The sequence below is a fragment of the Myotis myotis genome, unplaced genomic scaffold (assembly GCF_014108235.1).
Source record: "Myotis myotis isolate mMyoMyo1 unplaced genomic scaffold, mMyoMyo1.p scaffold_m19_p_34, whole genome shotgun sequence".
Classification (NCBI taxonomy): domain Eukaryota; kingdom Metazoa; phylum Chordata; class Mammalia; order Chiroptera; family Vespertilionidae; genus Myotis; species Myotis myotis.
Window position 1 is genome coordinate 1313860 of NW_023416340.1, and position 56923 is coordinate 1370782.

At 47.1% G+C, this 56923-nt stretch overlaps 1 protein-coding gene and 2 pseudogenes across 1 annotated transcript; 2 read left to right on the forward strand and 1 right to left on the reverse strand.

Moving 5' to 3' along the window:
- The first annotated feature begins 13055 nt into the window (after nt 1-13055).
- Nucleotides 13056-14757, forward strand: LOC118652807 (insulin growth factor-like family member 1). The gene is made up of 4 exons (XM_036302956.1): nt 13056-13143; nt 13704-13757; nt 13867-14131; nt 14404-14757. The coding sequence occupies exons 1-4, from the start codon at nt 13119-13121 to the stop codon at nt 14411-14413; spliced, it is 354 nt and encodes a 117-aa protein (XP_036158849.1). The 5' UTR covers nt 13056-13118; the 3' UTR covers nt 14414-14757.
- Nucleotides 14758-16592: 1835 nt separating this feature from the next.
- LOC118652753 lies at nt 16593-17128 on the forward strand (annotated as a pseudogene).
- Nucleotides 17129-42862: 25734 nt separating this feature from the next.
- LOC118652757 lies at nt 42863-45657 on the reverse strand (annotated as a pseudogene).
- Nucleotides 45658-56923: the final 11266 nt, after the last annotated feature.

The following is a 56923-nucleotide window of genomic DNA, read 5'->3' on the forward strand; positions in this document are numbered from 1 at the left end:
TTCACGGACTTCTAAGTTGTGAAACATGATCTCTTTCCACATTTACTGATGTTCATATGTGGACTTTTGTACATCGGGTGAGTTTTACATTAAACTTTATTTCAAGAAACATATATTTTTCACACAGTATCATTTAAAACATTTAACATTAGAACTGTTATGTCAAACAGGGATTGGAGATTTCATCAGCAGTGTAATTTTGAATACATCTGTTTTTGCCCCCTGTCATTTGCTTCCTCCCCTTTTTCGTAAAATATGGGATTTTTACATATTTTGGTCAAAAAAGTCTTTTTCTTTTCTAATATTACTTAAAGTTTTATACTTAATCTTTGTATTTGGGGGGAGGGGGTGGGAGAGAGTACCAGATTACTTTATTTGAAGGAATGAAAACATAAGTGGATGATTTAGTACTAATCTTTGTGGTTTTTTTAAAATTCTTACATTTTTTTTTTTCATTTTGGAACAGCTGAGGGTTTCCATTATTTGACATATGTAAAAAAATGCTCTCTGTAAACCCGAGTAGTACAAAAGTAAAATGAAAAGCAGAGCTCCTCTCCCATCCTTAGCTATTCTAGCATTGAATACACTATAATTTCTGGTGTGACCTTCCAGAATTTTCTGTTTATAAAAGCATGTCTGCATGGACATGATGGAGGCAGGAAGTTCCAGAGAGCAGGCATTCTGTCTCTGGAGGGCCCAGGTGAGGCCCTGGCCTTGTCCCTTCCTATGTGACCTTGGGTGCATGGTGCCCTCTGTGCCTCAGTTTCCTTCATGTAAAATGGTGATGAAAACCAGACCAAATGAGCCCTAGCTGGTTTAGCTCAGTGGATAGAGCACCAGCTTGTGGACTGAAGGGTCCTGGCTTTGATTCTGGTCAAGGGCACATCCCTGGGTTGCCAGCATGATCCCCTGTGTGTGTGTGTGTGTGTGTGTGTGTGTGTGTGTCTGGCGTGCAGGAGGCAGCCCATCAATAATTCTTTGTCATTATGGATGTTTCTATCTCTCTCTCCCTCTCCCTCTATGAAATCAATAAAAAAATATGTTTTAAAAAACCCCAGACCAAATGAATCTTTATTTTTAAAGGACTATAAACAATGCCTGAAATATGTTGAACATTGTATGAGCAGTGTAAACTTTTTGCTGTTTGTTTTTCCTTTCATATATAAATACCTCACATTTTTTCTTTTTTAACATAGTAGTTTGAAATATTTTTGTGTGAGAAGCCATAAAATCATCTCAGACTTTCTAATGGCAGAGTATTATCACAAGAATTACTTAGTCAACATCCTTATCTTATAATAGACTAGAGGTCCAGTGCATGAAATTTGTGCATGGGGGCGGGGCCCCTCAGCCCGGCCTGCACTCTCTCCAATCTGGGCCCTTCAGGGGATGTCCAATTGCTAGTTGGATTGGGCCTAAACTGGCAGTCGGACATCCCTTTCACAATCCAGGACAGCTGGCTCCTAACCACTCGCCTGCCTGCCTGCCTGATCTCCCCTAACCACCTCTGCCTGCCAGCCTGATGCCCTTAACTGCTCCCCTGCTGGCCTGATCACTCCAAACTGCCCTCCCTTGCAGGCCTGATTGTCCCTAATTGCTCTCCCCTGCCTACCTGATTGCCCCTAACCACCTCTGCCTCCGCCCCTGCCACTGTGACTTTGTCCAGAAGGATGTCCGGAAGATAACCAGTCTAATTAGCATATTTCCCTTTTATTAGTGTAGATGTTGAAGGTAATTTAATGACATGGAAAATGTTCACAATATTAAAGAAAAAAAACTCGGGTACAAAAATGTGCACGCACCATGCACCTGGTGTTTAAGAATGTGCACGTGTGTTCATGTTGGCTCAGTTTCCCTGTAAGGCCACTGCGTGTTATGGACTTGGAAACCCAATGGCAGTGCCCAATATATCGGGCGCTGAATGGTTTTGTTTCATTTCAATGCTCAGATTATTATATTTTTCTATTGCTATAACAGTCACATAATGTACAATCCACCCTTTCAACTTTTTAAAAAAGTTTACAACCCAATGTTTTTTAAGTATATTTACAATGTTGTGCAACTGTCACTACCATCTAATTCCAGAAAATTTCCATCATTGCTGGAAGCTACCCATTGTCTTCACTATCAGAGAAGTGTAAACAAGGAGCCCAGAATGCAGGTGAACCTTGAGCTCTGGCAAGGGCCAAAGCTATGCACTGCTTGTTTAGTCGAGACAATGGTGGCTTAAGCAATTTCTTGACCAAATAGTCTCAAAGTAAATCTTTACTAATATGTACTGACCTTTAAGATAGTCTGTCTGTTACCAGGATTGCCTGCCTGACTAAGGGCAATATGTGTATCCAAAATTGAATAAAATGTTGGCAGGGCCTGGGCACCAGTGAAGTCCTTCCCCTAGTGTTGGACTCTCTGCCTGTCCCCCAATTTCCAAATTATTATTTCTTGTCTCATCTCGTCATTTGCCCGTGGCCCTTCTCCAGCTCTTGAACCCTAAGCCACGTGGGATGTGGCATCTCACACATCATCCCAAGAGAAATCCCATGACTAAGAGCAGTCACGGCCAATTCTCCTTTTCACAATCCTCTGGCAACCACTCATCTTCTTTCTGTCTCGAAGGGTGTTTCTTTTCTGGATACAAACTGAGTAGAATCATACAATTTGCTCTTCTGTGCTATAAGAATAAAATATGTTGGTTTTACTTAACTGTTGTGGCCATGAGGCATTGTTATTTAACCCATTGAGGGCATAAAGTAGTAATGATGATCCTGTCAAAGATAGCTGTATCTTCCTTTGGTTGGTGTTCAACAACCTCTTTTTTCCAGAACATTCACTCTAAGGACATGAAGTTCCCCTTGATGACCGCCTCTCTCTTCCATTGGAAAGCCCTGGAATCCAGCTCTTAGGTGGAGCTCTAGACACTTAGCTGTTCTTTGGCTCCTCCCCTTGTCCAATTTGCACTACAGATGACCCTTGAATAACATGGGATTTAAGGTGCGGACCCTCCTGCAGTTGAAAATCCACATATAACTTTTGACTCCCCCAAAACTTCAGTCCTCCGTATCTAGGAGGGATTGGTTCCAGGACTCCCAGTGGATACCAAAACCCATGCATGGTCAAGTCCCTTATATAAAACTAGATGGGGGAGAGGGGGTCCCTCAGCCAGGCCTGCATCCTCTCACAGTCTGGGAGCCCTTAGGGGATGTCGTACTCAGGGCATGTCCTACGAAGCCGCTGTCTGGCCTCCAGCCTCCCTCTTTGGGAGGCGACTTGGCTGATCAGGGGAAGGCGCCACCCCCCTTTACCCTGCTGCTGCTGTTGCTGCATCGCAGCCATAGCAACTTTGTCCCGTAGGACATTCGGAAGGATGTTTGGCTGTCTGGTGTAATTAGCATATTATGCTATTATTATTATAGATGGCATAGAAAAATGCACACTGTTGTCCCCCAACACAGGCAGATTCCCAGCAGTGGATGGAAAATACTATTTTCAATCCACAGATGTTTGAATCTTCAGATGGGGATCCCAGGGATATGAGGAATGACTATATTTATTGAAAAGAAATCAATGCATAAGTGGACCCCCATAGTTTAACCCACTTTGTTCAAGGTCAACTGTTCTCTCTGTCTCCCCACGTCCTCCTCACCACACCCTCAGGTTTGTTTAGTCCGGGTTTACTGATATCCAGGCACCAAGCTCTTTCTCATCGGGTGGCGAGTCTCTGACCATCAGCACTGGTCTCTGTGTCTCTTGCACTGTGTTCACCACATTGGGCATTCCTCCCAGTGTCTCCCACCCCAGTCCTGCTAATTACCTCCAGGCCAGGTGCAACTTTTATGGGTATAACTTCTTGAATTTTCTGTCCTTTAAAACTCATTGAGGTTCTGCCAACAACCTGTATTAATAGTGTCGCCTCTCACAAAATATGCTATGTCCAGGTGATGGTAGTGGTACTTAGGTTAATAAAGACCCAAATTTACCAAATGACTCAAGAACATTTTTTGTGAAATCTCCAATGTCATATTTGCCTGTGTTCCTTACCATATCTGTTCACACTCAATTGTGTTTCTATGTCCCTTTGGGAGGAGAAAGCTGAACTGGGTGATGGAGGCAGTGAAGGTCACCTGGGCCTGTGCACAATGTGGCCACTTTAGAGAAATGTCCCCAAGAAAAGTAACACCCACTCATCCCAGCATCCAGACGTAGTAGATCTACTGAACTCTAGTATCTAATAAAAAATTCTCCATTCACATTTGAAGGCAAGATTACCCTTGTGTTTGGGATACTTCTGTATAATGTATGCTGAACAGTTTCCACTTACATTTCTCACTAAAAAAATGTGAAGTTCCTAGTTCAGAGCTGTTCTTACAGGTCATTTGTGGGAGCCTGGCATGGTGTTGGTCAGACCCCAGTCCTGTAGTAAAGCTCCTTCTATTTGGAGTAGTTTGAGTGCTTTCTGTTTCCTGATGTTCCTGCTACAGCTGCAGAGCATTTGAGGCAGGAAGCGATCCGGCCTGAGCATCCAGGTGTGGCCTGTAAGGAATGGCCTCTGCATGTAGCAGAGACCAGCCTTCAAGCTTGAAATCCACAGGTGGAGCCAAGGGCACTGTTCCACCCAATCAGGCACTGGAGGACTGGCCCTCTGACACTGAGGGGTCTGCCCCTCCTCCTCAGCCACATCCCACATACCTGACATTCTTTATGAAAACAGGAAATTCCACCAAATTTCTGCCTGTTCCCTGGAAGGAGTTCCCTGAGGCCAGATGGAAATAACACCCTATGCACCCAGGAGGAGATCCAGCCTCTTTACACCTGCCTGTAAAGGGAAACATTTTGTCTGCTTCACATTTCATATTCACGGCTCTCCCAGAACCACAGGGAGCTGTGGGAATGTCTTCTCTGGGGTTGGTTCCAGGGGAGCCTGGAATCAGGGCCCACTTGCCCTTTCCAGAGGGGCTGAGCCTGGGACAGGTGACTCAGAGATATTACATCACTGTTTTTGTGACCGGCAGTGAGGCCTCATGCCAGGATCTTCCTAAGAAAACTGAGCAGAGAGAATTCAGCCAATGGGGTCTCCATAGACTCCTGCTCCCCATGGGACCCTGAGCATCCTTTGCAGTGGGAACAACTGGGAACACAGTGGTGACCGAGGCAGCCCTGGTCCCGACCACATGAGGGTCTAGGTCCAGTAGAGATGCCAGACTCATCCCAGACGGACAACCCAGAAGGGGCAGCACAGAGATGGGGGACGTAGAGGCAGCTTGTTGGGGATTGTTTATAGGGGCTTTGCCTTCTCTACTGCACAGGTGCCTGTGTTGGATGACAGAATGGCACACGGGCATCACTGAAGATGAAGTAATGCTTATCTTTGATCCAAGGAACAGCAACAACATTACCCTGAGGGGAAGGGATCAGGTTCATTCCTGTGTGAAACAGGTGTGAACAGGCATGAAGTTGGCTGTTTTTGTTTGCTTGTTTTTGGGGTTTTTTTTGCCTAAGGCCTCGGTCCAGTGTTAGGTTCCTGCATGTGGGCTGGGGTGGCGGGTTTGTCCTTTGCTCTGCCACCAAGTGCAGCAAAATCAGCTCCCATGTGCAGTGGGAGTGTGCTGGGGCTAAAAGCTGTCAGTCACACGAAAAATCAAATCTTTCTCTTATACAGGGAGATGAACAGCGCTACCTGTAAGTAGCCTATTGCACCCTTTGAGGAAGTGTAAGGATTCTAACTCAGGACTGTCTGACCCAAAACCCTCATCACTGTCAAGTCAGGGGCTCCAATTGTTCATGGACTGGCCCTCAATGCCCATTTCACCAGCACAGCCTCCAAGACCCCCTGCCCTGCCCTGATCCTACCATTTTCCCACCCAAGTCCTGACTCAGCTGCTACAGAGACCAGGATCCAAGGCAGGAGGGCAGCTGGGCTGAGAGACACCAACCCCAACTCTGCCCCAGGGAACCTGTTCCTCTCTAGGTCTGGATGGCATCCGGGCCACCCTTTCCACTCTTCTTGGTAGAGACACCTAGTTGGGTACAGAGCCGACCTTTGATCCCCGCCCCCGCCCCCCCTCCCCCCCCTTTTTTTTTACAAGACATGATGGAACAGTTAAGTCTGGAAAGGAGACTGCAAGTCTGTGCCCGGAGCCTTTCCATTCTCGTGTTTACTAAGTATCTGTACGTGACTCACTGGGAAAAATAGGTGCTACATGATTTTATCAATATGGACGGTTCAAAAACAGATGGAACTACCCAGGAATGGTTCACATTCTATTTTCAATAAACTCTATGTTACTTTTTAGAGTATCTGTTTTGACAAACTCATTGGTTTTATAGCCTGAAAGAGTGTCATGGCTCACAGTTTGGGGATTAATTCTTTACCCGGCAGGTGTAATAGAGGGGGGGTCTGAAGAGCAGGGAGAGGAGCGTGCTGCCTCCACCCCTTGGGAGAGCACAGACATTTAGACTCTGGTATTTCTGCTTTCAGATGCCTCCTCCCTGGTCTTCTGCCTCCTGTCGACTCCCTGACAAGAGACAGACACTGGGATCTTCCACAGACTCACATCTCACCACTTCCATCCCCTGCTTAGGACCCAGCTGTGGCTCCTAATGCACTCGGATGGAGTCCAGAATCCTCATCAAGGCCACAGGGTGATTGGCCCTGCCCCGCCCTCTGCGCTCCCAGGGCTGAACCCCACTGAAACAGTCACAGTTCTTGCTCACTCTTAAAATCACAGCTCAGATGTGCCCTCCTCCAGGAAGCCACCCTTGATGCCCTTGGTCCCCCTTCCCAGCCCTTCAAACTCTGGGTCACTATTGTGTGGGGTGGTCTGTGTCCACCAATAGATGTGAGAACCAGAAGGACAGGGCCTGGGACTAAGTCACCACTGGGTCCCCAGCATCAACAGCAAAAGTCTGATGACAGAGCAGGTGCTCAGGGAATGCTGAATGGATTAATTAAGAAGTGGATGGATGAAGGAGTGGATGAATGACTGAAAGCACTGTGTCCAGGGTGTATCTAACTCAACATGTCTGTCCTGACATACCGACTTTCTGGGAATTGGTGCCTAAAGTTTGAACCTCTCCTCCCCCAGGCAGCCTCCCCGTCCCCCCGTAACGCTTTTGTTCAGCTGAAGCCTGGATCTCATAGGCTGGGAAGGCCTAAGGGCCCCTCTGTGCAGAATAAGCTCTCTGCATCATCTGATTACAGCATCATGTTCCCTGCTCCTCTATCCCACGCACAAGGGCCCAACCCAGGCTAGAAATCCAGGCTGCCTACATCTAGGCACTGCCTGGAGTGTGCCAGTTGGACCTGGGCACCGAGCTTTCTTTATTACTGATTTTAATATTTACTGATATTACTGATTTGGCTGCATCTACTAGAACAAACAGATATCGCATCATGCAGCTAACACATGGTTTCAAAAGAAAGTGGAAGAAAGACAGGCAATAAAGTGCAGCGTCATCCTCCCTCAGGGGAGCAGCTCCCTCCCTCCTGATCCCAGGTGGCTCTCTCAGAGGACAAACCTCTCCCCTCCTCCACAAATCAAGCAAATTCAGGACAAAGAAGATGAGTTTCTTTGAAGGAAACAGTGGAAACCGTTCACTGGTCCTGTTGCCATCACTCCTACACGGTCATGATCTACGGGAGAGTCTTTGGACTTTTTTGTCCAGAATGTCAGTGATACAAATAAGTATGACAATGCCATGCATTACATCAATCACTTCTAAGTCATCAATTCCTTACCAAGTGTCCTGCCCAACTTCTCCCATTCTCTCATTCAGAGTCTCCTCTCCTCTTCCTGCCCCTCCCCTTCTCTCTCTGCTTCTCTGCGAACCAAATGAAAAGACTGACCTTTGCAGGGCAGCCTCAGCTTGAATCTCAGAGCCTGCAATTGTGCCTGAGATGTACAAGCTGTGTGTCCTTGAATAAATGACAACTAAAAACACAACAGAAGTAGACATAGTGTCCTTTTGGCATTTGAGTTCCTGTCATTGTTTCAGGAGGGATCCCAGAAACCTGGCAAGTTTCTCTTTTTGTCCACTTATTCAAAGTAGAATTTCCAAATCTACACTAATAATCTACACCAATAAAAGAGAAATATGTAAATTGGTCATTACTCTGCTACATCCACCAGCCAATCAGGATGAGTATGCAAATTAACCCAAGAAAAATGGTGGGTTAATTTGCATAGGCAGACACAGAACAAAGACTGAAGGCTCTGGCCGAGCAAAGACTGAAGTTGACTGAAGACTAAAGAGGCTTGGCTTCTCCGCTGCGGCCAGACCAAAGGCCTGGGTCCTGGGTGCCGGAGGAAAACCGGTGCCCACAGCCAGGGGAAGGAAGGCCTATTGGGCGAATCTTCGTGCAACGGGCCTCTAGTATATAAATAAAAGGTCACTGACTATGATGCTCTCTTCCACCTGAATAACACCCACTGTGGTCAGGTGAGCAGTGACTACTCCCTGGTCCTTAGGTTGGGAGTGTGAGGTAGGACAGGTTGTTGATGAGCTCCCTCAGGAGAGTCTGAAATTTGCAAAAGAACTTGGGAGAAGTAGAAGACTTGTGGGGTGAGGTGGATAAGGCATGATCTGCTCTTTCAACCTGGGAAAGTGGGGATGGCTCCAAGGTGTATCCAATGCCCCCCCTTTTTCCTCAAGTGGCTTTATTACTGGGCGGTGAGAGGGCATTAAGCCCTTATGGATGTACCTTTTGCCATTTTGTTCATTGCTTTCTGGTTGCTTTGTGGTTCCTCTCTGTTCCTTCTTTTCAGTTCTCTTCTGGTTTGATTACCTTTTTAGTGGTATGATTTGATTTCATTCTCATTATCTTTTGTGTATCTACTGCATGTTTTTGTTTTGAGGTTTTCATGAGGCTCACATGTATTAGCCCGTATGTATATCAGTCTGTGTTAAGTAAATAGCAAGTTAAGTTTGAAGGTGCTTTAAATTCCCTCCCCACATACTTATTCCACTCCCCCATGTTTTATGGTTTTGATGTATCGTATATTTTGTGTGAGTGTATGTATTTCATAGTGAACTGTTGTGTCCATAGAAGGAGATGAGTTTAGATCTTTTATGTGTCATCAGCTTGAATCATTCTCCTCTAAGTCATTTTGAAAGGGAACTTGAGAGGAGAAACCAAGATGGCGGCATAGGTAAACACCGGAGATTGCTGCCTCGCACAACCACTTCAAAAATACAACTAAAAGACGGAACCGACATCATCCAGAACCACAGGAAGGCTGGCTGAGTGGAAATTCTACAACTAGGAGGAAAGAGAAAAGCATACCAAGACTCAGAGGAGGTGCGGTGCAGAAGTAAAATACAGAGGTATGGAGGCGCATGTGGAGATGGCTGGCGGCTGAGGACACGGTTGTGTTTTTCAATCAGGAGGGAGTCTCAAGCTCTGAGCTCCAGTTCCGGGCGAGTCTCTGGGGACCCAGACTCATACGGGAGAAACGGGACTGTCTGGCATCGGTTGGAACTTGAGGGCAGCTTTCTCTCAGAGGTGCTTGCAGCAATTGCTGGGGCACTGAGAAGCAGTGCCTCTGAGGGCAGGGCTGAGAGCAGCCATAACTGCTTGCTCCACCCCGTTGATCCCCTGGGGCCCCGCCCTGCCCACGCCATGCACGGAGGCTTTTGCATATGAAATGCCTGGCCCTTTGCAATCTGATAATTACCTAACAAACTGCAGCTGACACAAGGCCCCACAGCAACTTGCATTGCTTCACAGCTGGCTCCTGATGGATAGCCTCAGGCAGAGACTAGATTAGCACCTCCTTAGAGATACAGGAGCCAGTGTGCCCGGTGGTCAGTGTGGGACCATCCAGATTGCAACCACTCAGACCCATAAGGGACACACTCAGGGGGCAGACTCAGTGAGCACCAAAGCCCCACTGAAGCAAGTCTTGCCCTGGAGGGGTGTCTTCAGCACAGAAGTTCTCCCACTGCAGAGACAGCTGATTCCAACAGCCAATTGGCCTGGAGGTCTATCCCTCCCAGTGTTACCTACAACAATCAAGGCTTAACTACAACAAGACTGTGCACAAAGCCCACAAGGAGGTGCACCAAGAGTGTCTACGTCAGGTAATTGGGGAGGCTGAGCAACTGGGCCCTGTAGGACACCTAGTACAGAAAGCCACTCTATCAACACAGGGAAGCATAAAAAAATGCGGAGACAAAGGAACAGGACACAAATGACAGAAATGGTCGAAAGCAAACTACTGGATATAGAATTCAAAACCACACTTTTTTTTTTTTTTAAACATAATTGAACGCTGTTTTTTTTAAAAAATATTTTATTGATTTTTTTTGCAGAGAGGAAGGGAGAGAGATAGAGAGTTAGAAACACCGATCAGCCGCCTCCTGCACATCTCCCACTGGGATGTGCCCACAACCCAGGCACACGCCCCCGGCCGGAATCGAACCTGGGACCCCTCAGTCTGGAGGCCGACGATCCATCAACTGAGCCAAACCGGTTTCGGCCAAAACCACACTTTTAAGGTTTTTCAAGAATTTTCTAGAAACTGCTGATAAACTTCATGAGACCCTCAAGAAATCTAATGAGACCCTCGAGGTTGTGATAAAGGACCAACTAGAAATAAAGCATACACCGACTGAAATAAAGAATATTATACAGACTCCCAACAGCAGACTAGAGGATCACAAGAATCAAGTCAAAGATTTGAAATATGAAGAAGCAAAAAACACCCAATGGGAAAAGCAAAATGAAAAAGCAATCCAAAAATACGAAGACAGTGTAAGGAGCCTCTGGGACAGCTTCAAGCGTACCAACATCCAAATTATAGGGGTGCCAGAAGGAGAGAGTGAGCAAGATATTGAAAAACCTATTTGAAGAAATAATGACAGAAAACTTCCCCTACCTGGTGAAAGAAATAGACTCACAAGTCCAGGCAGTGCAGAGAACCCCAAACAAAAGGAATCCAAAGAGGACCACTCCAAGACACATCATCATTAAAATGCCAAGAGCAAAAGACAAAGAGAGAATTTTAAAAGCAGCAAGAGAGAAACAGTCAGTTACCTACAGGGGAGTACCCATATGACTGTCAGCTGATTTCTCAACAGAAACTTTGCAGGCCAGAAGGGAGTGGCAAGAAATATTCAAAGTGATGACTAGCAACAACCTACAACCAAGATTACTTTATCCAGCAAAGCTATCATTCAGAATTGAAGGTCAGATAAAGAGATTCACAGATAAGAAAAAGCTAAAGGAGTTCATCACCACTAAACCAGTATTATATGAAATGCTGAAAGGTATCCTTTAAGACGAGGAAGAAGAAGAAAAAGGTAAAGATACAAATTATGAACAACAAATACACATCTATCAACAAGTGAATCTAAAAATCAAGTGAATAAATAATCTGATGAACAGAATGAACTGGTGATTATAATAGAATCAGGGGCATAGAAAGGGAATGGACTGAATATTCTCGGGGGGGGGGGAAGGGATGTGGGGGATGTGGGAAGAGACTGAACAAAAATTTTGCAGCTATGGATGAGGACATTGGGGGCAGGGGATGAAGGCAGATGGGGGGTGGGAACCATGTGGAGGGGATGTATGGTGGGAAAAAGAGTAACAACTGTAATAATCTGAACAATAAAGATTTAATTTAAAAAAGAAAAAAAAAGAAAGGGAACTTGAAATCAGAACTACTAGGACTTACAACTCCAAATTTACTTGAATGATGATTAGGCAAGGGTGTGGAGGAATTGTAAACTTCATACTTTGCTAGTGTGAATGTAATGTGGTACAAAACTGGAAAACTGTTTGTTTCTCCAAAAATCAGCATAGAATTAGCATGTGAACAAGCAATTTTACTCCCTGGTATAGAACCCAAATAAATGAAACAGTTGTTCAAAAATCTCTTGTACACGAATGTTCATAGCAACCATATTCATAAGAGTCAAAAGGTGGAAACATCACAAATGTCCATCAATTAGTAAATGGTGAAAATAAAGGTGGTATGTACATATAATAAAATGTTATTTCTCATGAGAAATGAAGTACTGATCCATGCTACAACATGGATGAATCCTGGGAACTTTGAGATAAGTGAAAGAAGACAGACACACAGCACATATTATAGCTTTCCATCCATATGGAAAATCCAAAATAGGGAAAGACATGGATACCGAGAGCAGATTAATTGTTTCTAGGGACTGGGAGGAGGGTGGAATGGGCGATGATGGCTCAATGTTGTGCGGGGGTCTAGGGGGTGTTGAAGACATTCTGGTGATGGTTACACAGCACCTTGAATGCACTGGATGCCACTGAACCTACATTGGTTAAATGGTAAGCTATGTTATGTGTATTTTACCACACATATAAACATGAAGAGTAAGAACATTTGGATGGGGTGCCTGTGTCCAGAGAGCAGAAGGAGCTGTCCACACCACTGGTGCTGACCACTGTGATCCGTGTCATTATTTCTGTTGCTGGAATGTTACTTTCTATGAGTATCTTCACTTTAGAGTGTGATTCTGACCTCTACCTGCTTGTGCGGAGTGTACGCTGGTCTGTTCAACTAAATCTAAAACCCTTCTGTTTCATGAGCCACCCCACGTATTTCCTCCTTTCCCCAACCTTGCTCAACCTGGAATTTCCAAGAATAAAAACTCATCACTTTCACCTCAGTACCCTGAGCTGTGGTTTACTGACCAGCTCCTGGTCAGGGCTGTGAGGTCAGGGAGCTGAGGGCACACCCCTCACACATAGGATGTAAGAGGTTAGCAATGTGCAAAAGGCAGTGGAGAAAGTTAAAGACTTAAAAGATGAAATGGAAAAGCTGTTTGGTGGATTCATCCTGGAAGAGGGGGGTGGCTCTGAGGCGTGTCCTGCTTGCTGAGGAGGCCCTGGTGCTGGGCATGCGTGGGAGGCATTTGGGGAAAGTATCATGAAGAGTGGGGGGCGGGGTGCTGGCTCTCAGAGGATTCCATGGTGCCAGAGATGATGTCTGGATAATCCTGACCCAAGGGCCCAGCGAGTCTCTGCAGGCCTGGCCAGAAGGCAGGAGCTTCGATGACATCACCGCCCTTATCAGAGATATAAAAGCACCTGCTGGGAACTGCAGACCTTCTTCTGATTCCGCTGCAGCCAACCCAGAGCCATGACTCCCCGATGCTACATCCTGGGTAAGGAGGACCCACCCCAATTCCCTCGGAGCCCAGCTCCATTCTCAGCCACCGCCCCATCCCTACCTCAACCTACTTCTCCTCCTTAGCACCAGGCCTTACCGATCCATCTCCCCAATATCATCTCCATCCACATCTCAGATTCGGTTCTGAAACTCATGCCCAATGCCACCCTTGCCCCACTTTCCCACCCCAAACCCAGTCTTCTAGACTTTCATGTGGGTCATCTCCATAGCAACCCATCAGCTCAGCCCCTGAGTGCACCTGGGCCTCCTGCTCTCAACACCTGCCCATTGAGCACCCACATCCCCCCGAATCCTAAACTCATTTCTCTCAAGCACCCTGCCAGCACCCCCCACATTCCACAGGTCAATAATCCCAGGGCTTCTGAACACAGGTGACCAGATCCCACCCTGGAAGCCCCTATCCCTTTCCCTGAGCCTCAGTCAGAACAGAGACCCCCCCACCTCCCCAGACCTTCCTCTGCCCCAGGAAGGGCTCCCTGAGGTGGACCCATGGCTGCCCCTTCAGCCGCACCTCATCCAGCTCCTCCCCCACAGCTGTCTGGGCTGCTCTCTGCATCATCAGCCTCCTCTGCTCACAGGGAGCCCCAGGTGAGTGCAGGAGGGACAGGGACACTCGGGTGGTGGGTGGCATCCAGAGGGTCCCTGCTTTGCCCTGCATGCCCGGCCATCTGGGCCACACCAGCTCTGTCTCCTCCAGTGTCCCCCACGGGTGCTCACCTGATGCTGTGCCAGTCACACTCAAGATGTGGGGACAGGTTCTACGACCCCCAGGAGGACTGTTGCTATGACGATGCTGTGGTGCCCTTGAGTACTTCCCGGAAGTGTGGAAACTGCACCTTCAGGATCTGCTTCGAGCAGTGCTGTCCCCGGTGGTCATTCAAACCCCAGGAGACCTTCGTGGTAAAAGTGAGAGGCCAGGCGTGTTCCTTCGGCCCATTCCCGGGTGACAGGGTTTGTTCCAGGTAAGATCCTGTCCCCTTCACAGGAATAGGGCTTGTTGGGGTCTGGGGAGGCTGTGGACACCGGACTGTCCATGACAACCGTCCTGTCCTGTTCTGGCTGTCCCCTACTCCTGTCCCCCTGCTCTAGTCAATCTCTCCCTTTTTATCTCCTTGTTTCTCTCCCCTTTGGTTTTTATTTCTCTCACCCCCTTTGCTGTCCTTCTGTGTCTCTCTTTTCCACTTCCCTGTCCATAATCGTCTGTCCCTGCATTTCTGGCCTTCTCTCTCCGCAGTGTCAGATGACCGAGGACGGGTGACCAGATGACTGCAGATTCTGTTCCTCACTGAGCCCGGAGATGGGGCCTGGTGTTGACTGAGCTCCGGGACTGCAGGGGATATGTGGGGACAGGAGACTCTCAGAGTCAACGTGCCCGTCTTATGCTGGCTCCTCTAGCCCTCTAACTCTGTCCTCAGTGGTGACCGGTCCCCTTTCTCTGATTCTGGACAATTGTGAGAGTTTGTTTTGCTGATGGAGGTCTGAGGGCCCCAAACCCTACAGCTGGTACCATGAAGCACAACCCCATTACCTTCGGCTCCTTTCTCACCTGGCACCAAACACCTGGCACTTAATAAACTTTGCAGTTTTACCTGTTCTGTCCCGGCTCATGAACGGTTGGGAAGGGTCCTAAGTGGTGGACAGGGGGTCTTTTTCTGGCTTCCTGGGGTCACAAGGAATGTCCACGTCTCCCATGTAAGAACAAATGTCAGGTGTTCCCCATGGTCTGCGGGTTTTGCTGAGTAACATTTGCATCTGGGTCACAGGGATCCAGTTCTTGTTTCCACCTCACCTGGGCTGAGCACAGGGAGGGGGCGCGGCCACAGGGAGGGAGGGGCTTTGGCGCTGAATCTGTCCCCCACCACCTGCCTGGCCCAGGAGAGGGAGGTGAGGGCAGCACGCCCCCTGGCGGGAGGCGGGCGCAGGGCGGGCAGGCGCTGTGAGTGAGACCAGGGAGGAGTCCCCAGCGCTGGGCAAGGAAAAGGTGCCTCCCCTGCACCCCAACCCCAGGGCTGGGCTCTCCACGTGTCCCCGCCGGCCAGTGAGCTGTGGTGTGGGAGGCTGGAACTCTCACGGGAAGAACTGACTTGCCTCCTAAAGACGGTCTGGGAGGCGTCCAAAGAGGTGCCAGCATTTCCAATTGACTTTCATCCAAACCGCGGGTGGAACCTCCTTCCTGAGCTCCTAGGCTCACCCAGCCACAGACACGGGCGGGAACCGCGGTCACAGGGGTCGGGCTCTGCGGTGTGTGAGGTCAGACTTCCCTAAAGTGGGACGGGGTTCAGGGAGGCGCGGCACCCAGGACACGCGGTGAGGATCACAGGGGACCATGGGGACTCGGACCCCCAGCCTGGAGGGGAGTGAATTGGCCTGGACTGGGCATGTCCAGGACCCTGGACAGAGGTTGCAAATTCCTGTCCTCTCCAGACTCTTTAAACTGTGAAGGATATTAAAACTATTTTCTGTGTACTAATTTTATTTGTAAACAATCATATGAAAATTGGACAGAAAAGGCAGGGACTTCTGGGTCACTGAGATGGGTCTCCCCAAACCGGGCTCAGAGGAACTTGCCCCTCCCTCCCCCACATTGTAAATATTAGCAGCTGGGGAATAAACAACATGTAAGGCAAAGCTCCTCCCCATCCTCAGCCGTTGTCTCCCTCTCCAATAAAAACACACCATCAGCAGTGCCTAGTGTGACTTCCAGAAGGTTCTGTGCCTGGAAGAGCTTGTCTGCAGGGACATGATGGGGGCAGCAGGTGCTGGGGGAGCAGGAACTCTGCAGCTGGAGTGCCCAGGGCAGACCCTGCTCCTGCTCTCATGTGTGTGATTCTGGGAGTGAGGACTGTCTCTGTGCCTCAGTTTCCCCCTTTGTAAAAATGACTAGGAAAACCAGATTAAATGAATCAATATTTGTAAAGGATTTCAAAACATGCCTGGAAGATATGAAATGTGTCAGTGCTTGTTGAAAAGTGAACATTTTTTCTCTGTTTTAGCTTACACATATAAATAACTTTAATTATTTGGCCTTTTTAGTTTAAAAATATTTCCTTTTTTAAAAAACATATTTCTTTATTGATTTCAGAGAGGAAGGGAGAAAGAGAGATAGAAACATCAATGATGAGAGAGGATCATTGATTGGCTGCCTCCTGCACACCCCCTACTGGGGATGGAGCCTGGAACCAGGCATGTGCCCTTGGCCGGAATCGAACCTGGGACCCTTCAGTCTGCAGGCCAATGCTCTATCCACTGAGCCAAGCCGGCTAGGGCAGTTTAAAAATATTTCTGGGTGGGCCACGCTTTCCGCTGCTTGCGGGAGGTTTTGTTCTGGGAGCAGAGTGGCCTGCGGTTTGGAGCTCGCAGAGGGGTCGTCCTCTGCTCCGTGGCCGCGTCTCCACCCTGTTCCCGGGCCAGCTTCCAGGCACCATGGCTTCCCGCGGGAGGAAGCGGAAGGCAGAGGCGGCGGTGACCACGGCAGCTGAGAAGCAGGAGAAGCTGGCTGGCGGCCAGAAGGAGGTGGAGGAGGCGACGTCGTTACTGAGCATTGCACGAGGTGACGCGTGTACGGGCGCAACGCCGCGGCCCTGAGCCAGGCGCTGCGCCTGGAGGCCCGGAGCTCCTGCTGAACGTGCACCCTGCCAACCCCGGAGGGGCAGCTTCCAGGTGACGCTGCTGCAGCAGTGCGGAGCTCTGGACTGGGATTAAGAAGGGGCCCCCACGCAAACTCAAGTTCCCTGAGCAGCAGGAAGTCGTGGAGAAGCTGAAGAAGTACCTTCCGTAGGAGGCTTGGGCTGAAATCCTCACGCTGAGCTTTCTGTGCCTGGTGATGTTGGAACATGTATGACCAGACAGGGCCAAACTACAGGTATGTGCCTGAAGCTACAGTCTCTTCCCCTGCAGAATTGAGGGTTCAGTTGTGAGGCCACACTCTAGTAAGGCATTGAAAAGTTCTTGGATTTGGTTTAATAAAAGTTGAAATAAAGTTCTTGACTAATAAAAATATATATATATTTCTGGGTGAGGACCCATAGATTCATCTCAGACTTCCTAATGGCAGAAAATTAGTGCAGTGCCTGCATGTCTCAAGATTGTAATCCAATTAAAATGCCAACGGCATATTTCACAGATCTAGAACGAACTCTCCAAAAATTCATCTGGAATAAAAAAAGACCCCGAATAGCTGCCGCGATCTTGAGAAAGAACAAAGTAGGTGGGATCTCAATACCAGATATCAAGCTTTATTACAAAGCCACTGTTCTCAAAACTTCCTGGTACTGGCACAAGAACAGACATATAGATCAATGGAATAGAATAGAGAGCCCACAAATCAGTCCGAACCAATATGCTCAATTAATATTTGACAAAGGAGGCAAGAACATACAATGGAGTCAAGATAGTCTCTTCAATAAATGGTGTTGGGAAAATTGGACAGATACATGCAAGAAAATGAAACCAGACCACCAACTTACACCATACACAAAAATAAACTCAAAATGGATAAAGGACTTAAATGTATGACGAGAAACCATAAAGATTCTAGAAGAATCCAAAGGCAACAAAATCTCAGACATATGCCGAAGCAATTTCTTCACTGATACAGCTCCTAGGGCATTGGAAACTAAAGAGAAAAGGAACAAATGGGACTACATCAAAATGAAAAGCTTCTGCACAGCAAAGGAAACCATCAACAAAACAACAAGAAAGCCCACTGCGTGGGAAAACGTATTTGCCAATGTCATATCTGATAAGGGCCTAATCTCCAATATTTATAGGGAACTCATACAACTTAACAAAAGGAAGATAAACAATCCTATCAAAAAATGGGCAAAGGATCTAAATAGACACCTTTCAAAAGAGCACATTCAGAAAGCCAAGAGACATATGAAAACATGCTCAAAGTCACTTATCATCTGAGAGATGCAAATCAAAACAACAATGAGGTACCATCTCACACCTGTCAGACTGGCTATCATCAACAAGTCAACCAACGACAAGTGCTGGAGGGGATGTGGAGAAAAAGGAACACTCGTGCACTGCTGGTGGGAATGCAGACTGATGCAGCCACTGTGGAGAACAGTATGGAGCTACCTCAAAAAACTAAAAATGGAACTCCCATTTGACCCTGTGATCCCACTTCTAGGAATATATCCCAAGAAACCAGAAACACCAATCAGAAAGGATATATGCACCCATATGTTCATAGCAGCACAATTCACCATAGCTAAGATCTGGAAACAGCCTAAGTGCCCATCAGTAGATGAATGGATTAGAAAACCGTGGTACATCTACACGATGGAATACTATGCTGCTGTAGAAAAGAAGGAACTCTTACCATTTGCAACGGCATGGATGGAACTGGAGAGCATTATGCTAAGTGAAATAAGCCAGTCAATGAAGGAAAAATACCACATGATCTCACTCATTCATGGATAATAAAGACCATTATAAACTTTTGAACAATAATAGATACAGAGGCAGAGCTGCCTCAAACAGACTGTCAAACTGCAATGGGAAGGCTGGGGAGGGTAGGGGCGCAGAAGCGGGGGGTAAGAGATCAACCAAAGGACTTGTATGCATCCAAATAAGCATAACCAATGGTCATAAGACACTGGGGGGTAGGGGAGGCCAGGGGATTGTCAAGGGTGGGGGGAAAAAAGAGACATATGTAATACCCTTTGTAATACTTTAAGCAATAAAAAAATAAAAATAAAAAATAAATAAAAAAATAAAAACATGAAAAAAAAAAGATTGTAATCCAATGTCTTTTTTAATAATATATTTCAAATACTCTACTGACATGGAAATGTTCACATCGTAATGCTAAAGGGGAAAAAAAAACTAAGATACATAATTGCATACACCATTATGCCAGTGTGTTTTTTCCCCCCCATTGATTTTAGAAAGAGGATAGGGAGGGAAGGAAGGAAGGAAGGAAGGAAGGAAGGAAGGAAGGAAGGAAGGAAGGAAGGAAGGAAGGAGACAGAAAAGGAAGATTTATTGTTCTACTTATTTATGCATTCATTGATTGATTCTTGTATGTGCCCTGATCCAGGATCAAACATAAAACCTTAGCATATTGGGAGCACGTTGTAGCCAACTGAACCACTCAGCCAGCACAGCCCAGTTTTAAAAAATTCCTGCACAGGTGCTCCTGGTAACTCGGGTTTTTTTTTTAGGGCCAGCAAATCGAAGAGGCTGCCTGACTGCACGGTACTTCAATGACAGCCATGCAGCTAATAAATCTACCGCTGTTCTTTTTCCCCAGTGCATAGTTTTCACCTTTTATCATTAATATTTTAAAGTAAAATTCACATAACAGAATTTCTGATTGGATTATTTTAATCAGTGGATTTTAAATGTCTATCCCAGGGATGGGAAAACTTTTTGACTCGAGGGCCACAATGGGTTCTTAAACTGGACTGGAGGGCCGGAACAAAAGCATGGATAGGGTGTTTGTGTGAACTAATATAAATTCAAAGTAAACATCATTACATAAAAGGGCACGGTCTTTTTTTTCAATAGTTTTAGTCATTTCAAACTGGCCGTAGTTTGCCCACGGCTGGTCTATCCTATGTAATAAAAGCCTAATATGCAAATTGACTGAACCACTGAATGACCAGACGCTATGAAGTGAACTGACCACCAAGGGGCAGATGCTCAATGCAGGAGCTGCCCCCTGGTGGTCAGTGCACTCCCACAGGGGGAGTGCCCTCAGCCAGAAGCTGGGCTCACGGCTGGCCAGTGCAGTGGCCGTGCCTGGAACCTCTCCTGCGTCTGCAGCAGGGCTAAGGAGCAGCCAGCAGGTGGGCAGTAAGGAGCCAGGGGTCCCAGACTGCAAGAGGGATCCCAGACTGTGAGTGGGCACAGGCCGGGCTGAGGGAACCCCCCTTCCCTGCTCCCAGTGCAAGAATTTCGTGCATCAGGCCTCTAGTTTATTTACAATGTTGTGTCACCACCACCACTAATTCCAAAACATTCCCATCAGCCCGACAAGAAAGCCCAGACCCATTAGCAGTCACCCTCATGACCCTTTCCCCTGCCCCTTCCCATCCACTGATCTGCTTCCTGTCTCTATGGATTTACCTATTATGGACGTTTCATTTAAGTGGGATCATGTGCTGGGTGGTCACTTGTGTCTTTCATGGAGTGTAAGGTTCTCAAGGTTCATCCATGTTGTCGCATGTATCAGAGTTCCACTTCTTTTTAGTGACAATAATATTCCATTGTCTGGACACAGCACATCCTGTTCATTCATTGTGGTGCAAGTGCCTGGCATTAATGTTCTGACTGTAATGTTAATGATTGTAAATGTAAATGTCATCCAAATCACAGACAGTCATCTACAAGGAACAAATTGCCAGGGGTAGGAGGCAGCTACCAGCAAAACACGCAAATAAGGAACCGGACGGCTCACACCCATGAGGATCCCCTGTAGAAAGTCCTGGGTAACCTTGGTAACTGACAGCTTGGGGACCCCTGTGCCTCCCTTCCTGTGCTCTAGTTCCTGCTCTTATTGCATTAAATTCACCAATAAACAGTGAGCCCTCCAAACCTAGACACCCCACCCCTGGACCCTAATAAAGGCTGACCCGTAGGCCCACCCTCCTCCCCGCTCTCCACTTGCTGTGCGGCCCTCTGGCCTGCCGTGTGCCCTCCGGGATCTGTGAGTAATAAATACTGTTCTTAAGATTCTCTAATGGCTGGTGCGGAGGCGTGTCCTGCAATCATATTAACTCCGAGGGCTGGTCCAGCCACAACAGGACTGCCATGGAGGAAATGCCTGCGGGACGGGCCACAAGGACAAATGGCCCAGGCCAGGGCCCCAGGGTTTCCCACCCTGTGGCATCCACAGCGGAGACCCGCACATCACCATTCACCAGCTTATAGACATTTGGGTCCTTTCCAACTTGAGGTGTTAAGAGTAATTGCGCTGTGAATGCACACTTGTACCCTTGTACCCGTGTGAAGAGGTTTGTGGTTTTGATTCACTTTCCCTAATGACTCAGCATGTGGATCATTTCGTCATGGGTTCTGCGTCTGTTTGTTTGTCATCTTTGAGGGAAATGTCTTCAAATCCTTTGCCCACTTTTTACTTGGTTGTTTGGCTTTTTATTGTTGACTGGTAAGAGTTTTTACTATATTCTGGATACAGTTCCCTTATCAGGCATATAATTTGCAAATATTTTTTTTTTTCATACTGGGAGTTGTCTTTTCACTTTCTTTTTTAAAAATATGTGTTTTTTTTTAATTTTATTTTATTGATTTTAGACTGGAAGGGAGAAGGAGAGAGAAAGAAACATCAATGATGAGAGAGAATCATTGATTGTCTGCCTCCTGCACATCCCCCACTGGGCATGTGCCCTTGACTGGAATCGAACCCGGGACCCTTCACTCCTCAGGCCGATGCTCTATCCACAGATCCAAACCAGCTAGGGCTCACTTTCTTTTTTTATACATAAATATAATTATTGATTTGAGACAGGAAGGGAGAAGGAAAGAGAGATACAAACATCGATGAGAGATACACACTGATCGGCTGCCTCCTGCATGCCCCCGACTGTGGGTCAAGCCTGCAACACGGGCATGTGCCCTGAAAGAGAATCAAACCTGGAACCTCTTGGTCCAGGGGAAGACGCTCCGTGCACTAACCTACACCAGCTGAGCTCACTCCCTTGATGGTGCCTTTGAAGTGAAAGCTTTAACTCTGGTGGATTCCAATGTATCTGTGTGTCTGTGGCTCCTCCTCCTTGTCCAGGCAGCACTACTCCACTCTCCACGCTCACGGACAGGCCTGAGAGGGTGAGGGGGACACACTCAGAGCCATCATCTACCTGTCCTCTCTGGCATCACTGTCACCTCCTTCTTGTATTTCTTTATGTCCCCCTGGGAGGAGGGAGTTGAAATCTCTTTGGACAGAGCTGGGTCTGTGTTCAGTGTATAGTGAGGGTGGACATCATATGAACTTGTGCATAATGTGCCACCTCAAAGACCCGTGTCCATGGACGGGGCACCATGCCACCCCAGGGCCCCCACCACACCTGGTATGTAATTGTGGTGGCCCCACCCACAAGGGAAGGGATGGCTCATGTCTTTGGGGACTTCTCTATGCTTTTACTGCATAGACTCTAATTTTTAAATTTTTGAAGTTTCCCTGTTGTACAGTGTTGCTCTGGGCACCTCTGGAGCCCCAGCATGAGCCTGCACCTCCACCTGCCAGGGAACCTGTCAGCCTCCTTCTAAGAGCAAGGAAGGGTCTGCGTGCCCATCCAGGTCATGGTCCCCTAACGCCCTGCTGTAGGTAGCAGAGATCAGGCCAGAAACCCTGAAGTTGGACTGGGGGCTCCCTGTTGGCTGTGGCAGGGAGCAGGCTGCCTGTGCAGGCTGGCATGTGGCCCTGGAGTCCTAGCCCTTCCTCCTCAGTGACGTCCTGCTCACCGGCCTCTTTCCCCCTCAGCTGGTTCTCCACCAATCTCCTGCTTTCCCCTGGGAGAGCCTTCTGGGGAACAATGGAGATAACTGCCTCCTGCTGCCAAGAGGGAGGCTCAGCCTATTGGTCCTGGACAAAAGGGGAAGCCAGTGAGGGGCTGAGGACAGGAAGAAATGCCAATTTCCTGGTCCAGGGCATGTACCTGGGCTGCTGGCTCCATCCCCTCTCTGGTTGGTGGGAGTGCAGGAGGCAACCAATGGATGGGGCTCTCTCACATCTATGTCTCTCTTTATCCTGCTCACACTCTCCTTGGGTTGAGGATTAAGAAAAAAATATAACATGTCCATAGTCTCTTAAATAGGTGATAGGACATTCAGGCCTATCCATTGAGCCATTAAATACTTATCACCAAGAAAACTCCAGGCCCATTGGCATCATAGGTGAACTCTTACAAAGGCTTAAGAATAACACTGAGGCAGGCAGGCTGCTCCCCTCAGGCCCTCCCTCCCCTAAGGACAAACAGCCAACCAGGGACTGACCTGAAGGAGCCTGCCCTCTACAGGATCCACTTCAGGGCTCAGCTCATCATGCAACAAACACTGTCCTTTTGGTGACCGTCCCTCATTTAAATACTAAAACACACACCCTGGGTGGGGCTTTAACATGCTAATAGGTCGCGCCAGGCAAGAAGAAGCATGTAGTTCCACAGTGCACGCGCCCACCACAGCCCCTGCTCTGCATACTTGCGGCACTTTTCCTGCCTCAACCTCTTCACCATCCTCCCCAGGCTCTGATGGGAAGCAGCCTGTCTCCTCTCCCATTGTAGTGCTGACTTCCTGGTGCAGAAGCTTAAATAAACCTTTGTCAGTATCGGTTTCGGGTGACCTCCCTTGATGTCTATCCTGGAAGATTGCAAGAACCCAGGGCACCCATAACCAAGCAGCAATCTTATACGAACTGTCGCAGAAAATGGAACATGTTTCCTAAGGCCAGCATAAACCTGATGCCCTCTAACACCCACCAGCCTCCCTGCCCACCCCCACATTCCTCACCCCCATCCGGCACCCCCTCAGACACCCCCTTCTCTCGGTGGCCCCACAGACACTCACATCACCCTCCGTGGCTCCCATGTCCTGCTGCCCCAAGGGTCTCTCTTTCCCCAGACACCGCCCCTTCACTGGGACCCCACACACTCTCCTGCCCCCTCCATGGCCACCACGTTAGCTGACAATTCTTTCAGAATCCAAAGTGAATGAGGATGCTGGGAACCTTGGTCGTTCTAAATGCGAGCCAACTCCTCTGGGGAGGCTGGGAGCAGGCTTGGCATCAGCCGGGGTGTGTGCCAGGAAGAGGGTGAGGTGGAGCAGGGAGCCAGGGTGAGAGAGCAGCCTGTCCCCTGGGGCATGTTTGGAGCTGGAGTTGCTGAGCATGGAGCCTGGTCTCCCAGAACAGCTGAGTCAGACTCTGGGCCAGGGCAGGAGGTCAGGGGGGCTCTGATGGTTGGAGGGCAGTGGCTGGTCCCGGGAGGTGTGGACACTGAGAGCCTCTCACTCAACAGCCTGAGGCCTTGGGGTCAGAGGGCCCAGGTTTGAACCCTCCCTCTGTCTCCTCCCATGATGTCAAGAAATAATGTGCCTGGTATTTTTGCACAGACATCTTGCTGCAACCATTTTTTACTGCAAATATTTTTGCCCCATAACTAACTGGCCTTAAGGCAATTTTTCTGTAAAAAAAATCACACACAAAAAGGAGGGCTATTAAAAAGGGCAACAATTTAAATGACTTTATTAGGAAATAAAAAGTATTTGGGCCCTGGCCAGTTTGGCTCAATGGACAGAGCGTCGGCCTGAGTACCTAAAGGTCCCGGGTTTGATTTTGGTCAAGAGCACGTACTTCAGTTGCAGGCTTCTCCCTGGCCAGGGCCCTGGTCGGGGCAGGTGCAGGAGGCATCCTATTGATGTGTTCATCTCACGTCAATGTTTCTCTCTGTCTTTCCCTCTCTCTTCCACTCTCTCTAAAAATCAATGTAAGAATATCCTCCAGTGAGTATAAAAAAAAGTATTTGAATTCACTTTTAATGTGTACAGATTCCAATCAACACTGCTCAGAAACTGATTTTATTCTGTGAACTGCACCTAAGCAGTTGTCTTGTTTCTATGGGAAATGTGGGTTCAACTCTGCACCGTCAGAGAGGACGTGGGCCCCAGCTGTTTGGCTGAGTGGACAGAGCCGCAGTCTGTGGACTGAAGGGTCTCGGGTTTGATTCCTGTCAAGGGCGTGCACCACGGTTGTAGGCTCGATCCCGTGTGCGGGAGGCAGCCAATCGATGGGTCCCTCTCATATTGATGCTTCCCTCTCTGTCTCTTCCCCTCCCTTCCACTCTCTCTAAAAGTCAGTGGACAAATATCCTCGGGTGAGTATTATCAAAATCACCAACCACCACAACAGAAAGAGGACGTGGGCCTCTCCTCCTTCTAGTGCTGTGTGTTTCAAAATAAGAGCATCTGAGATTTCGTTCCCTGGCACATGGAGTCAGTGTGTCTCAGGTAAAATCTTCTTAAAAATAAGAAGCCCTGGCCCGTTTCTCTCAGTGGTTAGAGCATCGGCACCCAGAGGAAGGTCTGGGGTTCCATTCCAGGTCAGAGGGCGCCTGCTGGAGGCAACAATCCCTGCGTCTCTCTCACATCCGTGTTTATCTCTCCACCCCCGCCCCCCCTGCCCCAAACCCAGTCTCTGTAAAAAAATGCATGGAAAAAGTATTTTTGCGTGAGGATTAAAAGAAGAATGAGAGGAAATTGGGAGACAAATAATAGCCACCTGGAAGAAATACTATCTAGACCATTATGAGGGCGAGCTCAGATTCATTCAGGGATATCAAAACGGGAATAACAGCGGGAACTTCTTCAATGGAGACATGGAACCAAGGGAACAAACGCTCTTTACAGAGCTCCGTTCACTCCCTGGAATCAAGAGGCAGACTCCCTGTTGGATGTTTGATTGGCAGCTTTCAGGGCCCATGCCCCCTCCTTAGCCCTACATCTGGGCTGCCTCTCCTCACCCCAAGGGAAGTTCAACCATAAAAAGCAAGACCTTCCCAACTCCCAGCCAAAATAGAAGCAAATGGTAACACCCTCCCCCCACAATGCTCCCTCCCGCCACCCCCCTGCACCATGCTTCTCCTTTACTTCACTTCAGAGGAAACCGGAGCCCTTGTCCTGGGGGAGTCCTATTGTTGTCTCCTGTGAGCATAACAAACCTCATTGTGCATAAATTAGTGCTGTGTCATTCCTCCTGATATTCATATACATTCCTGCCTGAGGTGTTTTCCTGCTTCCAGCCAGGGTCATTAGGCACCCAAAGCCACCGCCACTGAAAGGGCGAGGGCTACACCCTCCATCTTAGCCTGGATCCTCCATTTTGGGCAGCAGCCATTAGCCATGTGCTCAGCAAGGAGCTTCTTCCCAGAAGCCCAAGCCTCTGCTAGCCACACCTAGGATTTCTTTAAACTAACCAATGATAATCAAGGGAAGTGCGCGCCATAGACACAACCACATCCCGTGTAACAAGACCCAGACTTGGGCCTAGCCAATTGGCAGGGCCCACAGTCCTCTCTCCTCCCCTTACTCCAACTCCCGTATAAAACCCCTCTCCCCACAGAGCTCTCTCTCTCTCTGCATCCTGCGGCTGTATCGGCGAGTGTGGTGGATGGGGAGCTGGAGCTAGCTCGAATAAAGACTCTTTTGCTTTTGCATCGGACTCAGCTGACTCCCTGGTGGTTTTTTGGGGATCCTGAAATCTGAGCTTAACACCACCACTAACAAAGGTTCTATAGCAGCTTCCTTTGCCCAGTCTCAGTGGTCCCCGTTTGGGGCCAGTCGGCTACCTCTACTGGACTTAAGCTCTGTGATGTCAGGGACAGCACTGCCATGGCCACAGCCAAGGGCCCAGTAGTTGGGGGCACTGTACCTTCCAAAGACCAGAGGACACTCAGGGTCTCTTGGGAAATAGGAGATATTGAAACCCTCTGCCCAGCTCCCTCTATGGAAGGAAGACCCTGGCGCGAGGGCCCTGTGCAGTTCCAGGCACGGTCTGGACTGGACTCACACCCCCAGCACCAGCCAGGGTCTCCCTCAGGCCCAGGCCCAGCCCCTCCAGAAAGGGGAGCCGCCGGGTGTGAGGCTCTGCTGGACACACCCCAGGTGAGACGTCCCCCCAGCTCCAGGTGCTGCTGGCAGGCCTGTGCTTCTGGAAGGTGAGTCAGAGAAGGAAACCGGGTTCCCGCCTGTCACAGGCTTCCCCTCTGGCTTCCCTGGGGCCCAGCAGCTACACAGGCTCAGCCTCCCTCCTGGCAGCATTGGGGTGTTCTTTCCACCTGGCTTCAGGGGGCCCCTCCCTGGGGACAGGGAAGAATGTGAGGAATGTCATCTCTGCTCCCAGCAGGTCAGGAATGCAGGGGACTCCCAGGGCGCAGGCCTGCCCTGTGCTTGCTGCTGCAGGGAGGTGCTCCTGGGCCCCCCTGCGTTCTTCAGGCTGAGGGCTGAGGGCAGTCCCTGCAGCAGGGCTTTCCTGATCACCGCCTGGAGGGGCTCCCCACATCCTTTCCTGCTTAACGGGCTCCTGCCAGCAAACAGAAACACTCACCCCCATGTCAGCACAATGGGCTGCAGTACAGGGGCTGGCGGCTGATCAGTTCTCTGGCAGGAGGAATGTGCTCCGTGCTGACTCCAGACATGCCCGAGACAACACTGTCAAACTGAAAAGATTGACATTTTTTTATGTAAAAAACTTTAGACTGGCCCGGCCGGTGTGCCTCAGTGGTTGAGTGTCCTCCTCTGAACCAGGAGGTCATGGTGTGATTCCCGGTCAGGGCACAATACCAGTTTCGGGCTCCATCCAGCATGCAACGGGCAGCCAATTAATGATTCTCTGTCATCATTGATGTTTCTATCACTCCCTCTCCCTTTCTCTTTAAAATCAATAAAAAATGTATATTTAAAAACACTGGACCATATTCAGCAAAACCATAGAGAAGTACAGAAGGAAATGAGTCATTCCACTGCCTCCTGTGGCCCAGCAGCTAAACAGGCTGAGCCTCCCTCCTGGCAGGATTGGGGTGTTCTTTCCACCTGGCTTCAGGGGGCCCCTCCCTGGGGACAGACAAGAATGTGAGGAATGTCATCTCTGCTCCAAGCAGGTCAGGAATGCAGGCTGGGGAAGCCTATGACAGGTGGAAACCCCGGGTTTCCTTCTCTGATTCACCTGCCACAATTACCTACCAGGCGGGGTGGTGGAGGCCCCAGGTGGGGCACTGGGGTGAATGGGTGTCCCGGCCTTGGGCAAGTTTCTTGGAAGTGGCCACATTGTGCACAGGTTCCGCTGATGCCCACTCTCACCACAACCTGAACTCAGCCCCAGGTCTCAGCAAAGAGAGATCCCAACTCCCTCCTCTAGGAGTGACTTAGGGAAACACAACTGGGAGGTGACAGTGATACACCAGAACACAGGTGGGCAATGACCTTAAACGTTTTCCCCCCGATCTTCTCAGCCTGTAGGTGAGCTGGGAAAGTGGAGTGAAGCTGCCTGAACAAGGAGGAGGAGCCAAAGAATAAGCAGGAATCTAGAACGCAACCTAACAGCTGGATCACAGGACCAGCCCTGGGGACAGAGGTCATCACAAGAACTTCCCTTAGAGTGAATTGGAGGAAAATACAGAGCAAAGTGAAGACTCAGGAACATACAATACAACTATCCTGGACAAGGTGATTTATGTCCCAAATTAATTTACATATTAACACCTTCTTGACCACAACAGAAAATGAGAACTGGGAACAGTTTATTACATTCTTACCACACAAAAGGCTATTTAAGTGATGTCATGTGACATATTTTATGAAATAATACTATTTTTCCATGTTCCTGGATCAGGTGATTTAATACTATTAAAATGGAAATAACTACAAATTGATCTACAAATTCACCATAATCCCTATCAAAAGCCAGCTCTCTATCCTGCAGAAAGTGTCTACCCAATACTATACTAATCCATCAGGAAATGTAGGGGCCCAAAATAGCTAACACAAGCTTAAAAAAGAAGAAAACGTTGCAGAATGTAAACATCCCCATTTTAAAACTCACTGTAAAGCTACCATAGGTGAAAGCAGTGTGGACTGGCCTAATGATGACCAAAAACATAATGGAATTGAGATTCTACAAATAGACCTTCACTTGAATAGGCAATTGACTTTTTTTTAAAAAATACATTTTTATTGATTTCAGAGAGGAAGGGAGAGGGAGAGATAGAAACATCCATGATGAGAGAGAATCATTGATTGGCTGTCTCCTGCACACCCCATTACTGGGGATCGAGCCCTCAACCTGTGCATATGCCCTTGACCGGAATCAAACCCGGGACCCTTCAGTACCCAGACCAACCCTTTATCCACTGAGCCAAACCAGCTAGGGCTAGGCAACTGACTTTTGATAACGGTGCCAAGATGATTCAATGAGAAAGGATTGTATTTTCAACAAATACTGCTGGGACAACTGACATGCACAAGAACCAAATGGTCATGCAAAGGAACCAAATAGGACTTGTTCCTCCCACCAGAGAAAAAGATTGCTTCAGAATGAATTAAAGAACTAAATGAAAAGGCTAAGACTAAAAAGTTCTTCAAGAAAGCTAGGAATAAATCCTTGTGACCTAGAGTAAAGCAGTGGTTTCTTAGAGGACACCAAAAAACAAAAGAGAAAAAAGTAAAAATAGATCAATTAGATTTCATCAAAATGAAAATCTTCAAAGGACATCCTTAAGAAAGTGCAAAGACAACTCACTCTAAGGGAGAAGATATTTGCGAATCACATGCGCAATAAAAGAATTTTATTCAGAATATAATAAGGACTTTTATAAGTCAAAAGTGAAAAGTAAAGTAAATGCCCTAACCGGTTTGGCTCAGTGGGTAGAGCGTCGGCCTGGGGACTGAAAGGTCCCAGTTTTTTTTTTTTTTTTTTTTTAATTAAATCTTTATTGTTCAGATTATTACATTTGTTCCTCTATTTTTCCCCCCATAACTCCCCTCCTCCCAGTTCCCGCCCCACCATCCGCCCTCACTCCCCACCCACTGTCCTCATCCATAGGTGCACGATTTTTGTCCAGTCTCTTCCCGCATCTCCCACACCCCTTTCCCCCCCAGGAATAGTCAGTCCATTCCCTTTCTATGCCCCTGATTCTATTATAATCACCAGTTCATTCTGTTCATCAGATTATTTATTCACTTGATTCTTAGATTCACTTGTTGATAGATGCATATTTGTTGTTCATAATTTGTATCTTTACCTTTTTCTTCCTCTTCCTCTTCTTAAAGGATACCTTTCAGCATTTCATATAATCCTGGTTTGGTGGTGATGAACTCCTTTAGCTTTTCCTTATCTGTGAAGCTCTTTATCTGACCTTCAATTCTGAATGATAGCTTTGCTGGATAAAGTAATCTTGGTTGTAGGTTCTTGGTATTCATCACTTTGAATATTTCTTGCCACTCCCTTCTGGCCTGCAAAGTTTCTGTTGAGAAATCAGCTGACAGTCGTATGGGTATTCCCTTGTAGGTAACTGAGTTTCTTTCTCTTGCTGTTTTTAAGATTCTCTCTTTATCTTTTGCTCTTGGCATTTTAATGATGATGTGTCTTGGTGTGGTCCTCTTTGGATTCCTTTTGTTTGGGGTTCTCCGCGCTTCTTGGACCTGTAAGTCCATTTCTTTCACCAGGTGGGGGAAGTTTTCTGTCATTATTTCTTCAAATTGGTTTTCAATATCTTGCTCTCTCTCATCTTCTGGCACCCCTATAATTCTGATGTTGGTACGCTTGAAGCTGTCCCAGAGGCTCCTTACACTATCCTCGCATTTTTGGATTCTTTTTTCATTTTGCTTTTCCGGTTGGGTGTTTTTTGCTTCCTCGCATTTCAAATCATTGACTTGATTCTTGCGCTCCTCTGGTCTGCTGTCGGGAGTCTGTATAATATTCGTTATTTCAGTCCGTGTATGCTTAATTTCTAGTTGGTTCCCCAATATAAGATCGAGGGTCTCATTAGTTTTCTTGTAGATCTCATTAAGTTTATTGGCGGCTTCTAAACAGTTCTTGAGAGACCTTAAAAGTGTGGTTCTGAACTCTATATCTTCCATTGACAATTTTGTCCTGTTTCTTTGTCTCCACATTTTGTTATGCTTCCTTGGTGCACCCCCTAGTGGTCTTTGTTCGCAGTCTTATAGTTAAATCTTGATTGTTGTAGCTAATTCCAGGAAGGGTTTGACCTCCAGGCCAAGTGGCTATGAGAATCAGCTGTGTCAGCAGTGAGAGAACTTCTGTCCTCTAGGGAGGTGCTAATCTGGCATTTGCCTGAGGCTATCCGGCAAATGCCTGTGTGCAGGGCTTGGGCGGGGCGGGTCGCACAGGATCAACAGGGTGGGCCAGAGAGAGCAGTTATGGCGGCTCTCAGTCCTGTCCCCAGGGGCTCTGCCTCTCTGAGTCCCAGCACCCGCTGCAAAGCTCAGAGAGAAAGCTGCACTCGCTCTGACCGAAGCCAGACAGTCCCGCTTCTCCCGTTTGAGTCTGGGTCCCTAAAGACTCGCCCGGATCTGGAGCTCAGATTCTGCGACTCCCTCTCGATTGAAAACGCCAACCCGCTCCCGCACTCCGCACCTCAGAATTTGACTTCAGCACTGCGCCTCCTTTGAGTGTCCGTATGCGTTTCTCATTCCTCCTAGTTGTAGGACTTCCACTCAGCCGGCGTTCCTGTGGTTCTGGGTGATGTCCCTTCCGTTTTTTGGTTTCACTTTTGAAGTAGTTGTTCAAAGCAGCAAACTCCGGCGTTAACCTATGCCGCCATCTTGGTTCTCTCCTTCATGTCTACACTTTTATCAGTGAATCTTTTTCAGTGAAAATATTGCAAAGATGTTTTTTAATTTTCTTACAAAATGTTTGGCAAAAGCATTTAATCATAGAAACGGACAGTGACATACTGATTGGAAACTCGGTGAGCAGAATAATTTACTCCCCAGGGACTATAAATGGTGAGCATCCCTTGCCCTTATTGGGCATTTCTAAATTTTGATTAAAGAAATATGTTTGCATCCTTCAAGATTTTTTAAAATTGATTTCACAGAGGAAGAGAGAGGGAGAGAGAGGTAGAAACATCAATGATAAGAGAGAATCATTTATTGGCTGCCTCCTGCATGCCCCATCACCACCACCACTACAGGGGATGGAGCCCGCAACCCAGGTGTTAACCAGGAAGTGGACCTTGACCTCCAGGTTCATAGGTTGACACTCTCCCACTGAGTAACACCAGTCGGGTTTCTTTTTAAAAAATCCTCACCAAAGATATGTTTTTATTGGCTTTACAGAGAGTGGGAAAGGTGGAGGGAGAGAGAGAAAAAGCCCTTCTCTCCCGTACATGCCCCAATCTGGGATGGAACCCGCATCCTTTTGTTGTATGGGACAGCGCTCCAACCAACTGAGCCACCTGAGCTTATTTACTTCACTTTTTAAAATATATATATATTTTATTGATTTTTTTACAGAGAGGAAGGGAGAGGGATAGAAACTTAGAAACATTGATGAGAGAGAAACATCCATCAGCTGCCTCCTGCATGCCCCCTGCTGGGGATGTGTCCGAAACCAAGGTATATGCTCTTGACCGGAATCAAAACTGGGACCTGAGGAGAGAACCAAGATGGCGGCATAGGCTAACGCCGGAGTTTGCTGCTTTGAACAACTGCTTCAAAAGTGAAACCAAAAAATGGAAGGGACATCACCCAGAACCACAGGAGCGCTGGCTGAGTGGAAGTCCTACAACTGGGAGGAAAGAGAAACGCATACGGACACTTAGAGGAGGCGCAGTGCTGAAGTCAAATTCTGAGGTGCGGAGTGCGCGGAGCGGGCTGGCGGCGGAGGGCGCGGTTGGTGTTTTCAATCGGGAGGGAGTCGCAGAATCTGAGCTCCAGATCCGGGCGAGTCTTTAGGGACCCAGACTCAAACGGGAGAAGCGGGACTGTCTGGCTTCGGTCAGAGCGAGTGCAGCTTTCTCTCTGAGCTTTGCAGCGGGTGCTGGGACTCAGAGAGGCAGAGCCCCTGGGGACAGGACTGAGAGCCGCCATAACTGCTCTCTCTGGCCCACCCTGTTGATCCTGTGCGACCCGCCCCGCCCAAGCCCTGCACACAGGCATTTGCCGGATAGCCTCAGGCAAACGCCAGATTAGCACCTCCCTAGAGGACAGAAGTTCTCTCACTGCTGACACAGCTGATTCTCATAGCCACTTGGCCTGGAGGTCAAACCCTCCCTGGAATTAGCTACAACAATCAAGATTTAACTGTAAGACTGCGAACAAAGACCACTAGGGGGTGCACCAAGGAAGCATAACAAAATGTGGAGACAAAGAAACAGGACAAAATTGTCAATGGAAGATATAGAGTTCAGAACCACACTTTTAAGGTCTCTCAAGAACTGTTTAGAAGCCGCCGATAAACTTAATGAGATCTACAAGAAAACTAATGAGACCCTCGATCTTATATTGGGGAACCAACTAGAAATTAAGCATACACGGACTGAAATAACGAATATTATACAGACTCCCGACAGCAGACCAGAGGAGCGCAAGAATCAAGTCAATGATTTGAAATGCGAGGAAGCAAAAAACACCCAACCGGAAAAGCAAAATGAAAAAAGAATCCAAAAATGCGAGGATAGTGTAAGGAGCCTCTGGGACAGCTTCAAGCGTACCAACATCAGAATTATAGGGGTGCCAGAAGATGAGAGAGAGCAAGATATTGAAAACCTATTTGAAGAAATAATGACAGAAAACTTCCCCCCCCTGGTGAAAGAAATGGACTTACAGGTCCAAGAAGCGCGGAGAACCCCAAACAAAAGGAATCCAAAGAGGACCACACCAAGACACATCATCATTAAAATGCCAAGAGCAAAAGATAAAGAGAGAATCTTAAAAACAGCAAGAGAAAGAAACTCAGTTACCTACAAGGGAATACCCATACGACTGTCAGCTGATTTCTCAACAGAAACTTTGCAGGCCAGAAGGGAGTGGCAAGAAATATTCAAAGTGATGAATACCAAGAACCTACAACCAAGATTACTTTATCCAGCAAAGCTATCATTCAGAATTGAAGGTCAGATAAAGAGCTTCACAGATAAGGAAAAGCTAAAGGAGTTCATCACCACCAAACCAGGATTATATGAAATGCTGAAAGGTATCCTTTAAGAAGAGGAAGAGGAAGAAAAAGGTAAAGATACAAATTATGAACAACAAATATGCATCTATCAACAAGTGAATCTAAGAATCAAGTGAATAAATAATCTGATGAACAGAATGAACTGGTGATTATAATAGAATCAGGGGCATAGAAAGGGAATGGACTGACTATTCCTGGGGGGGAAAGGGGTGTGGGAGATGCGGGAAGAGACTGGACAAAAATCGTGCACCTATGGATGAGGACAGTGGGTGGGGAGTGAGGGCGGATGGTGGGGCGGGAACTGGGAGGAGGGGAGTTATGGGGGGAAAAAAAAGAGGAACAAATGTAATAATCTGAACAATAAAGATTTAATTAAAAAAAAAAGTGTAGACATGAAGCAAATCATTGGAAGCCAAACACAATGTTTCCCCAACTGAAACGTCGCTTGAAATTATTGAGGTCTGTCCTTCCCAGTATTTTCTGCGTCCACTCTAAGAAGTGTACATAAAACCTGATTTAAAAATCAAAAACCAAAACCCCAGTCTAATGACACCTAACTGGTACTCAAACCCTCCTCCAGCCATGGGCACACTACGGCCTGTTTGATATGAATAAAACTAAAAAAAAAAAAAGACTGTAGCCTTTTATGTAATGATGTTTACTTTGAATTTATATTAGTTCACACAAACACTCCATCCATGCCTTTGTTCCGGCCCTCCGGTCCAGTTTAAGAACCCATTGTGGCCCTCGAGTCAAAAAGTTTGCCCACCCCTCTAGGCCCTTGGATATGGCCGCCCTCTGCATCAACAAACCCGTGTCCCCGCCAAGACCGACCATGGCCCTCTCACCCACTTTCATGTCGCCTATTTTGGGAAGTTTTCACTGTCCACTTTCACCCCAAAGAGCCATGGAAAACCTTCCTGAAGTCCTGGACTCTCCGAACGACAGCACACAGGGAGGGGCCGGGTGGAGGGAGGACATCGGTGTCCACCGGATGATCCCAACGGCTGGGAGGAAAAGACGCCCAGAACCTGGAGGATCAGGAACCGCCCAGCTTGGATGCAGGGTTGGACCTAGGGCTGGAGAAGCGAAGCCCAGGACCCTGGACAGAGGCCCGCAGGGTCCCAGAATCTTCTGCAGGTGCAGGAGACACTGGAACCTGGGGCTTCCCTGGAAAGGAAGCCTGAGCTCCCCCTGCCTTGCTGCAGGGACCCGCGCATGCGCACCACAGGGGAGGGCGCCCTCCCCACCCACTGCCAGATCAGAACAAGGTCATTCAGGTGGGAAAGTGCCCACTTCCACACCCTCGCGCATTCACCCTGTGGTTCCTGGCAAGTCCCCGCCCACCGCAGGCCAACCACCTGCAGCAGCACTTTGTCCTGAAAGGATGTGGAGTCCCTGGACCAGGGGCCCATTTGGCCTCCATTCCCCCAGACACAGTACTGAGCTGTGAGCAGGACTTCATCTCTGGGAGGAGCATCCGGGAGACACACGGAGCCTCTACCCACCTGGGGCCTCCCTACACCTGCACCTGTAATTCATTCACTTCAGCGTCTCACCTCTGGCTTCCTGCAAAACACATGCACATGCGCACAAAGGGCCAGGGCATCCAGGCAGAGATGGGAGCCCCGCCCTGTAGAGAATCCCTAGTTCTGCTGGGTTGACTCTGAAGCCAACTGGGACAACGGGACCACAGAACTCTGAGCGGAGGCCAGGTTGAATGAATGGGCTAGCCAGGCCATGGGCCACCAAGCCTAGAACGTCCCTGTCCCCATCCACCTGGCTCTGCTGAGAATGAGGAGCTCCTGATCCAGCTGTACCAGCTGGGGCCCGATGTGCACACACACACACACACACACACACACTCACACACACACACAGGCTGAAGTGAGCATGGTCAAATGCTGTGTGACCAAGCAAAGGTTTCTAAACACTAACATGTTAATGAACACCAGAAGCACAGGATTGATTCCAATTCTAGGGTGAACATGTATAGAAGGTAAAGGGCCTCATGATATATATGTTTTGGGGAGGATCAGGTTCAGTTTGGAGGGAGGGACCAGGTGAGGGGTCCAAGGGAAGGGACAGGGGTGGGACTCAGACAATGTCTCAGGCAGAGGGTCAGAGACAGTGGTGGATGACAATTGAGAAGCCAAGGCAGGGGTAGGGCAGACACAGGAGGGCCAGCAGCCAGGCAGGGAAAAGCAACATGAGGAGGGGTAAGTGGTTGGACCTGGTGAGACGCTGGAGGCTGAGAGGTTGTGTGAAGGCAGCCCAGGCTGATGTCAATAGTCACCTTGTCTCCCCCAGAAGGTAATATCAAAGAGAGGGGACTCTCCAGCAGTGACACAGGTGCACTGTGAGACACATGGTCACCGTCGTCTCCAGGGCTGCCCACAAGATCGCAGACAGGCTAGAGGGTCGCCCTGGCGAGGTGGCCGGCAGCTGGGTCGGAGGCAGACAGGAGGGTCCCACTGCACAGCTTAGGGGTGACAATGGCCAAGGCAGTGCTGTCTTCCAAGGGAAGGGTGTCTTCTGTGAGCCAGTGAGTGACAATAGCAAGTGGGAGGACAATGGTGTGAGCTAGGGAGGGTGCGAAGAGGGCCTCTCCCACTGTTGGGTGTGTGACCATCTCCAGAAGCATGCAGAAATGAACTCGACCCTGAGTCCTGCTGGCCCCTAGCCTGGCCCACACGTGTTGCAGTCAAAGGACCACAATGGAGAGGAGCTGGGAGGCTCTGGGCGTGTCTGAGTGTGAAAGGAAATGAGTTTGCGACTGGAGAACATCCAGGAGTCCCTGTGGTGTAAACCGGGGAGTCAACCTCCGAGGTCTGTGAGCTCATGGGGGTTTCCCGTGTGTGATGGGCTGAGTCCCGCAGGAATCTGGGGACAGTGGGAGAGTAGCTGGGTGACTCTGGAGAGTCTCTAGGGACAATGGCTGAAGACATGGGAGACCGTGGGGTGGAACCTGGTGAGGTCTGTGAGTGGCTACGTGATTCCTGTGTGTGATGGGCTGACTCCCGCAGGAATCTGGGGACAGTGGGAGAGTAGCTGGGTGCCTCTGGAGAGTCCCTGACGTCTGAGGGTGATGTACTAGGCAATGGCAGGACAAACATGTGATAGATTGTTTGTGAGCAGGGTGACCCCGAATACCTGCTAGAAGTGGGCGTAGAGCTAAGTGACTCAGGTGACAATGGATTCAGATCTGGAGAGAGGAATGTTGAACAAAATAGGTCCAGAGACATTGAAGCATGCAACAAACTGACAGATCTCAGATGGAAGGGGTGGGGGAGGGGACGGGAAGAGATTAACCAAAAAACTTTTATACATAAATACATATCCAGTAGACATAGACAATAGTGTGGTGAAGGCTTGGGGTGGGGCAGGAACTGGGAGGAGGGAGAGTTAGGGGGTAGTCAGAATTAGGGGACCTTTGTAATACTGTCAACAATAAAATAAAATAAAGAAAAAAAGATAAATAAGTAAATGAAAATGCACTAGAATAGATGTGCTTAAATGGTGATATGAAAAATGGTTAGATATTGACTTTCTAATATTTTTCTACACCTGAAAGGTTTGTTTTGAAAACCTTTCTGGGATCATAACAGTGACTGTGAGCTCCACAAGACAGGTGACAATCTGTCTTGTTCACCTCAATATCCCCGGTCACTGAGCTGGAGGTGAACATGTATTCACCTAAATTTAAGATTTCTGCACTTTTCAGTCCTAGTCTGTATCATTGTACCCATACCCCCGGCAAAAAGTTTACTTCACTGCAGCAAAAGGTAAAATATTGAAAACTGAAGGACATCAGAGAAAAGTCAGGATAGAGCGAAGGGGCATTAATCTTAGGCCACCTCACTGCCTTTACCCTTCCTCATCCTCTCTCCTTTTCACCTTCTTTTATGTTTCATCACATTCTTCTCCATGCCTCCCTCCCTTCCTCTTCCTCCTCCTTGTTCTCCCTCTTGACTCTAAGTCTCTGGCAACATCTCTGCTTACCTCACTGCTGTAAGACCCCAAGTTGCAGCCTAGAAGGCTTGTAACTTCCAGGGGATCTGGCATCCCGGCTCACTTGTAATGCCACCTCTATGCCTTGGTCTTTTTCTGAGACTTTTGTTCTTCTATATTAATTTATTTGCTTATGTACTCCAATGCAAAATGTCTTACTATAATTATGTTAGACACATTAACATATGGTTTATTAACATCTTGTGAGACTGAATCGGTGTGAAAATTTCTATAAAAATCCTATTGGGATTTTGTTAAAAAAAAACAAAACAAAAAAAACCTGTGACTTCTTGGGTTATTTTTAGGGGAGAACTAGAATTTTAAAAAAATGATTCTCCTCTATTAATATGGTATATGTATCCATAGATTCAGGTCTCCTATTAAATTATATGTGTTTTATAGTTTCCTTGATAATTGTTTTTGCAGACAGTGATAGTAAAACTGTAAATAAAAATAATTAATGATTAATTCAGAGTGTAGCTTATTTGGGAAGGTGAGGACACTGGAGGCAATGGGGAGGAACATGTATTTTTTGTTGTTGTTAATCCTCACCTGAGGATTTCTTTCCACTGAATTTTAGAGAGAGTGGAAAGGAGGGGGAGAGACACACAGAGAGAAACATTGATTTGAGAGAGATACATTGATTGGTTGCCTTCTGCATGCCCCAATCAGGGCTGGGCATTGAGCCTGCAACAACTGAGGTATGTGCCCTTAACCAGAATAAAACCTGGGATCCTTCAGTCCTCAGGCTGATGCTTTAGCCACTGAGGCAAATCAGCTAGGACAGAGGGACACCTGTTTTTGATTTTTGGGTTCTTTCTTCTTCAGGGTTATTTTGAACTAGAGGCCATGTGCCTGAAATACATACATGGGTAGGGTCCCTAGGCCTGGCTGGTGATCAGGGCCAATCGGGGCCTTCCTTCACCTGGCTGCCAGGCTGCCAGCCAGGCCTTCCTTTGTTCCACACCGCCCCCTGGTGGTCAGGGCACATCATAGTGGGTGGTTTAACTCCCAGTGGGTCAAACTCCCTAGGGAACAATTTGCATATTAGCTTTTTATTATATAGGACTAGGAGCCCAATGCACGAATTCATGCATGGGTAGGGTCTAGCCGGCCTGGCCCCAATAGTGGCTGATTGAGGCCGGGCCTGTCAGGAGAAGGAGACTGTGGGAGGTTGGCTGGCTGGCCCACTGTGATTGGGCCCATCAGGGCCGGGCCAGCTGGGGGGAGGGGCCATGGGTCATTGGCTAGAGGGACCCGCTCCCATTTGGTGTGGGGGCAATCCGGAGCAGATTTGACTGGGGGAAGGGGCCACGGGCCGATTGCGGTGGTGGGGTCTGACTGGATGTGGGGCCAACTGTGGAGGGGCTGTGAGTGGTTGGCCAACTGGCCCTACCCCCAAATGGGGTTAGGGGTCCAATTAGGAGCCAGTGGCCTGGGAAAGGGGCAATGGGTGGTTGGCCTGCTGACCCTGCCCCTGATCAGAGTGTGGGGGGGTGCTGATCAGGGGGAGAGCTGGCTAGGGGGAGGGGCCATGGACCTATTGGGGTGGTTGGGGCCCATCAGGGGTGGGGCCTGGTGGGGGTAGAGGCTGCAGGAGGTTGTCCAGCTAACCCCGCCTCCTATTGGGGTATGAGGGGGGGGGGCGTAGAAGGGCGGGGCCAGCTAGGGCAAGGGGCTGCAGGCCAATAGGGGTGGTGGGGGTCTTTCTGTTCTCTGAGATATGCCTTATCTGCTGGGAGATTTGCATTGAGGAGGATTGAGAAAATTGGGGTCTGGGGAAGTCCTCAAAGGTTCTTCTTAGATTTCTTATTGAACACTGATCCCTGGACTCTCTGTGTCATATCTTAGTATCTGAGACATCACTCCTGGCCACCATGAGCACAAAGCAGATAAAGAGGGGTGTAATAATCCACGTGAAGTGGGTTGAGTTGATGCAAATATCATTCAAAGAAAGGGCAATTATTTTGAGTTTGTTTAGCAGGGCCCTCTAGGTAGGATTGTCTAGGTATTCCTCTTTCTCTAAAAAATCAATGGCATAAAATATACTTGGGTGAGGATTAACAAAAACAAACAGTAACAAGAATAACAACAACAACAAAAGAGAGAAGTGACCAAGATTAAGACAAAGAAGGTGAAAGGAGGACTTTGTGCCTAGTCAAAGCTCAAGAGCTTATGGAGAGTGGGGATGGGGGTGGGGGGGTGAACATTTCATTCCAGTATGAAATGAAACCCAGAAGTATTAGTGTTCTCTTTTAGGCATGACAAGCATTGCTAGAGATAGACGAGTCATGAGTAGGGGCGATGGGGATTGAGAAAAAGAATGAAACAGACACAGAGACAGTAGGGAAATCTGGGACCAGGTGGGACACTGTCCTTGGATGGAGAGACAATGATCCAGAGCTAGTGCAGCACCTTTATTAGATACAGCGTGATACCAAAAAGTTTTACTAGAGTTTAAGACAGAGGAAATTATGGAAATCATGCTGAAAGATCAAGCTGCAATTCTTCATTCTTGTGGCTTCTCAGAATCGTCAGGTCTGAATGGACCCTGATAACTGCATCCCCACCTGGGGTCTGGCTGAACTTAGATATTTACACCCACCCCTGGTGCCTGAACTAAAGGTCAGGACTGACGACATCCCTGCCTTTGGAGAGGGATGTCTCCAGGACATGGCTTTGCCGATGCCGCTGGACTCAGCCGAGGACCCTTGGCTCAGTTGCCCCCCAGGCTCTCTCTACACAGAAGAAAGGCCTAAAGAGTGCCAATAGCAATGTGTTGCCAACTCAAGCCTTCTGGATGTTAGGTTGGAGGAAGGATAAGGAAAGAATCATTCCAGTTAGTAAGGTTGGAGTTGAAGAAGACGCTGTGGCAGTGGTCATGGTGAGAGATGACAGGATTGATGCCTGAGGTAGTCCTTGTGGACAAAGAGGCTATTTCCAGAAGACCTTCCTTTGTTTTGATGTACCAGGCTCTGTTTTATTTTTCATCTTTGTTGTTGAAAGTATTACAGATGCTCCCCTTTTCCCCTCTTTGATCCACTCCTCCCCACTTTCTTAAACCTGCCCTGGTATGTTTTTAGGAACAGTGTCTTCAGAGTAGTGTGTCTGCTAAGTGGTTCTCTGGACTTGCTGAGAAGCTGATGACCAATCAGAGCCCCTGGAGTTGTCGTTCTGATCTTGGCAAGAACTCAAAGAATCTGAGAATGGAGGGTGGACTCAATCGCTACAGAGAAAACAGTCCTAGAGAGAAGGGGAGATATGAGCCTGACTGGGTGTCCTATGTGATATGAAGCTGCGGCTGCTATACATCTCCTATTGCTGCCTCTGAAAATGTGGATTGCATTTATTCTGTGTCTGTTTCAGCGTGTAGGTTTGGCGTGTATGAGGTATTTTGCCCCATGAGTGCACATATTGAAAAGAACTGCACCTGAGAAGTTATACTCAGTTCACTTTGTGAGCCGCAGGTCCTGGTTTAAATGGTGAAATCCTGAACTTCTGTCTTGAGCTTGTTGCTGTTATTGTATTACACTTGGAATTCCTTGGAGAGTGGTCAGAGTTTGGGGTATGAGGGAAGTGTGAACGTCTCTGGAGCCTGATGGTGGAACAGTACTAGTCCAGAATGCCTTTCCATGAATCACAACGCAACGTGCCCTTGCCCTGGTGTAGTCTTCTCACATGAGTATGGCCGTCTCTCTCTGACTCACGTTTGAACAACAGCATGTGATGGGAGTGACACTGCATGACTTGTAGAGCTGGGTCCCATTACCCCTTACACCTTCTGCTTGAGCTTTCTCAAGGGTTCTCTGTGGCAGAAGCAAGTCCCAAACCCCTGAGACCTCTGTGATTTGAAGAGGTCTAAGACAACCATGAAGGTCATGTGAAGAGAGAAATAACCAGCCAGCCCCCAGCTGTGTCAGCCAGCCCAAGTGAAGTGTCAGACATGAGGAAAGCATCCATCAGAAAACTTCACTTCCCACTGCAATTTGATTAAGGCCACATGATACACTACCCATATGAGTTCAGTAAACCTGCCAAACTGAGAGAGATAATAATAAATTATTGTTTTAAACCAATATGTTTTGGGGAGGTTTGTTATTCTGTAATGATTAAGTGGGACAACATCAAAACCAGAGTCTGGTCACTGCATCCAGGTGTATATATTGTTCTTGTTTTAATAACAATTTTTATCCTCCCTGGTCTAAAATGGTGCAATTCATTACCAAACATGCCCCAGGCTTCTGCCCACATAAATTGGAAAAATCTTGCAATTGTTTGAATAATAGAAAAAAATCTCTGAGGCAAATCTTTTGGTTCTTCAAATAGTCCTTGGATTACAATATTTTTTAGTGCACCCTGGCTGGGGGGCTCAGTTGGTTGGAACATCATTCTGTACACCAAACGGCTGCAGGCTCAGCTCCCAGTCAGGGCACATATGGGAGGCAACCAACTGATGTTTCTCCCTTTCATTGATGTTTCTCTCTCTCTCTCTCTCTCTCTCTCTCTCTCTCTCTCTCTCTCTCTCTGTCAAAATCAATAAAAATATATCCTCAGGTGAGGGTTAAAAGAAATTTTAAGTGCTGTCCTTGTCATTTTCTTCATTTCCCCCAGTGCATCTTACACAAAACCTGGCACAATGTCAATATATATTAAACATCCTTAGCATAATGGAATATTTAAGACTTTTCACCCAATTTGCCTCAAAGTACAAAGTTTTTTCCCAAACCACCAATTATAGGACTATGTGTGCAGACAGACGCCTAAAGTCTTAGTTCAGCTGTCTGAAATTGGGGAAGGATTTTGCTTCAGAGTTCCTAACATATCCTAAGCACTACATCATAAGAATATGGTTCCAATGTCTTCTCAGATATTTCATGAGCTTGTCAGTCACTCCTTGTAGCAGAGAAATGTTTATCCACTTTGATACCCTGATCTCTCCCACAATATTCTCACACCCCTCTTGCTGACAACCACACACACTTTTTCCCCTCCCTCTTTTTCCCTCTAAAGCAAGAAGCAAATCTTGTTATGTTTTCAGGAGTTTTAATGACCAAGTGTGGGGGAAGGGTGAGAACCCATGTTGTTAGTGAGCTCTGGGAACCACAGGGTCACTTAGGTGGAGGGATCTCCTTGACAACGGGGAGTCTGGTCACATCCTTCTCTAAGTGACAGTCACTGAGGTCAGGGAGACATCTCTCCACACCCGGATCATCCTCACAGATCCTGGGTCAAGTCGATGGGGAAAAGTGTAACATTGGCCACCATTTACTGTTACCTGGAAGAGAATGTGTGTCAGAAATATAGCATGCCACCAAACAAACTTACCGTCTTCCTTTCCTTTCTTGCCCTAGACACACACCATCCACCAGAAACTCCCAGTCACGCTCTAAAGCCTGACATTCTTTTTTTGGTAGCCTACCTTTTCTGACTATTTCAGACAGTTATTCACCCTATTTTCTGTTTCTCTCATTCTTCCACTGAGGTGTTAGCACTCTATGTTGCACTGTTTATGTTTACCTGGGCTTCCCTCTGGCCAGGAACGTTTCATGAATCTTGAGTCTGGGTCTCGCAGAGTATCATAGGCTAATTGGTCATTAAGTGTTTATTGAGTGCCTTCGTTTTAGCTCTGCTAAACTTTACTGCCATTTACTCCTGGTGACCAAGCAGCTCAGATTTGGGGTGGTAAAGGTAAAGAATAAAAGTCTTTTTTTCTTTATTTTTTCCTGTTTTTATAGAGCGAGGGTGGAAGAGAGGGGAAAGGGGAGAGAGAGAGAGAGAGAGAGAGAGAGAGAGAGAGAGAGAGAGGGGAGTCTCAATTGGTTGCCTCCTGCATGTGCCCCAATGGGGTCGGGAGTTGAACCTGCAACCCAGATACATGCCCTTGATGGAGAATCCAACCTGTGACCCTCCAGTGTGCAGGCCAGTGCTCTAACTACTGAGCTAAAACTTGAATGTTCCTAAAGAGGAGGAATAGTACATAGGATTAAAATGAGAATATTTTTATTCAGCTTATAAGCAAATGGAACAATGCCTCACTTCAATCATAGGACAGTAAATCTTTTTGCTTCTCCAATGATAGAAGGTTTAAACATGCACTCTGTGGGTGTGGCTATGGAGAAAAAGTGGACTTTTTAGATCTTAATTTTTCAAATTTAAAATGCACACACTTTTTGAACCAGTTATTCAATTCCTCTGAAATTATCCTCCCTTATAAGAACAGGCAGGTTGATAATGACAAAAATGTGATGTAGAAGGAAGCATCATTCATGAGAGCAAAATATGGAAACCACCTAAGTGTGCATGAATAAGGGTCAAGTTAAATTATTCTGAAAATGCCTCTTTTGGAATATTATGCAAACATTAAAGGATGTGAGGGCATCACAAATAGCATGATGTTAGTTTCTCTAACATACATTCTTTGACAACAAATAAAATATAGTCATCAATGTGTGATTTCTAGAGAAACTTATAATACCATTTGTTTATAAATAAAAGCAGACAGAGATAAGTGATAGATGGATATACATAGACTTGAACAAACTTATCGTGTCACTGGAAGGAGCATAAAGGAATTAGGAATTGTTGCTCTGGAGAGAGGGACTGTGTTTGGGAATGCAGGAAAGACTTAATTTTAGACTGATTATAATTATTTATATGCATATTTTAACAATCTCCTACATGAAAACTGAAGGAATGACAGCATAGGTAGAAATGAGGCTGTGAGTGAAGACAGGAACTTCTCCACCCTGGAGAATAAGGCATGTGTGCTGATCTTGACCTGCTTAGATTTGGAAAAGGACCTGAGCATGGCAGTACAAGCAGAGGGTGCTGTGTGATGAGAGGGGCAGGAGATGAACCACAAGTGACTCTGGGGGCCAGGCCAGGGAGAGCTGTGTGCTCCTGTGAGAGCCCTGGGAGCCCATGTAGTGGATGTTCCTGGGCACACTCACCTGATACTCCTTTGACAGCACAGAGATGCACACTTCAAGGGGTTGGCCATCCCTAAAGGGCATATCAGTGGATTTCATTTCTGGACCCCACGTCCCACCCTGACGGCTGTTCATCACCACTTCTACAGTTGTCAAAGTTCACTCGGAAACTGAAGGCGATGTCTGAGTCCTCATGAGTTTCAGTGTGGAAATCCACCTGCATTTCTGGGATCATACTGAAGGCAAAGAACACACCCTGTTGAGCAGGACTCTTCCTCATGGGGGCCCACATTTGACAATACACACATACAAACCCTTCCCAACTCCTCCTGGGGGAAGGAAGGCCTGCCTGGGTGAGACTGCAGTACGTGTCCCTGTGGGGCTGCTTCAGCTTGTCCTGCCCAGGCTGGGGAGATGCCTCATCTCTTAGCCCAGGACTCACACTGAGCAGCAGTCACTGGCCTGGGGCTACTTTTCATGCCCTGGAAATACTGTGCTTGATAATAAACCTCAGCTCCAATGCCAGAGTGACCCCAACCCCCAGACTTCAACACTTGCCCACAGTCATGCACCTGTAGGTTTAATGCCTGGCACCATATGGGTCTCCAGGAACTGAAATTGCATTGTGCTACCATTATGCTAATTACAAACTTTAACCTCAGTCATGCATGAAGTGACCCCCAAAGCTCTAATAATCTCACTTCTCCTCCCCATGGGCTATAGATACTCACCTGAAAGGCAGGACAGGTTTCCCTTTGATTGTTACTGAAGAATCATCAGTAAAGAAGACATCTTTTTTATATGGGACCTGCCATGGGAGATGAGAGTGGTTGAGAGGGGCAAGGCCAGGTGAGGTCTCCCATCCTATAACAGTTCCCAGTGGCAAAGCAGGTTATACATCAAAGGACATACTCTGACAGGACCCTCTTCTTCCCACCTCACCACAGGCAGGTCCCTGTGTCTTTGAAGAAATGAGAAGGTTGAAGTTCACAGCAAGAGTTCTAAAGCCAGGTGGCCTGGATTCTAATGCCGATTCTGCCTCTTACGACCAATGAGCACTGAGTTCCATTACTTGAATGCTCCCTGCCTCCATTTTCTCAGTACAAGAAGGATTATGAAAATTCCTATTTCCTAGGATGTTCTCAGGAATAGCTGAGCTAATAGATGTAAAACCTTTAGCATGGTCACTGGCAGGTACAGGGTCTATACAGGGGTGACTTGGCAGAAGGCGAGGGCCCTTTCTGGGATACTACCCTCCCATCAGTTTTTATCTGAAACTGTGAAGATAAGACTTTAGAATGTAAAAGTATAAAATATAAAAATCCACTCCAATATAAGATAGTTGTTTAAAGGGCGAGGGAAATAATGGAAAAGGAGACTCCTGTGCGTGGCAAGTATATGCATCAGAATTTCCAAGGGCAATGCTGTCCTTTCAGGAATGTGTACAAGTTGCTGAGGACAGTCAGTACCTGCACACAGGGCGGGAGACAGGAAAGTAATTAGACAGAATCTACAGGCTGTTCCCTGATATCGACTGTAAGCTTTGTCTGGACTGAGGCTGGTTTTGTTCCTTCCATCTTCAGGTGATCCATTCTCTGAAACCAGTTCTCCCAACCACCTTCCCCAGGGAGCCAGGAACTGCTTACCGTTATTTGTTAAGACAATGGAAGGACTGGCTGGGGGAGGAGACCTGAGGCAGGAGCAGGGGTCACTGTGTGCTGACCTAGACAGGAGATCCTGTGCCCCACAGTCTGAGTTCACCTTCCCCCAGCCTTCTTGAGAAGAGGCATCTGAGGACTGACTCATTCTGCTCTCATTAATGCTCAGGGAGGAGTCCTGGGAAACCCACTCTCCCCAAGACCTCCAGTTCTGCCCACCAGGAGCCACAATGATACACAGGGACAGAACCACAGCTGCTTAAACAGTCACTACCATGTACGGGAGAACCCTCACAAGCAGACACAGCTGCACACATATTCATAGTTCAACATGCAGTCATAGATCATCATACACACACAGTTACACAAAGACATGGGACTCACCGTCTCACACATACCTCCCAACACTACTGCTCATGATAACATGCACAGCTGTTCAACCACTGCCCCAGCTGCACTCACACACACATACTCAGAGGCATGAAGACAAATGTGCAATCTCACCCCTTGCACCCATGCACACACTCCCTCATCCCAGTCAGCTCTTCACTTCCCACACAGAGTCACAGTGTCTCAATAGAGTTCACCCTCAGTCAGATACCACCAAATGCTGACAGTAGATATGCTGCCCCATCCTCTCTTGTCCACACATTCACAACCCCCAGTAAAACATTCCCAATGTTTTCATCTCAGAAGAATCTCAGACTCTTTCCTCCTTCCCTTATGGGACCTGGGATCATTGAAGGTTGTGCCTTGTTCAACTCACCGGTATCAGGGTGCCATTGTTGTGCCTTCTGCTGGGAAACTCTTCCAAATTGTGTGTAGTTGTGTGTGTGATGTCTGCAAGTGGCAGGTTATAAATGATTTCTGGAAGCCCCGCCCTCTGGCTTCCTTCCAGTTTCTAAGTCTCTTCTAGAAAGATTCCCAGCAGGTGAGAAGGTGTGGGGTATCATAAATAGAATCAATCACAACTATGTCCTTGAAAAGGTTGTGTTGTGATGCAATAGAAACTTCGGTGAGGAAATTGTGGGTGAGGAAGGATTAGCAGGAAAAATGCATAAATAAGGGTGATGAAATGAGTGGTTGAGTGGGTCTATAATCCAGCCTATGTGCCTCTCACCAAGTATTTATCCCTCAGAGCAGAACCCACCCAAAAGGTACACATTTTTCTGACTTGAACAATGGCAAAGAATTGGTGGTCCTGGAGGTAAGGACTCCCTTCCAGAGGTCCTGGGAGATCATAGAAATTGATCCTCAGCAGACCTGGAGATAGAAAGAAAGTCTTTGTGCCATTTCCTTTCCACAGTAGGTCCCTTGGCTCTGCTAATGCCAACAGTGTTTTAGCCTTTGTGTTTCACCCTCTTGGTCAACTTCCAACATACATCAACCAAGATTGGACATTTAAGATGAAAAATTCTTTGTAATAATAACACTTGAATAAGTATGATTTAATCATGATGACCTATTCAATAAATTATAGCACACCCAATTAATGACACATCTTAGAGTCATTTGAAAAAGTTAAATAAAACAATAAAACACATGTTAAATCAGAAAGTTTTTCAACATTAAGATTTCCAAGTGGAACAATGAACAAAATAAACTGATGAACAAAATAGAAACAGAGGCATGGATACATGGAACAGACTCACACTTACCGGAAGGAGTAGATGAAAGAAGGTGAAGGGATTAACCAAAGAACATGTATGCATAACCCTTAGACACAGACAACAGTGTGGTGATGGCGAGAGGAATGGGGGATCAGGGGTTGGTTTCAGGTGGGCAAGGGGTGGCAAATGGGGACATCTGTGTCAACAGATGTCAACAATAAAAGTAAAGTTAAAAAATTGTTTTAAATTAAAAGATTGCTTCTTGCCACAGGGAACTCATGGAATATTGCCACCATGGGAACAGGCCCAAGGAAGCCTGCTGGAGAGGCCAGGTGGAGAACTAAGGCTCCTTGATGAACTGTCAGACATGTGAGTGAGGCCATCAGGGACTGCAAAACCCTAAATAAGTCACCAGCTTACTGTACACCCATGAGAGAGCAGACAAAACCTATAGAAGAACCGTTCAGCTGATTCCAGCCCAAAGTGTCAACCCACAAAATCATGATCTCAAAGATTGATTACTGTTTCTAGCAACTAGACAACAGCAATAAATAAGTTAAGTAATTTGGAAATATTTACAGATGAATTTACTGATGTTTAGGGATTTGCTTCAAAAGAAGCCAGGGGTGCTCTAGCCCAGTGGCTCAGTTGGTCAAAGTGTTGTCCTGTACACTGAAAAGAAAAAAAAAGTTGCGGATTTGGTTTGATTCCCAGTCCGAGTATATACCTGGGGTTTGGGTTTGATCACCGTTCGGGGTGCATAGGAGAAGCAACCTCTCTCTCTCTTTCTCTCTCTTCATCTCTCTTCCCTTCTCTCTTAAAAACAATACACAAGCCCTGACCAGTTTGGCGCAGTGGATAGAGCGTCCGACTGTGGACTGGAGGGTCCCAGGTTCGATTCTGGTCAAGGGCATGTACCTTGGTTGCAGGCACATCCCCAGTAGGGGGTGTGCGGGAGGGAGCTGATCAATGTTTCTCTCTCATCGATGTTTCTGACACTCTATCCATCTTCCTTCCTGTATGTAAAAAAATGCCAATAAAATATATTAAAAAAACAAAAAAAACATAAAAACGAGTACACATATCTTGGCTGAGAATGAAAAGAAAAAGCCAGAGGTGAGGTGAGTAGAGGTATGGATGAACAAGATGGGTTATATGATGATAGCTGTTAAAGCTGAGGAGTACATGAGGGCTTATTGTACTATTGTCTCTACATTTGCTTATGTTTGAAATGGGAATATCCCATAATAAATAATTAAAGGAAAAGAAGGGTAGAAAAGCAGATAGGGAAAAAGGAAGGAAAGAAGGAAAATTACTCTTCTATTAAAGAAAGACAGTGAGTTCTGTAATGTAGCACAGCCAAGTCATAGACAAATTCATTACTGAACAGACTCCTGACTCCTGGGCCAGGCCCTTTCCATCCCCCAACATGGTCAGAGGCAGGCAAGTCCCACAGGAGAAGCAGTCCAGGTAGGAATATTTTCTTTGTATTTCTTGAGAAAATCCTCATGGCAGGTAGGTCTAAGTCACTAGTAATGGTGAGACCTTTGATGAAAAATGATCTTTATTTGTTGGGATGTATTGTTGATCTAGTTTGGGAGGAGAAACATTTGTCAGAATGCCTGAAAATAGTTAGAAGCTAGGAAAATTCTTTGGCAAGTGGCATGGGGAAACTGAGATAGACAGCTGAACAAACTAGCCGAGGAATTTACACCAGTTCCAGAAGGTCGCCTCCCTAGAGATGATATCTAGGCCTCTGTTGTATTTGAGATCCAAACTCAGAAAAGCAGCAAAACCTTGTGGGCCACACAAGGATCAGCTGCAATGACTGGTGCCAACCAATCAGTGGAGAGCATGACCCTGGAAGGAAACACATGGAAAACTCAAGAATATTCTATTGAGATCTCCCCTAAGACCTCCCCTGGACGTCCAGCATTTAAAACCCTCAAAACAAAGGACCCAGCATGGGCCCTCTACTTCCTAGGAGAAAGTCTATGCCATAACCTTTCCTCTTTCCTTGCCCCAGAGTGTGCATCACCTAGACTCTAACGTACTCCCCTGAACTTGTCTCCAGCCCCACCTTTCTCTGATTTTCCAGTGAGCTAACCGCAACCCCACCTTGGCCCACTTCTTCCTGATAACATTTCTAGTGAACCCAAGCAGCTGGGCCTTTACTCTCCTATTGCTTCATCTCTCCTAAGCCCTTCCTTTGTTTCACTAACCACAACTTTAATAAACCGTCTCACAATCACCTTGTATTGTGAAGTCTTTCCTGCATGCAGTCAAGAACCCACCCATTACCGGTGGGCCCGAGGTTTATCCACTCCAGGCCTGGTCACCGTCCAGTGACAAAAGCATCAACTCGAGACTGGAAAGCCTTTGGAAGCAAGTTCTCCCCTTGAGGTTGGAGTGTTTTCAGATCCAGCACAGCCACACGAACTGGCTGCTACTACTTGTTCAACTTGCTATTTTCCATGATGTTCCTTGCATCAGATGCCCTGTTGGGCCGTGATGTGGTAGGACCCACATATCTGAACCATTGGACCTGCCCACACCAGCAACCACCCACCTGTGATCACACAAACTCTTCCTCTGAAGACTAATTTATCTCCTGGAATAGGAAGTACAGGTACATAAATTCAGGAACATATGGAGATTTTAATCAGATTTGGTCCAAATGAGCAAAAGCACATATGAACACAAGAATCTTATACTTTTCACATATGTGGTAAGAAGGATTCCTTAACAATGTTGAAAATCACTCTCCAAATACGAAAACCTTCAGACTTAAATCGGCAAATAAGAAGGAAAACTCTTCATTACTTGCCTCACATCCCCTTCCACACTGTGGGGGGGGGGGCGGGGGGGGGAGACACAGGTGAGATTGTGGACTCAGGCTTAAAAGTCTAAATGGGCAAGAGAGGCACCATTTTGAAATAAAACAATTTACCACAAGCACCAGGGCTGAGGGAAGAACCATCAAAGTGCAGCTGTGGTTTGTAACTGGGCCTGGATTTGGGTTGCATGTGAAGAAAAAATTGAAACACTTGTACAATTACCAACTGATGCACATTTCATATCCCATAAATCAGGCCTGCACAAGGACTCACGCCTGCTTACAATCAATGTGCTCAAAGCAGCCTGGAGCAGGAACTTCTGACAACCAAGTGTGGGTCCGGAATTGTATGAGGTGATTGGGTACTTACTAAATTACTTAAATTCATTGGCATCATCAGACATGCCCCACAACTACCACTAAAGCCTCCCTCCCTTTTCCCTTCTAAGAAGGACCTTTAGAGCACACGCACATACACACACACACACACACACACACACACACACACACATCTTTTGTGCCATGAACTATGGATCATGGCCTCATCAGCCAGGTGTCAGTCCGTAAAGCACTTCCTCGGGGCACTCACTCACTCACTCATTCACTCCTGAGATTAGGTCAAGTCTTTTGTTACCAACTCACTTTGGGTACCTTTCATGCATTTTTAAAAAGAGTTCAATACTTATCCCTTTAATGTCTGTCCCCTATCCTAGTCTAAACCATTTGCATTGTTGGCAGCTGTGCACCCTGTGACCAGCACAGGCCCCTGCCAGAGCAGATGCTCTCTGTTTATTGACATCAGCAGCAGCTGTATATAAAAAAGAAGTGGAGGTGAACCAGATCCAATTTGAGAATGAAGGGTCAGGAAGAACAAATACCTAGGAGTAAGTCTGATACAAGTGTGTAAAGTCTTCACACTGACAACTTCCAAACATTGCTGAAATGTAACTGAGGGCCTGGGGACTGTTCTGGGGGGAGCCAGACATGACCCACTCGCTGCAAGTGCCCTCCTGGTTGAGAAACCTGCTGCTCCCATGAGTCTCTGCCAGGGGTGCTCTAGCCACGTGGCTCAGTTGGTCAACACATTGTCCTATACACTGAAAAGAAAATAAAGTTGCAGATTTGGTTTGATTCCCAGTCTGAGTACTTACCTGGGGTTTGGTTTGATCATTGTTCCAGGTGCATATGAGAAGCAACCAGTTCCTCTCTCTCTTCTTCTTCTCTCTTTTTCTTCATCTCTCTTCCCCTCTCTCTATAAAACCAATACACATATCCTTGGGTGAGAATGAAAAATAGAAGAAGCCAGTGGTGAGGTGAGTAGAGGTATGGATGAACAAGATGGGTTATAAGATGATAGCTGTTAAAGCTGATGAGTACGTGAGGGCTTACTGTACTATTGTCTCTACATTTGGTTATGTTTGATATGGCAATTTCCCATAATAAATAAAGGAAGAGAAGGGAAGGAAAGGAGATAGGGGAAAAGAATAAAAGTGGGAAAATTAGTCTTTTTTAAAGAAAGACAGTGAGGTCTGCAATGGAGCACAGCCAAGTCATAGACAAATTCATGACTGAACAGACTCCTGACTCCTGGGCCAGGCCCTTTCCATCCCCCAACATGGTCAGAGGCAGGAATTCCAACAGCAGAAGAAGTCCAGGTAGGAATATTTTCTTTTGTTACTTGAGAAAATCCTCATGGCAGGTAAGTCTAAGTTGTTCATAATGGGGAGACCTTTATTGAAAAATCATCTTTATTTGTTGGGATGTATTGTTGATGTAGTTTGGGGGAAGAAACATTTGTCAGAATGAGACAGAACAGTAAGAAGCTAGGAAAATTCTTTGGCAAGTGGAATGGGGATACTGAGACAGACAGCTGAACAAAGTACCCAAGCAATTTACACCAGTTTCAGAAGGTCGCCTCCCTAGAGATGATATCTAGGCCTCTGTTGTATTTGAGCTCCAGGCTCAGAAAAGCAGCAAAACCTTGTGGGCCATACAAGGACCAGCTGCCATGACTCGTGCCAACCAATCAGTGGAGACCATAACTCTGAAAGGAAACACATGGAAAACTCAAGAATATTCTATTGAGATCTCCCCTAAGACCTCCCCTAAACCCCCAGCCTTTAAAAACCCTCAAAACAAAGGACCCAGCATGAGCCCTCTCCTTCCTGGGAGCAAGTCTATGCCTTACCCTCTCCTCTCTCCTTCCCCCAGAGTGTGCATCACCTAAACTCTAACGGACTCCCCTGAACTTGTCTCCAGCCCCACCTTTCTCTGATTTTCCAGTGAGCTAACCGCAGCCCCACCTTGGCCCACTTCTTCCCCATAACATTTCTAGTGAACCCAAGCAGCAGGGCCTTGGCACTCCTGTAAGTTCATCTCTCCTAAGCCCTTCTTTTGTTTCACTAACCACAACTTTAATAAACCATCTCACAATCACCTTGTAATGTGAAATCTTTTCTGCATGCAATCAAGAACCCACCCATTACCGGTGGGCCCGAGGTTTATCCACTCCAGGCCTGGTCACCATCCAGTGACAAAAGCGTCAACTTGAGACTGGAAAGCCTGTGGAAGCAAGTTCTCCCCTTGAGCTTGGATTGTTTTCCGATCCAGCACAGCCACAGGAACTGGCTGCTAGTACTTGTTCAACTTGCTATTTTCCCTGATGTTCCTTGCATCAGACTCCCCGTTGGGCTGTGATGTGGTAGGACCCACATATCTGAGCCATTTGACCTGCCCACACCTGCAATCACCCACCTGTGATCACACAAACTCTTCCTCTGAAGCCTAAATTCTCTCCTGGATAATGAAGTACAGGTACATAAATTCAGGAACATATGGAGATTTTAATCAGATTTGGTCCATATGACCAAAAGAACATGTGAACATGAGAATCTTATACTTTTCACTTGTGTGGTAAGAGGAATTCATTAACAATGTTGAAAAATCAGTCTTCAAATACTAAAACCTTCAGACTTAATTCTGGAAATAAGAAGGAAAACTTTTCATTACTTGCCTCAGTCCCCTTCCACCCTGGGGGCGGGGTGGGTGAGGTAGTGGACTCAGGCTTAGGAGTCTAGAGGGGCAAGAGAGGCACTGTTGTGGAGTAAAACAATTCACCACATGGCCCAGGGCTGAGGGAAGAACCTATCAAAGTGCAGCTGTGGTTTGTAACTGGGTCTGGATTTGGGTTGCATGTGAAGAGGAATTTGAAACACTTTGTATCAGGAATTACCAACTGATGCACATTTCATATCCCATAAATCAGGCCTGCACCAAGACTCCTGCCTGCTAACATTCAGTGTGCTCAAAGCAGCCTGGAGCAGGATCTCCAGACAACCAAGTGTGGGTCCTGAATTGTATGAGGTGATTGCATACTTACTAAATTACTTAAATTCATTGGCATCATCACAGATGCCCCACAACTACCACTAAAGCCTCCCTTTTCCCTTCTGAAAAGGACATTTAGAACACACACACACACACACACACACACACACACACACACACACACACATCATTTATGCCATGAACTATGGATCATGGCCTCATCTGCCAGGTGTCAGTCCAAAAAGCACTTCCTCGGGGCACTCACTCACTCACTCACTCCTGAGATTATGTCAAGTCTCTTTGTTACCAACTCCCTTTGGGTCCCTTTACATGCACTTTAAAAAAGAGTTCAATACTTATCCCTTTAATGTCTGTCCCCTGCCCTAGACTAAACCATGTTTGCCTTGTTGGCAGCTGTGCACTCTGGGTCCAGCACAGGGCCCTGCCAGAGCAGATGCTCTCTGTTTATTGACATCAGAAGCAGCTGTATATAACCTGAAAGGAAGTGGAGGTGAACTGGATCCAATTTGATAATGAAGGGTCAGGAAGACCAAATACCTAGGAGTAAATCTGATACAAGTGTGCAAGGTCTTCACACTGACAACTTCCAAACATTGCTGAAATACAACTCAGGGCCTGGGGACCGTTCTGGGGAAGAGCCAGACATGACCCACTCTCTGCAGGTGCCCTCCTGGTTGAGAAACCTGCCGCTCCCATGAGTCTCTGCCAGGGGTGCTCTAGCCACGTGGCTCAGTTGGTCAACACATTGTCCTATACACTGAAAAGAAAATAAAGTTGCAGATTTGGTTTGATTCCCAGTCTGAGTACTTACCTGGGGTTTGGTTTGATCATTGTTCCAGGTGCATATGAGAAGCAACCAGTTCCTCTCTCTCTTCTTCTTCTCTCTTTTTCTTCATCTCTCTTCCCCTCTCTCTATAAAACCAATACACATATCCTTGGGTGAGAATGAAAAATAGAAGAAGCCAGTGGTGAGGTGAGTAGAGGTATGGATGAACAAGATGGGTTATAAGATGATAGCTGTTAAAGCTGATGAGTACGTGAGGGCTTACTGTACTATTGTCTCTACATTTGGTTATGTTTGATATGGCAATTTCCCATAATAAATAATTAAAGGAAGAGAAGGGAAGGAAAGGAGATAGGGGAAAAGAATAAAAGTGGGAAAATTAGTCTTTTTTAAAGAAAGACAGTGAGGTCTGCAATGGAGCACAGCCAAGTCATAGACAAATTCATGACTGAACAGACTCCTGACTCCTGGGCCAGGCCCTTTCCACCCTCCAACATGGTCAGAGGCAGGAATTCCAACAGCAGAAGAAGTCCAGGTAGGAATATTTTCTTTTGTTACTTGAGAAAATCCTCATGGCCGGTAGGTCTAAGTTGTTAATAATGGGGAGACCTTTGATGAAAAGTCATCTTTATTTGTTGGGACGTATTGCTGATCTAGTTTGGGGGAAGAAACCTTTGTCAGAATGAGACAGAACAGTAAGAAACTAGGAATATTCTTTGGCAAGTGGAATGGGGAAACTGAGACAGACAGCTGAACTAAGTAGCCGAGGAATTTACAGCCAGTTAGAGAAGGTCGCCTCCCTAGAGATGATATCTAGGCCTCTGTTGTCTTTGAGCTCCAGGCTCAGAAAAGCAGCAAAACCTTGTGGCCACTCAAGGACCAGCTGCCATGACTCGTGCTAACCAATCAGTGGAGACCATGACTCTGGAAGGAAACACATGAAAACTCAAGAACATTCTATTGAGATCTCCCCTAAGACTCCCCCTAAACACCCAGCCTTTAAAAACCCTCCAAACAAAGGGCCCAGCATGAGCTCTGTCCTTCCTGGGAGCAAGTCTATGCCATAACCTCTCCTGTTTCCTTGCCCCAGAGTGTGCATCACCTAGACTCTAACATACTCCCCTGAACTTGTCTCCAGCCCCACCTTTCTCTGATTTTCCAGTGAGCTAACCGCAGCCCCACCTTGGCCCACTTCTTCCCCATAACATTTCCAGTGAACCCAAGCAGCTGGGCCTTGACTCTCCTGTTGCTTCATCTCTCCTAAGCCCTTCCTTTGTTTCACTAACCACAACTTTAATAAACCGTCTCACAATCACCTTGTATTGTGAAGTCTTTCCTCCATGCTGTCAAGAACTCACCCATTGCAGGTGGGCCCGAGGTTTATCCATTCCAGGCCTGGCCTCCGTCCCGTGACCAAAGCGTCCACTCGGGACTGGAAAGCCTTTGGAAGCAAATTCTCCCTTTGAGGTTGTTTTCAGCCTGGAGCAGGATCTCCAGACAAGGAATTGTGGGTCCTGAGATTGTTTTCAGATCCAGCACAGCCACAGGAACTGGCTGCTAGTTCTTGTTTAACTTGCTATTTTCCACCATGTTCCTTGCATCAGACTCTCCGTTGGGCGATGATGTGATAGGACCTACGTTTCTGAGCCCTTTGTCCTGCCCGCACCTGCAATCACCCACCTGTGATCACACGAATTCTTCCTCTGAAGCCTAATTCCTCTCCTGTGGAATGAAATACTGATACATAAATTCAGGAACATATGGAGATTTTAATCAGATTTGGTCCAAATGACCAAAAGCACATGTGAGCAAGAGAATTTTATACTTTTCACTTGTGTGGTAAGAAGGATTCATTAACAATGTTGGAAATTCAGCAAATGTTGAAAAATCAGTCTCCAAATACTAAAAACCTTTAGACTTAA

Excerpts from the sequence above, each read along its gene's own strand:
- LOC118652807 (XM_036302956.1), top strand. The coding sequence starts at position 13,119 with ATGACTCCCCGATGCTACATCCTGG. Across the intron at positions 13,144-13,703 it reads TCCCCGATGCTACATCCTGG|CTGTCTGGGCTGCTCTCTGC; the intron begins GTAAGGAGGACC and ends CCTCCCCCACAG. Across the intron at positions 13,758-13,866 it reads CTGCTCACAGGGAGCCCCAG|TGTCCCCCACGGGTGCTCAC; the intron begins GTGAGTGCAGGA and ends TGTCTCCTCCAG.